Raw genomic sequence first — 71,263 nt, 5'->3', positions numbered from 1 at the left:
GGAGCCATATAGGCAAGCATTAGTTGGATTGCCTGGTGTAAGTGGCCTGTCTACTGAGCAACGCAAGCGGTTAACAATTGCAGTTGAGTTAGTGGCAAACCCTTCTATAATTTTCATGGATGAGCCAACTTCAGGGCTAGATGCAAGGGCTGCTGCAATTGTTATGAGAAAAGTTAGGAACACTGTAGACACTGGACGAACAGTTGTGTGCACTATCCATCAGCCAAGCATTGTCATATTTGACGCTTTTGATGGTGAGAAATGTTAGCAGATCATAAGGGTTAACTGTAAATTCTTCACTATATATATAGGTGTTAATATTTGATATGTTGCTGCAGCTATTCCTAATGAAGCGGGGAGGACAAGAGATATATGTGGGGCCATTAGGCCGTCATTCTTGCCATCTCATCAAGTATTTTCTTGAATTATAGGACAAAGCGTCAATATCTTTTCAATGCAATGGGATCAATGTATGCTGCTATTGTCTTCCTTGGGATCCAAAATGCTTCATCCGTGCAACCAGTAGTTGCTATTGAAAGAAGTGTTTTTCACCGAGAGAGTTATATTAATAAGAATAAAAAATAATAAAAATGTTTTTTATAATAAATATTATATTTTTTATTTTTTTTATAATAAATCACAGATATTTCTGATTTCCCTAAATTAAATTTAATCCCGGCTTATGAAGCTCAACTAATTTATATATAATTTTTATATTTTTAATATGAAATAAAATCTATATGTTTACCGAATTTACTTTCTTATTATAATATTTGTTTTATAGGAAAATGCTTTAACAGAAAATTTTGTTTTTGTTATTTTTTCAATTGAATTTGATGTATGATGAAAGGGTTTGTTACAACCTCCAATCTTATTATGAATTTAAAAAAAAAATATATGCAATAAAGAATGATTTAGGTTACGTAAGTGATTACATAATCATTTGTCATCCTCTTAATATAACAATACATAATAAATATCTTACATATTTTATTATTCTACTGTACATGCCCTTCATTACATGGCTGCTAAGCAGGAATCATAATAAATAGAATTTTCATAAAAATTAACCTATTTAAATTCGTTTTAAATTTAATTATTATTATTTAAAAATATTTAATTTATATATTTTAATTAATAATTTATATAAAAATTATTTTTTATTAATAATTTATATTTTAAAAATTTAGTAATTGTATAAATATTTAAATCTTATTTTATTTAAAATAAAATATATAAATAAATTATAAAAAATATATATATTTATATTAAATTAAGTATATATAAAAAAGTTTAAATAATAAATACTTAATAAATAAAATTTAAACTTATCATAAATATTATTTTTTAAATCTAAACTCACTCTAAATTTAACGTATTAGAATTTTATTGAATTTAATATTCAGATGGGATATTCTTCTGTCTCTAAATTTTTATGAATAAAAATAATAACAATAACACTGAAATCGTCTCTGATTTAACGATGCTAAAATTATTTTCAAATTTATGACATTTTGAATTTAAATTATAATTAAAATAATTATAAAAAAATAGTAATAGTGGTGGGTGTTATGTGCTCATCAGTGTAGGGTCTCGGCAATAAAATAAAGCTCCACAGAAAATCATATGGACGAATATATTAATGATAACAAAAATTCTTAAATTCTAACTTTTTTTAATCATATTAGTAGAAGACATTAAGTTTATAAATTTTTTTATTTAAACATAAAATATGATAATAATTATTTATTAAATTTATAAATTTTAATTTATAGCATGTAATATGAGTTTTATTTAATAAAACAAGTTAATGGATTAAGCAAATCCTAGCACTTAGTTGTAGTGGTACTTTAATAGATTGAAATCAATAAATGGACCCACCAATCACCAATCCATTCTATAATTAATTTTTGTCCACCACCAAATGTGAAAGGGCCTGTCACCCATTATCACTATCAAAATGTTAAATTTTACTCCAACAATTATTGAGATGTTTAATTTAATATATTTTTAATTTTTTATTTAAACTGATTTAAAATTATTAATTTAAATTTAATTAAACTCTAAAATTAAAATATTTGAGCTAAATTTTTTTAGTTTAAACTAAAAATTAGGAAATTTAATTTTTAAATTTTAAGTTAATTGATATTAAATTATTTTTAAATAGATAAAGATATTAAACATTTTTCTAATAAGTTAAAGATGAATTATTTAATGCATTTTTAATTGGTAAAATTGCAATATAATCCTTATGATATTAAGAGAATTAACCTCATGTAGAATGGATATGTACTTAAAATTTAATTTTAAATTTATTTGACTATTGACTAAAAATACATGCCTTAATTAGTATTTTTTTTCCGAATATTTAATTACAATTAAAAAAACACAAACTTGAGTGTCCTTAAGTGCTCGCTGCTTTGTCCTTGTAATGTGTATATAAACAGTAACCTGGACACATCCATGGTCCATCTCATTCATGTCCATCAGTGTTCAAGCACTAGAACTCAAAGCTTAATTCATCTCTTATTCTTCGAGTATACTACTACTCCTCCTCATCTTCTGTGTCAATGGAGGGTGTTGAAATCTATATGCCGGCTGGTAGTTTAAGAAGAGGGGACTCTTCTATATGGACCAGCAATGCCATGGAAGGCTTCTCCAAATCTTCAAGAGAAGAAGATGATGAAGAGGCTCTGAAATGGGCTGCTCTTGAGAGATTACCTACCTATGATCGTTTGAAGAAAGGCATATTAACTACATCCAAAGGTGCCAACGAAATAGACGTACACGCTCTTGGGTTTCATGAAAGGAGGGCTTTGGTTGATAGGTTGGTAAAAGTTGCAGACCAGGATAACGAGAGGTTCTTGTTGAAGCTCAGGGACCGGATTGATAGGTAAAGAAATTGTAAGAAAGTAGGAAAGTTCTTTTTTTTTTTTGGGGTAAGAAGTATGTTTTGTAGGATTTTGTTCTTGATATTTCAGCACTGATTACTTTTTCTTGTTTCTTGGTTTTCTAGAGTTGGAATTGAGTTTCCCACAATTGAAGTTCGATTTGATCATCTAACTGTTGAGACAGAAGCTCATGTGGGAAGCAGAGCTTTACCTTCATTCTCAAACTTCTTTGTTGACACAGTAGAGGTAAGTAACTACTGCCAAACAGTGATCAAGAGTTCAATATCAATATGATATTCTTATTTAATTTGATTAAGTTGTTTATTTCTCACTTTCCTCTTTAATTTTAAAGGGTTTCTTGAACTATCTTCATATCCTTCCAAGTATAAAGAAACGCTTCTCTATCCTTCAGGACATTAGTGGAATCATCAGACCAACAAGGTGAATTGCAACTGAACAGAATTTTTTTCTTTAATCCAATTTTAGTTCAGGTTTAGAATATTTGGGAGCCATTTCTCTCTCTCTCTCTCTCTCTCTCTCTCTTCCTTTGTTTACCCTCATTTTACATAAGTTTATTCCAGAATGACATTGCTTTTGGGTCCTCCAAGTTCTGGGAAGACCACTCTTTTGTTGGCTTTGGCTGGAAAACTTGATCCTAAACTAAAGGTGATCATTATATCAGTGTGGCTTTATAACCTTCCATGGGTGTTAATTATTTTGCTTTCTATCAACTTTTCTATTGCTTTTTGTTAATTTTGGCCTTTTATTTAACACTTTAGCTTCTTCTCTTATTTGAGAAATTCAATTTCTTCTATAGTTTTCTGGTAGCGTCACTTACAATGGTCATGGGATGAATGAGTTTGTACCCCGGAGAACAGCTGCATATATCAGTCAATATGATACTCATATAGGAGAAATGACTGTGAGGGAAACCTTGGCCTTTTCTGCAAGATGCCAAGGTGTTGGACACCGAATTGGTTAGTTTAATACATTACTCATACTTCAGATTTCTATTAATATGAACTTCACAATGTAGTCTACTGACCTATGCCTTGTCTAAGTAACGCTAATCAGTGATCATTAAAATTTTGTCAATTTGCAGAGGTGTTAACAGAGTTATTAAGAAGAGAAAAAGAATCAAATATTAAGCCTGATCCTGATGTTGATGTCTTCATGAAGGTGAGATAATGAAACCATATTCTATGCACCTTTATTTTAACTTCTGTTATTGATTAAGATTTTTGTGGTTATGTTCAATCATTGCCTTGGTTTCTGTCTTTTATTATGTTCAATTAGAAGAATAATTGATGCTAAAATAAGTCTATTACTTGGTGATTAGTTTTCATTTAACTTTGCCATTTCTGGTATAGGGAATAGCTGCAGAAGGTCAGGAGACCAATGTGATCACAGATTACATTCTTAAGGTAATATCAACAAGAAAGTACCTTGATTCAAAAACATTCAGCATCCCAAGAGATGATATTCTTAAATATATTAATGCCTTTTATCATATGTCTACAGATTTTAGGACTAGATGTTTGTGCAGATATTATGGTTGGAAATGAAATGTTAAGAGGTGTCTCTGGAGGACAGAGAAAGCGTGTTACAACTGGTAAATTATCCTCAATTAGCCCACTTTTACCCTTAACTTCAATCAGACATAATCTCATTCAACTTAGTGACAATTTCCCATACTGAAATTGTAGGTGAGATGCTGGTTGGACCAGCAAAAGCACTGTTCATGGATGAGATTTCTACTGGCTTGGACAGTTCAACTACTTTCCAAATTGTGAACTGCATAAAGCAATTCATTAAATTTCTTAATGGAACTGCTGTCATCTCTCTGCTACAGCCAGCACCAGAGACTTATGATCTCTTTGATGACATCATTCTACTATCTGATGGCCAGATTGTGTACCAGGGTCCCCGTGAACATGTACTCAAGTTTTTTGAACATATGGGATTCAGATGTCCTGAAAGAAAGGGCGTGGCTGACTTCTTACAAGAAGTAAGCACAAATATGTTTTATCTTTCTCATCTATTAAATCTGATTGAAGCTGGACGTTAAATGTTCATAAACTAACTATAACTCAATGTAGGTAACATCAAGGAAAGATCAACAGCAGTATTGGGCACATAAAGATGTGCCTTACAGTTTTATCACAGTTAAGGAATTTGCAGAGGCATTTCAGTCATTTCATGTGGGACAAGGACTTTCAGGCGAGCTTTCTACTCCATTTGACAAAGCCAAGAGCCATCCAGCTGCTTTGGCAACAAAAAAGTACGGCGTTAGTAATATTCAACTGCTGAAAGCTTGCTTCTCAAGAGAGTTATTGCTCATGAAGAGGAACTCATTCGTCTACATCTTCAAGCTTACCCAAGTGAGTGTAAAGTGTAAGCATTATTTTAATCTATCTGCTAAAATGGTTCAGTTCATGATTTTTTTTTTTCACTTTTCTTTCTACTATTAGCTTACAATAATGGCAATGGTTGCTATGACACTCTTCTTCCGGACTGAGATGCACCGAGATTCAATAACTGATGGAGGAATTTATGCTGGTTCTTTATTCTTCTCTATGATTTTTATCATGTTCAATGGTTTATCAGAGATGTCAATGACCATTTCAAAGCTTCCGGTATTTTACAAGCAAAGAAAACTCCTGTTCTATCCTGCATGGGTGTATTCTCTTCCTCCATGGATCATTAAAATACCTATCACGCTTGTGCAAGTTGCTCTTTGGGTGTTCATTACCTATTATGTTATCGGATATGATCCTAATGCTGGAAGGTAACAAAATTTATAAAACAAAGGGATAATAAGACAAATATCTAATGCAATTATTGGTACTTGTCAAGGAATTTACTCTGTTATAGCTGATGGACATTGTGATGTACTGTTGTAGCTAATGGACATTGTGATGTACTTTCGACAGGTTATTTAGGCAGTATCTTCTGCTCGTTCTTGTTAGTCAGATGGCTTCTGCATTATTTCGATTTATTGCTGCAGCAGGAAGGAATATGATTGTTGCTCAGACCTTTGGGGCATTTGCATTAGTCCTACTTTTTGCATTGGGTGGCTTTGTCTTGTCACGAGGTTTAATTTTGTTTCTTTGGGAGGTTAATCATTTGTTAACTTTGATCCTTACAATGTATTAATTTCTCTTTTATGTTTAATGCCACAGAAAACATAAAGAAATGGTGGATATGGGGTTACTGGATATCACCATTGATGTATGGGCAGAATGCAATTGTAGTTAATGAGTTCTTTGGGAAGAGTTGGAGTCATGTAATCTCATAAACTAAGCTATGTCCAGATCTGTGTGTATGCCTTTTTCTAATCAAATGATATCTGATTTTTTTTTCCTGGCTTTTACAGGTTCTCCCAAACTCAACAGAACCATTGGGAGTTCAAGTTTTGAATTCTCGAGGATTCTTCCCACATGCATATTGGTATTGGATAGGAACAGGGGCATTGGTTGGATTCACACTGCTGTATAACTTCTGTTTCATTCTAGCTCTCACATTCCTTGAACGTGAATATCTTTACCCTCCTCAATTCATGTTTCCTGCAGTGCGGGCGTATTTTTAATATGGTGCAAATTGTATTATGCAGCTTTGCAGAAGCCTCAAGCTGTTATATCTGAAGACACTACAAGTAATGAACCCGGAAGAACAGCTGGAGCCATTCAATTATCAAGCCAAGGTAGCAATCACAAAACAACTACAGGTAATAAAACTCACTCATAGTTTGCAATCATTGGGGAGGTAGGTTATGCTGCATCTCCTTGTTGCTAATTAAAATTGAATTAACATCCAGAGAGTGGGAGAGGCAGTTCACTCAGAATCTCATCTGAAAGGATAGAGGTTACCACTGAAGGCAATCATGAAAGGAAAAAAGGAATGGTTCTTCCATTTGAACCACATTCTATCACCTTCAGTGATATTAAATATTCTGTTGACATGCCACAGGTGTGACAAGTTTGGTAAATAAGAAATAACTGTTGCTTGAAATTTGTTCTTAGGGTAAGAGTTTAAGTGATTGTGTAACTTCACATTGCAGGAAATGAAAAATCAGGGTGTGACTGAAGATAAATTGGTGCTTTTGCGGGGTGTGAGTGGTGCTTTCAGGCCAGGTGTTCTCACAGCTCTAATGGGTTCTAGTGGTGCTGGTAAAACCACTCTGATGGATGTGCTGTCTGGTAGAAAAACTGGAGGATATATAGAGGGAAACATCACAGTTTCTGGTTACCCTAAGAAACAAGAAACTTTTGCTAGAATTTCAGGATATTGTGAGCAAAATGACATCCATTCTCCGCATGTTACTGTCTATGAGTCTTTGCTATACTCTGCTTGGCTTCGTCTTCCTGCTGAAGTGAACAGTGAAACTCGAAAGGTTAGTATCCATTCCAAAACCTGTTTCAAGCTTCTATTTTTTTCATTGTTGTACTAATAAAATTTAAAGATGAGGAAGACAAACCAATAAAAATTTGATCCAAATGGACTTTGTTAATCTATCATTAGCTAGAATTTGGCCTAAGGTATTTGATTCTTCTAATAGCAGCATTATCTGGTGTAAATCATGTTGAGTTGATTTATTGAAAATTATTTGCAGATGTTCATCGAGGAAGTTATGCAGCTTGTGGAACTGACTCCACTGAGGCAAGCATTAGTTGGATTACCTGGTATAAGTGGCCTTTCTACTGAGCAACGCAAGCGGCTTACTATTGCAGTAGAGCTAGTGGCAAACCCTTCTATAATTTTCATGGATGAGCCAACTTCAGGGCTAGATGCAAGAGCAGCTGCAATTGTTATGAGAGCAGTTAGGAACACTGTGGACACTGGAAGAACAGTTGTGTGCACGATCCACCAGCCAAGCATTGACATATTTGAAGCTTTTGATGAAGTGAGATATGTTGGCAGATTATAAGAATTTATGCTTTTTGTGAGTTCTTCAGCATTTAGGTGTCTGACACATATAACATGATGCTGCAGCTATTCCTAATGAAGCGAGGAGGACAAGAGATATATGTGGGACCACTGGGTCGTCATTCTTGCCATCTAATCAAGTATTTTGAGGTAAGAAATAAGGATAGATATTCAGATAAAATTAATGCTGCATGGATATATCTTTGCATTTTTACTCTCTCTAATTCATGTATGTTCCTTCATGTGAAGGGAATTGAAGGTGTAGCCAACATTAAAGATGGTTACAACCCAGCAACTTGGATGTTGGAAGTTACTACTTCAGCTCAAGAAACAGTTCTGGGGATAGATTTTGCAGTTGCATATAGAAATTCAGAACAATATAGGTATATTAGCTTAAAAAGTATTTGACTAGTAAGTTGAACACTTTAACTTAGAAATCATTCACTTCTAAGCCTTCATGTTTTGTTGTATGATACATGAAGCAATTGTTTAAGAATTAGGACATAAATTAGCTGTTAAATCTTTTGCTCAAGTGTAGTCTATCTTTCAGGAGAAACAAAGCACTTATTGAGGAATTAAGCACGCCTGCTCCTGGTTCAAAGGACATGTACTTTCCCACACAGTACTCCCAGTCATTTCTGGTACAATGCATGGCTTGCTTATGGAAGCAACACTTGTCGTACTGGCGCAATCCACCATATACTGCTGTGAGATTTCTCTTCACAACCGTCATAGCTTTGACTTTTGGAACGATGTTCTGGGACCTTGGCTCCAAAACGTAAGTTACAACAGGGTTAATAAACTGAAGTATCGTGGAAGTCTGTATTCCAACAGTTTTTGCTTTTTAACATAATTATCTCTTCTTAAACTATAGGACAAAGCGGCAAGATCTTTTCAATGCAATGGGATCAATGTATGCTGCAATTGTCTTCCTTGGAATCCAAAATGCTTCATCTGTGCAACCAGTAGTTTCTGTTGAAAGAACTGTCTTCTACAGAGAAAGAGCTGCTGGAATGTATTCCCCTTTGCCCTATGCCTTTGCGCAGGTAAAAAGGTTTCAAACATTGTCAACCTCTCCCACTACGGAGAATCTAAAAGTGGGTTAATTCTAATCTCTTTTTCTTTATTGCAGGTTGTGATTGAGCTCCCATATATTTTCTTTCAAGCTGTGGTATATGGCCTTATAGTCTATGCAATGATTGGATTTGAATGGACCGCTGCTAAGTTCTTTTGGTACCTATTCTTCATGTACTTCACATTATTGTACTACACCTTCTATGGCATGATGTCTGTGGCTGCAACACCAAACCAACACGTTGCATCCATAGTTTCCTCTGCATTCTATTCATTGTGGAATCTATTTTCAGGATTTATAATCCCACGACCAGTAAGTGCCTACTCCAGCAATTATTCAAGTTCCTGGTTTCTGGATTACTCATTCTTGTATTAAGGATTAATATTTTTCCATCTTTTCTCTTCCTTGACTATATCAGAGGATTCCTGTGTGGTGGAGATGGTATGCTTGGGCATGTCCAGTGGCGTACACGTTGTACGGCTTAGTTTCATCACAGTTTGGAGATATAAAGCATAAGCTTGAATCAGGTGATACAGTGGAAGATTTTGTGAGAAGTTACTTTGATTTCAAACATGAGCTTTTAGGAGCAATTGCAGCTGCTGTTGTTGGCTTTGGAGCACTTTTTGCATTTATGTTTGCCATTTGCATCAAGTTTTTAAATTTCCAAAGGCGTTAAATACTTGATGTATTGAGTAGCACAAGGTATCGTTCTCCATGTAATCTGCAAGAATTAAACAACGAACCTGTCTAGTTCTTGTACAGTATCCATACTTCTTTCATTGTCAGTATATTTCAGAATCCATTCTCTATTTTACCTTCGTGTATTTGGGAAGTAAGAACCAATGGCATAAGTTACTCATTCAAAATGGCCATATCCAGTAATTACCATCCATGGTCTGAAATAGAAAATCATCATAATCCATAAATAATATTAACATTAACAATTGTTGCCCAACAATAGAAGATGGAATTGGCACTTTGTAAAGGGCTAGTACAAAGAAACAGATGCTTCTTCTTTTCTTCCCTTTTCGTTCTACTCCATTGCTCTTAAAAAGCTACTCATTTCTTTTATCCTTGCTAAAATTCTCAAGAGTTCATAACCTGACATCTAATGCAACCACATAACTTACAAACACATAAGTACACGTAGCCAATGATAATCTAGAAGATCTTCTTGGCAAAGGAAAACTGCGCCATGTGAATATACATGCTGCAATTTGTTGAATGAGCCCTCTGTTTTCCCTCCTTCCTTTCTAATGCCTTGCATTTCCAGAACCTGTTTCTCTCTGTTTGACCTGCTGAAATCCTTAACACTTCATAACCTCCAATTTAATGAATCAAAGCTTTCTCCTCCTTTCAGCCTCTTTGACTGAAATTACACCATTATCATCATTCCCTCTTGATTTCCACCACCTTCATTGTAACGAAGTCCTTTTATCTCAAATTCCCACAGCTGTCTTGCATAAACTAACATAAGAATAAGAAAATGTGGCATTTGATGTGGGACTTTTCAAAATACAGAGTGAAAGAAAAGAGTTTTAACATTGGCTGATAATCACCACTATCACAGGGTTTCAGCCTGTTTCAAGATCAGTTTTGATCAATCTGGTTTTGAGCTTGTTTCGGTTCCAGTCTGGTTACAAACCAGAATGCAGCCAGGTCTAGGTAAGAGTCCATGGAAGAAACTTAGGTCAGACCTGTTTATTAATAGGTAAAGAAGCAAATGGTTCGGAATAAGCCAGCACATGCTGTAAGGGTCTCTGTACCTTAAATCTTGCACCAGAAAGTCCTGTAGTCATTCCTTTAAATCTGAGAATACCCATAGTTGCTCCAATAATGAGAGATTGTTATCTGCTGGAAATGGTCTTCCACTGAATTTTTTTTATTTTCACTCACAGCTCCACAATAGACTACAATTTTCTGCGCATGTATGTATGCCTTTTCTTCCTTTTCTACCTTTTCCTGTTACTACGCTGCCTACCTTATGACGTACATGTTGATCTCTCTTAATTTGTCTTCCCAACTGTTTTTCTTTGCTAATCTGGTCTTGTATAGATTCTTTCAAAATCTTCTGAAGCTTTGGATCATCTGAAAATCCATATGATCTCATATCAGCATAGTATTCATGAGCCTTGGTTAACATTCCACATCTAGCTAGCCCTTCCACCAAAACTGCATAATGTGTCGAATTAGGTGTCACTTCATATTGCTTCATTTCTACCCAAATCTTCAATGCATTCTCAGGTTGCTCCAGCTTGAAGAACTTGACAAGAATTACGAGAAATGTGTCCTCAGTGGGAGCTAAACCATTTATTCTCATTTGGTTAAGGACTTCCAAAGTTTCTTCAAAACCAACGCTTTCAAGAAGCGAATGATAGGTCTCCATTGTTGGGCTGAGATTCTCCTCTATCATGGCAGCCAATATGTTTCTAGCCTCTGCTAGCTTTTTTTCCTCACATAGGGGACGTATAATTGAGTTGTAAGAGTTAGAATCAGGCTGCAAACCATTTTCTTTCATTTTATCCAGGACTTTGAGAGCTTCTTTGAGGCAGTTCTCACGAGTTAGTACATAAATCAACGAATTATAAACCTCAATGCTTGGGACCCAACCCCTTTTCTTCATTTCATCATAAAGTCTCAATGAATCAAAAAGATTTCTAACCTTTGAGAAGCAGGATATCATGAGCGTATAAGAAGTTGCATTAGGTGCAATACAGTATTTTGACATTTCCCTCCAAACTCGTTTTGCTTCAAGCACATCAACACATATATTACACCATCCGTTGAGAATAATGTTAAATGATTCAGTCTCCAATGGGAAGAGCTTCTTATTAGCAAGCATAAAGTCTTCGGCCTCTTCAATGTTTCCATGTTTACAGAGAGCATTCAGGAGGGAGTAGAATGCTTCTTCATCAGGGGCCAATCTGAACTTCTCCATAATGTGTAACGTCTGAATAGCATTGCCTGGATCATTTGCTGCTGCATATCTAGCGAACAAAAAGGGTTGAAACAATGTAAACTGAACATATTCAATTTCAAGGAAGAAATTAAGAATTCAGTCGAGGTCTAATAACTGTTGCACTCAAATGATATGAACCTCTTTTCTCCAGCAAAATTTGCAAAGAGATACCAAAGTAAAGAGTCCAAACATCTATATAGAATTCCAAAGCGTGAGCTCCATCATTTTTAAAAAAGAAAATGTTCAGATGTTTTAAATTGAAAAAGCAAATTGCTTGACTAGTTCTACATTCAGTGAGAAAAGATAAAATTGCATTCAATCAAACTTGAAAAAAGTAAATGAAGGACCCAGTCTCACCTATCAATCATAATAAGCATCGCTTGCCGAGTATTCATCAAAGACCGATGCAAATCTCGAATCAAAATCCAAGCAATGTTGAACTTTCTATGATTACCCAAAACCCACACCATCAACTCACAACACTTCTCATCTACACAGCCCCATTTCTCTCCCCATTTGAAAGCCAAAAACGCCAGTCTCCACTCTTTCCTTAGCTCCCAAATCACCGAATACACCAAATTTTTATCAGCTTTAATGCCTGACTCATCAACAGATGCCACAGCCTCTGCTTCGTCAGGGAAGTAGGCAGCCCGTTTGAGTGAATCGAGAATGTCAGGTTCGATAGATTCATGGGTAAGAATTCTCTGCTGAATGACCTCAAATGGGTCTCTGAGGTTTTGGGTGGAGAAAGACTGGAAAATGGAGAAACGGAAAGGGTTTTTATATGCAATTGAAACTGCTCGATGGAATGCCTCAGAGGAGGAAAACGAGATAAACTTGATTGAAGTAAGAGGAGATCTCGATAAGGATGGGAAAGTGATGGATTGGAGAAGTGGGAGAAAAAGTTCGAGATGATATCTCTGCAACCTTCTGGCGACGGTGATGAGCGACATTAGAGCATAGCAGAGATGCAGTTTTTCTTTTCAGGGCGAGGGAGAGGGGAATTTGAAAAATTGAAGCCTATAATATATAATTATAGGTAAAATTATTTTTTTCACAAAAAAAGACTTTTAAGAAATTATTTTATTTTTAGCCCCTGTTTTGACCGAGTCAAAACACTAATATAAGAAAATAATTCATGAAAAAAAGTTAATTTTTAGATGTTAAAAAAATATTTTAATTAGAGTATTTTTTATATTTAATAATTATTTTTATCAAACAAAGCTTTCATCAAACTATTTCATAAGGCTAATAAGTGAAAGATGTGGACCCATAAAAAAAGATATAGCCCATAAGTTTTTTTTTAAATAAGGCCCATCAATTGATTCTTCCAAGCGCTTTGTGCTCTCAAATTTATATCATGACTGGTTCCCTCTGGCGGTATCTTCAATTCAAGCACAAATAGGTCAATCAACATCTTTGTGGTGCAGTTTCTAGCACGCCTAGGGTGTGCAAACGGTCGATCTTGTCTGAACTAATAAAATAAAAAATTAAAAATTAAAAATTTTAAAAATCGAATCAAATTAATTATTAAGAAGAAATCGAATCAAATTAAAATTGATAAATATCGATTCGATTCAATTTTAAACCTATTAAATTAAATTTTATAAGATTTCATATTTTTAATGTTAAATTTTAATAATAAAAAATAATAAAAAAACTTAGAAATTAAAATTAAAAAATCATAAAATTTTCTTTATATATATATATATATATATATTCAGTTGAATTCAATTTTTTTTTTTTATAAAAATAACCGAACTATAATTCAGAGGGCTTGTTCTTGTGATGCTAACATGGAGAAAAGGAAACTAGTTGGTACACTATATCCAATTTGAGCTTGGCAATTCAAAAATTCAAGTAAAAAACAATGGATGCAAACATATCAGACCAGCAAATGTGATACAGGTGGCAACCATTGGCTGCTACCAGAGATCACAGATTGTATGTCATATTCTTTCCACCTCACTAAGTTTGCAGCCCATGCGTCTTACAAGCTAGTTTGGAATTCAACTCGATCCTAACAATTACAATATCTGATGCTTACGCAACAGCATTCAATGGATTAAACCCAAGAGTCATTTGAAAACAAGCAATTCACACTCCAGAGAGTTCAATCACATAAAATATTATGTGTAATTTCTAAGTCCTGCTCAAGAAAACCTCGCTAACAACTTCTGTTAAATTTGACAAAAGATTGGCAATCGCTAAGAGGATTTCCCAAAAACATTGTTACAGTAAGGGGTAAAGCACAAAAATAATTGTATAAAGAAACATAAAGATTCACGAACAAGAGTTAACAGTGTATTTATGAGTCCAGTTTATCCCAATAAATCCTTAGTTGGGAACAAAATAGAATAGCTAGCACCATTCCAAACAAGCTAACCAGATCATTAGCACAAACTTCAACGAAAAAGCATTGCCCAACACCATTCTATACAAAAATTCACAATTGGAAGTTGATTACAACGAAGAAGAAGAAGAAGAAGAACACTAATAAATTTTCTTTTATTATTGTTGTTTTAAGTATTAGTTTACATGAACAAAAGTTTTCAACACCTTGAGTTCCTCTATCTTTGCCTCAAACGACGACTCCACACTCCCACAGGAACTCATTCAAGCATGAAATAAAACAGAGGACCAAAGCAGAGCCTAATTACAGAACATTCTAATTTGCACACACACGTTCATGCCTTAATCAACTTCTTCGATCTTGGGCCCGGCACCAGAACCGCCGGAGCTAGTCTTGCCATAGTTGCTGTTCGGCATTTCGGCGCCACCCATTGGTACATCACCCTCAGCACCGCCCTGATACATCTTTGCAATAATTGGATTGCACAAGCCCTCAAGCTCCTTCAACTTGTCCTCAAACTCCTCCACCTCTGCTAATTGGTTTCTGTCCAACCACTCAATAGTCTCATCAATTGCCTTTTCAATCTTCCCCTTGTCGGCTGGAGCCAATTTTCCGGCGAACTTGTCATCCTTCACTGTATTTCTCATGTTGTATGCGTAGTTCTCCAAAGAGTTCTTGGCCTCCACCTTCTTCTTCACCTCCTCATCCTCTGCTTTGTACTTCTCTGCTTCTTGCACCATTCTTTCAATCTCTTCCTTGCTCAATCTTCCTTTATCGTTAGTGATTGTTATCTTGTTCTTCACTCCAGCAGTCTTATCCTCGGCAGAGACATTCACAATACCATTGGCGTCAATGTCGAAACACACATTAATCTGAGGAACGCCTCTGGGTGCAGGAGGGATTCCGGTGAGCTCGAATTTTCCAAGAAGATTATTATCCTTGGTTCTAGCTCTTTCACCTTCATACACCTGAATAAGCACTCCTGGTTGATTATCAGAGTATGTAGAGAAGATTTGCTCTTTTTTGGTAGGAATCGTGGTGTTCCTTGGAATCAAGACTGTCATTACACCACCAGCAGTCTCAATTCCGAGGCTGAGAGGAGTAACATCCAAGAGAAGTAAATCTTGAACCTTCTCATCCCCTTCACCACTAAGAATTGCAGCTTGGACAGCTGCTCCATAAGCGACAGCCTCGTCGGGGTTTATGCTCTTGCAGAGCTCCTTTCCGTTGAAGATATCTTGCAAAAGTTGCTGAACTTTAGGAATTCTTGTTGACCCACCAACGAGCACAACGTCATGAACTTGACTCTTATCGATCTTGGAGTCACGAAGACATTTCTCCACGGGTTCCATGCACTTTCTAAACAAATCCATGTTCAGCTCTTCAAATCTTGCTCTAGTGATGGTCGCATAGAAATCAATCCCTTCGTAGAGAGAATCAATCTCAATGGTTGTTTGCGAGGTTGAAGACAGAGTCCTCTTTGCTCTCTCGCAGGCGGTTCTCAACCTTCTCAAGGCTCTCGCATTAGTACTAATATCCTTCTTGTGCTTCCTCTTGAACTCTGCAACGAAATGGTTGACAAGCCTATTATCGAAGTCCTCTCCTCCAAGGTGGGTGTCTCCAGCAGTTGCCTTCACTTCAAATATACCCTCCTCGATCGTCAGAAGAGAAACATCAAATGTCCCTCCACCAAGATCGAAAATTAACACGTTCTTTTCTCCAGTCCTCGAACCTTTCTTGTCCAAACCGTAAGCAATGGCTGCAGCTGTAGGCTCATTGATAATTCTCATGACGTTCACCCCTGCAATAGCACCAGCATCCTTGGTGGCCTGCCTTTGCGAGTCATTGAAATAAGCAGGCACTGTGATCACGGCATTCTTCACTGTCTGACCCAGATAAGCCTCTGCAATCTCCTTCATCTTGGTTAGCACCATAGAAGAAATCTCCTCAGGCGCAAATTGCTTTTCTTCACCTTTGTATTGCACCACAATCATAGGCTTATCACCAGGACCAGAAATAACCTTGAAAGGCCAGTGCTTCATGTCGCTCTGCACAGAAGGATCAGAAAACCGCCTACCAATGAGACGTTTGGCATCAAAGACAGTGTTTTGAGGGTTCATAGCAACTTGGTTCTTAGCTGCATCCCCAATGAGACGCTCGGTGTCAGTGAAGGCAACATAAGAAGGAGTAGTTCTGTTGCCCTGATCATTGGCCATGATCTCAACCCGGTCGTTCTGCCACACACCCACGCAGCTGTAGGTGGTGCCAAGATCGATACCAATGGCCTTGCCTTCAGTTTTTGGCGCCATTGAAGAAAAGATATAAGTATAACAAGAAATCAAGAAACAAAAAAAAAAAACTTGGCAGTATTCAAGAAAACAAGCTAATCAAAGAATCAAGAACTCTTGATTAAAAGATAGAAAGCTTTGTTTTGGTTGGCTTTTGAGGTGGCTTTCGTATTTCGGATTGTTCCGATATGAGGACGTCGAGTTGAAGGTGATAGATATATAAAGGGTGCAAGGTGGACATGGAGAATTTTCGAGAGGTGAGTAGAAAGAGAAGGATCCGGATTATATACGTAATTGAAAAAGGTCAAACTAGAGAGTTCTGGAGAAGTGGTGGAGGTGGCGTCTTCTTTGCTCCACACCGGCCGTCCAGAATGTTAGGGCCAAAGTTTTTCCAAACCCGGCCCGGTATGTCAAAAATATATTTAGTTAAATTTTTTAAAAAAAAATAATTTCTTATAATATAAAAAAAAATTTATTATAATACAAAGTGAAATCAAATATCCGATTCTGATAGATAAAAATAATAATTAAAGAAAACACTTCAATTGTTAACGAATTGATGAGTACAAATAGATTAATCATACTCATAGAGAAACGTATGGACCATAAGTCTCCTTTGCTGTAGACTTTTTCCAAACCCTTTTCTGACATTTACAAAACAATTTTGTTGGGTCGGGTCAAGAGGCAACAAAATTTTTTAAACAAAATATAGAGTAAATTATCATTTAGTCCTTAAAGCTTGACTAAACATATAACTTAATCCTTATAATTTTAAAATCAAGTAATTTAATACTTAACACTTTAATAAACCTACAAGTTAATATTGGCTAGTAGAATCTCACTTAAGTTATCTTTAATTTTAATAAAAATTATCAAAATGTCTTAATTATATTTTCAATCTAAAAATAATTTACTCTCTAAAGTTTTATTTCAATAATAATTTAGTTTTAGAGATTTGGTTAAACTTATAACTTAGTTTTTATAGTTTTAAAATTAAGTAACTTAATTCTTAAGATATTAATAAACTTATAAGTCAGTCTTTATTATTAGAATTACCGCTAATTTCTTATTAAATTTAGCAAAAATAATTAAAATATTTTTAACTTTATTTCAATCCAAAAAAAATTTAAGTACTTGAAGTTTTATTTTATTATCAATTTGCATACAAATTCATATTTTTTTTATATAATATAATATAATAAAATGACATAAATATAATTTTACAAAATTATAAGGGTCTATTTGTAAAAAGTTATAATATTTAAAGATTAATTTGTAAAATATATGAATGATTTTGTAATTAATTGAAATTTTTAAGGACCTTAAAACAATTAATTCATATTTTTAATAATTATAATTTAAATTTAAAATTTTTAATTTAATGAAACTTATATTTTAAAAATACAATAACTAAATTGTTAATAAAGCGAAAATTTAGAACTAAATTATTAATAGAAAAAACTCAAGAACTAAATTATTTTTATATTAAAATTAGAGTTAAGAATATTTTAATTATTTTTACTAAAATTAATAATAACTTAATTGAAATTCTATTGATGAAAACTAACTTATAAATTTATTAAAATGTCAATAACAAAATTATTTATTCTTAAAATTAGAGAAATTAAATTATAAGTTTATCAATTCTCAAAAACTAAATTATAACTTACCTAAATATATATTATATTAGCAATTTGAGATTTAATTAATAAAATTAAAAAAAAAACTATAATCGTAAATTGGATTAAAAGTGTTAATTTGATTTTATCATCAACTTTAATAATCTAAATTTTTTTTATTTATAAAATATAAATAATACTTATAAATAAGAAGGAGCTTGATCATGTTGGAATATTTTTTTTTTAAATATCAAAAAATGTTAAAACTGTATAAATTATTTGCATTAAGTATATTATTATTAATAAAATAAAATAAAATGGGGTAATAATTTTATATTGGTTTAAATTAATTAATACACCCTTTTTTTAGTTAAATTTCGGCCAGAAGAATGCAAGTATTATCGGAAATTTTAGAATAAATTTTGATTTTGACTAATCCAATACTAACTCTTCAATATTTTTCTCACTGGAAATATCTTTTATATTAATAATTTTTTATTGGTATCAGTGATATCGTAACATCCCTAATTTTCATATATATATATATATATATATGGTATTATGGACTTCGCATATATACTTTCATTTCATGGAAATTCGATCGTCGTCCGGATCTGCAATTCCGGGCCGAGCAGATAAGCTGCTGGAACCATTTCAGAATCGGATCAAGATTATAAGCTACCTCACCGTTTTCAGGCGTACTGGGTTAGAATAAAATTTATAAAATATTCGTGGATGATAAGAAAATTACGATTTCTATTGCAATAGCCTTATAATATTATTAAGGACTGCAGAGCAGGTTTATAGAATTTTTAAAGTTAGTTTGGATAGTTTTTGAAAAATATTAGTTTTGAAGTCTTATAATTGAGTTGTCTGATGTTGTGATTATTGCTTGGTTTGGAGGGCCCAGGAGGAGTCATATAATGATGATGAGATATGGGTTGAGTTTAGAAGTGTTATTTGAACCATTTTGCAGGTTGTGTAGGTTATAGGTATAGGGGAGACTCTGCCAGATTTTCAGCACAACTTAGGGTGTCTTTGATCTTTTCTAAACTTGTATTGAGTCAAATATATTAAATAATTGCAATGAAATTGTCAGGTGAGCTGGGACAGCCTTCCTCTTCCGCTCAGCCGCCGCAGTGACCTCAGTTCAAGTTTGTGAGTAAAATATTAATTTTAATTATAATTTCGATATTATTATATGTTCAAGCATGCCCATCTTCACTTATAAATATTTATCGATATAGTCAAACACTAGGCACGTTTTATATTATATTCATAATTGTTGAATTGCCATGGATGTTGTTTGTAGTAATTTGAAGTAGTGTGTGTGCGTGGCGTGCGTGTGGTATAGTATCAGATATGGACAAGATGGGTAAACACGGCTTGAGAGACACTCACTGGGACCCGATCCTTCGGGGTAGACACGGCTTGAGAGACACTCGTTGGGACCCCGCATTTGGTTTATTAAGTGAAAGTCTGGCTTGAGAGACACCGCTGGCAGAGGTTGGATTAAAAGGGTTGTATAGGGGATCAGCTCCCATATATGTATTACTTGACAGTGTTGGGTGTGTAATTGCTCCAAATTGCCTTTTTGCTGTTATGATATGAAAATTATGACGATGTTGCATTTCACTCCACAAGGTGCATTAGCTTTAGATAGTTATAGAGATTATGATTAAAATTAGTATTTTACTCTCTGAGTTGAATGCTCACTTCTATTCATCTATCAGGCTATATGAGGATTATTTATTGTGGCTAACCTGCTCTTCTTCTTCGCAGGTTCATTAATAGTATTTAATGTATTTCATACAATTAAGTTAAATTTTAGACTCTGCATGTGTTAGAAACACTTATTTTTATTTTGGGCCTGTATTATAAAAGTTATGTTATACCTGTAAAATTATTAACTATATGCATGATGGGATTGGATGAGGGAGCTGAGCTTCTATTTGAGTTATGACATTTTGATTATGTGGAGGGTGAGTTGAGCTCCCCAATTTATTATATATTGTGTTTACAGGTCGGGCGAGTCAAAAACTCCCCGTTGAATGTTCCATTTTATGGTCGGACTCTGTCCGGTTAAATTCTTGAAATTGAGCCCAAATGGGCCTTAGAGTTGGGTTGAGGAATAGTTAGGCTTACTACGGGCCTTGGGGGCTTTAGGCTGGCCCAGGTCCTAGTGTCGGTTCAGCCCATAGATTGGGTCGTGACAAAAGTGGTATCAGAGCTTAGGTTTTAGATTCATGGGAAAGTGTGCACCTAGAGTTGTCACATGCGGAGTATAGGATTCTGTTTCGTCTTTTTTCTGTAATTCTTCGTTTATAGATTATGCGTTATTCCTCGGTTAATATAAGAGTGCTTCAGTTTAGCACCTCAGTTTTGTGAAGTACATAGAAGTGTGAAATAGAGTTAGCAGACATGTTGAAGTATGCCATGGAAATACGTTCTCCAAGAAACACTATATTTCTATCAGTATGGGTATAAGTGTTGTGCCTATCTGGTGCTAGGCACAAGTACATAAAGGTGAGTTTTGATAGTATAATTGCACTAGATAAGGTTGAGGATATCACTGCTGGCAATCGTCAGTGGATGACCCAGTCAGAGTAAGTTTAAGATAATAGTATATTCAAGAGAGATAAGAGAATAGGAGACCTAGTCTATCAGGACATATCGTAGTAACTATACAATATTCTCGATGTCTGCTCTGTAAGCTGCAGATTATAGTACCGACATGAGATTATTGTGTAGATCTGCATGCATCGCCGTGGTGCTCCATAATGAGGGTGTTTGTGGATGGCCTCTGTTTTGGTACCATTATGCCAGAACAGAGTTCTATATCTGCAGAGGAGTTGGGAACTCCTGGTTAGGGATCTAGAGCTAGAATATCAAAAGGTCACAATTGGGTGGTAACTAGAGTCAGTAACTCGGTTACACTAGCATGAGCTCGAGTTATATCAAGAGTTGCCATCAGACTAGAGGTTGCAGATTAGTTGCAAAGTAAAGGTGACATCTATAGAGTGAGACCATCTGGTCTTCGGTATAGAATTTTGAATGGTTTTTACAGCACGATAGATGTTTTGCTTAGAGCTTAGTGAGAATAGTATTCCTTGTGTGCATCAGCAAGGTGTAAAGTACAACCCTACTACCTAAGGAAGGTCGAAACTATGAATTGATGATTTACAGAGCTATGATATGATAAGAGAGTCATTAATTTGACATGGTTTTGGCAAGGTGGTAAATGTAGTGCCTTTGTTGTAGTAAGTTAGGGTATAGTCCTATCTTTTCAGAAGGGATCGAAGGTTATTACTGATAATGATGACTTATGGAGTAGTGTCCCAGATGGGATTGTAGCGTGAGATAGAGAGTTATTAGCTAAGGTGTTCTGGAGAGGCTACAAGTTCCATGTAGGAATTATAAGATGTAAGATCAAGATGTATGTAAGCCTTTAAATTGAATGACGAGTTTGGATACCTAGTATTTTAAGTTTCAGCTAATTAAATGGATATGAAAAATTAGAGTTGCTACAGATCCCCTCCCTAAGGTAGTAGGGGGTAGTATGTAGTCCAAAAGGGTAAGAATAGAAATCACGCAAGAGAAGTATAACTGTTATTCCCTAAGTTCATCCTTAGCTTCTTAATGCTTAAGACTAAAGTATACTCCAAATAAAGTAAAAGAAAAAGGACAAAAGTTAGCATTGATAAATCATAGAATATGTATATATATATATATATAGAAAGAGAGAGAGAGAGAGAGAGAAAGAGATGGAGTGCGGTTTAAATGCAGTAGGAGAGATAGCCTGAATGCTAGTAGAAGTCTAGCTAGGGTAGTTGGAGGATCAATTCTGAGTAACATTGAGGTATAGATGAAATATATATATATATAGATGGAGTGTGGTTCAAATGCAGTAGGAGAGATAGCCTGAATGCTAGTAGAAGTTTAGCTAGGGTAGTTAGAGGATCAATTTTGAGTAACATTGAGGTATAGATGACATGGTAGGGATAGTGAAAAGGTATAAGTTTCTGATATGACAATCAGATTCAAAAAGAAAAAAGAGTTAAAGGATGGAAGAGTGAAAGTTCGGATTTGGGTAAGATAAAAAGAGTTGGCTAAAGAATAAACTGGAAAAACATATTAGGATAAGATTAGGAAGAATAGAGCCAAAATACCAAGAAGGTGAATGTGGTTTTAGGAAGGGTAAACGAGATAAACAAAAAAAAAAAAAGGATAGAGAGCGTAGAAAAGGATAGCATTAGGAAGAACATTGTTAAGTTATGAAACCCAGAAGTACAGGACTTAGAGCAAGTCATAATTGATGTAGTGTTAGGAGCCTAAGCCTAAAGCTTAGAGTTACAGGATCTGGATTAGACCTTATCTATTTTCTACCTCCAAGGTAGGATAATGGGGCAATGACATAAGAACCCTTTTGGTTGTTGACAGTGTAATGGAAATTAGGTAAGGTGTGCGATCAAAGTAGGTAGTAACTGTTGAGCGTGCTGTGGTAACTTGAATTGTGTTGTCAGATAAAGAAGCAAGATCAGTAGGAGTAAGTTGGATAAAAGTCAACATAAGGGATGTAAATATGCAAAATGAGGAACAATGTCACAGAGACTTGATATTAAAATTTAGAGTGGTAAGACCTAGAGTCAAAAATTGGAGTTAGACATATATTTTCAGTGTGATCGATAGAATAATTATGTAAAAAAAAAAAGAGTAATAATAAATAAATAAATAGATAAATAATAGTATGATAATATGTAGCAGAACGCTAATAACGGTCAGAATAGGACAAGATAGGAATAGGTGTAATTATAAGATATTGAGAAGTACATGGATTAGAGGAGTAATTATTGGTAAGATTGGAGTAGATCTGAAAGAATCTGTGAGTGCTTTTATCTTATAGAATATAACTAAGTATAAGGAGCATTGGAAAAATAATTATAAGTATGGAAGATAAATAAAGAGTAAAAAAGAAATAGTAAATTCTAAGATGATATGTCAGGCAGGACAATAGTGTAACAAATGGTAGATACAACTGATATCTTGTAATAACGCACAATAATTACAAAGAAATAATGAAACTAAAAAGGGAGACTAAGGGGTATGAGCTAAATCTTGTTTATCAAACAATGGTATACTATAAATGGTGGGAGAACATTTCTCATTCTTTGCAAATTGGCTCATGTTTCGATTCTAGGAGATTATGTTAAGAAGAGAGGTCGTGTCAAAGTGACCCAATTAATTGAAAATTTGATGGGCGTTAGTACATATCCAATCTTTTGAGGCAAAAATGACGATAATGGTGTACCTAATGTTAAGTATGAAAGAATGATCAGAGAGGTGACAGGAGTTAAATCGAGCTAGTTACTAGGGCTTACAACCCTTTTGAACTATAAGCTGGAGGAAGTGCTATTTGCTAATGAGTTACAGCGAATGAAATTGTTGCTAATGGGAAAAGTTGAGGCTGAAGTTTGGAAAGCTATAGGCAGTATATGTGATTATATTAAGGAGAATGAACACGTGAAGTTTCTTGTTCAGAATTAAGGCATAGCACATATTTCCCACAGTCGTGTTAGTTCATATGGAACTTATAATTTATGGGGCTCCTATCCATCCAGGATGAGCAATTTCCTACTAAGGCTGGTAGGGAATGATAATGTTCTGATAGGTAAGTTGGGAAAGGGGATACAAAAAGAATTTTCTATGGTTAATTACAAGTGTTACGTAATGTGAAGAATGTGCTGGTAGGAGTCAATCGTAAAGTTAAAATTCTCAAAGTAATGGAACTAGTAATTAAGATAAGACTAAGAAAAAAAAAAGTTAAAGTTGATGATGGGATGGACATCCTTGAAGGAAAATGTGTAAGGGTGAGATAGGACTAAGATTAATGAATAAGTACAGCATGTTGAAAAGATATCAACGATAGCAGAAATAGGAAAAGAAAGTGGATAAGATCCAAAGGACAGGAAGAAAGCTCGGTAGAGCTAGTTATAATGATGAGGATAAGAAGGAATAAGTATACTAGGAACACACTAAGAGATGTTTGAAATAAGTTATTATGAGATGATAGATTAAAGGAGTAGTAGAGCCTCGATCTAAGTGCCAATGTGTCAGAAGTAGGCCTAAGAAGCTTTAGGAAGAAGTCTAGATATTTCCATTCTAGAGAAGGAGTGGGAAACGATAAAGTTGCATTAATTAGGTTGTCAGGGAATACAAATACATTTGTCCTATAAGAGAAGAGACCCAGTTCACTTTTCAATATTGATAAGTGTTGTAGGGTACGCTTAACACTTGGATGGAGCTCTACATAACTAGTTACATAAGATGGACAGGAGCTAGTGTAAGGACCTTAGTAATGACACAAAAGAGATTGAAAATTTGAAGTATCATGGCAGTGAGAAGATTTATAGGTATTGACCATTGAGATCATAGGACAAGTAAAGGTTTTGAACGAGATGTATATGATAGGTCCTACAGGAAAGCATTTCATAGGATACTATAGGGTAAGGAACATAAGTCATGTTTTTGGAGAACAAAGATTATTGAAACAAAGGAATGAGGACTGAAGTCACCAAGAGACACGTTTGGGCGTTATAAAAGTGAGGTAAGCGCCAAAGTTGATTAAAGTTATCAGATATCAAGTCGAGACTAGTGGAGTTATAATGAGTACTAGAGATGACAAAAAAAAAAAGAGGGGTAAATGAGTAGTTAGATGTGATGGTTTAGACTCACAAGGAGGATGGTAGCTAGCATGCTACGACAGGAGCAGATAGACATAAAAAATTTTAACCATCTATGCAGATCCAAGGCGGAAAGATGTAAAATTTGCAATGGGTAACCATGTTCATGAAGGTTTCTCCTATGAAAAGGGTTATGAGATTTGGAAAGAAAAGGCAAATTAGCACTCCGTTATATAGGACCTTTTAAGATCATGGACAGAGTAGGAGCAGTTGCCTATCAGTTAGAGTTGCCACCAAACCTTTCTCATGTCCACCCAGTATTCCACATGTTCATGCTTAGAAAGTATGTTCCCGATCCTTCTCACGTGCTGCGACCAGACATAGTGGAGTTAAATGAGAATTTGATTTTTGAGGAGCAACTAGTAGCTATAGTAGACTATTAGATGAGACAACTTTGGTCAAGGCAAATCCCTATGGTTAGTCCTGTGGAGGAGTTAATCTATGGAGGAATGCACTTGGAAGTTAGAGTGGGATATGCGCAGCAAGTACTCATAAGTTTGATATGCAACTATGTGTCATTGTTCTGCCTTGTGTAAAATTTGATGATAAATTTTCTATAAGGGGGGAAGAATGTAACATCCCTAATTTTTAAATAATTATTTTATATATATATATTTTATTCTAACCCTTATATTGTGGACTTCGCATATGTACTTTCATTTCGTGGAAATTTGATCGTCGCCCGGATCTGCAATTTCGAGCCGAGCAGATAAGCTGTTGGAATCATTTCAGAACTGGGTCAAGTTTATAGACTACCCCACCGTTTTCAGACGTTCTGGATGCGTTCCAGTTATCAGATTTGTCATAGGTAAACTCGAACTCTACATTACTCAATTTTTGTCTTGTACTGAGTTAGAATAAAATTTATAAAATATTCGTGGATGATAAGAAAATTATGATTCCTATTGCAATAGCCTTATAATATTGTTAAGGACCGCAGGGCAGGTTTATAGAATTTTTAAAGTTAGTTTGGATAGTTTTTGAAAAATATTAGTTTTGAAGTCTTATAATTGAGTTGTCTGATGTTGTGATTATTGCTTGGTTTGGAGGGCCTAGGAGGGGCCATATAATGATGATGAGATATGGGTTGAGTTTAGAAGTGTTATTTAAACTATTTTGTAGGTTGGGTAGGTCATAGGTATAGGGGAGACTCTGTCGGATTTTCAGCACAACTTAGGGTGTCTTTGGTCTTTTCTAAACTTGTATTGAGTCAAATTTATTAAATAATTACAATGAAATTGTCAGGTGAGCCGAGACAGCTTCCCTCTTCTCCTAGCCGCCGCAGTGACCTCGGTTCAAGTTTGTGAGTAAAATATTAATTTTAATTGTAATTTCAATATTATTATATGTTCAAACATGCCCATGCATCACTTATAAATATGTATCTATGTAGTTAAACACTAGGCACATTTTATATTGCATTCATAATTGTTGAAGTACCATGGATGTTATTTGTGGTAATTTGGTGCAGTGTGTGTGCGTGGCGTGCGTGTGATATAGTATGGGATATGGACAAGACGGGTAGACACGGCTTGAGAGACACTCACTGGGACCTGGTCATTCAGGATAGACACGGCTTGAGAGACACTCGCTGGGACCCCGCATTTGGTTTATTAAGCGAAAGTCCGGCTTGAGAGACACTCACTGGCAGAGGTTGGATTAAGAGGGCTGTATAGGGGATCAGCTTTCATATATGTATTGCTTGACAGTGTTGGGTGTGTGAGTACTCTAAATTACCTTTTTGCTGTTATGATATGAAAATTATGACGATGTTGCATTTCACTCCACAGGGTGCATTAACTTTAGATAGCTATAGAGATTATGATTAAAATTGATATTTTACTCTCTGAGTTGAACGCTCACTCCTGTTCATCTATTTTTTCAGGCTACATGAGGATTATTTATTGTGGCTAACCTGCTCGTCTTCTTCGCAGGTCCATTAATAGTATTTAATGTATTTTATATAATTAAGTTAAATTTTAGACTTTCCATGTGTTAGAAGCACTTATTTTTATTTTGAGCCTGTATTATAAAAGTTATGTTGGACCTGTAAAATTATTAACTGTATACATGATGGGATTAGATGAGGGAGCTGAGCTCCTATTTGAGTTATGACATTTTGATTATGTGGAGGGTGAGCTGAGCTCCCCAATTTATTATATATTGTGTTTACAGGTCGGGTGAGTCAAAAACTCCCCATTGAATGGTCCATTTTATGGTCGAACTCTGTCCGGTTGAATTCTTAAAATTGGGCCCTAATAGGCTTTAGAGTTGGGTTGAGGAATAGTTAGGCTTACTACGGGCCTCGGGGTCTTTAGGCTGGCCAAGGTCCTAGTGCCGGTTTGACCCATAGGTTGGGTCGTGACAAATATTTTCTTATTGATAGGTTTTTTTAATTACTATTTAATTTATATATTTTAATAAAATTAACTATTTAATCTTTATATTTTAAAAACTATACTATTTAATTTATGTATTTTGATTTTATTAAAACTATATAGTTTTTTCGTTAAATTTTTCATTAGTAAAAGGATTTTAATGATGGTCAAACTACTATTTAATCATTACATTATAGTAAAACTAATTAATTGATCTATATATTTTGAAAAACACATTAGTTAATCCATGTAATTTAATTTCATTAACTTTTTTATCCTTCATATTATTTTTTTTATACCCAAATTGTCTTGACTCTCTCCTTTACTTCTCTCTTTCCATGACTCTCTCCTTTACTTCTCTCTTTCCATGTCTCTCTCTCCATATCTCTTTCCCTATGTGCTCACACTCTTCTCTTCCTCTATTTATTTTTTATCTTTTGATAAAAATTTATACAAACTATATGTGTAAAAAGTTAATCGATTCCATATATCCCTAGGTAATCAATACGATAATTTAAGAAAATAAAAAAATGATACCTAGAAAACTAAATGAAAATATTTAAATAATTTAAAAAAATGTAAATTGATATTTAGTTTCTGCATATCAAAATTTTCATTTTCTTTTAGGAATTTTTTGTAAAATATTGTGGTCCAAAATACATAAACTAATTATTTAATTTCACTAAAATAAAGGACTAAATAATAATTTTTTTAGAATATATGATTAATTAACTAGATTCACTAAAATAGAGGTATTAAATAGTAGTTTAATATTAATTAATAAAAATTTGATAAATGAACTAAATAATTAAAGAAAACAAAATATAAAAACTAAATAGTATATTTTTAAAAATACAAAACTAAACAATTAATTTTATTAAAATACAGAGAATAAATAATAATTTTTTCTTTTCATTTTATTTAGTTTTATGTTAATATATAATTATTAGATGTAATATCCTCTTAATGTATTGCTTCCGCTTTTAAGAATCTATATGTAACTTCAGTCAAAAAAACAAAGGAGCACCAAATTCTCTTGCACCTTTGTTCAGCAAGCACTTAAAGTTGATATTAATTTTGTCCAAGCATTTTATTTTGGTGTAAAATCAAACAGCAGAGTATCAATCTTTATTCTACCACCCATTAGAAGGATCTGATTTCTCCCATTGCCAATAGTTTTCCTTTTTTGCTTTTTTAAATACCTTCTTTTCATACCCAAAATATGGAGAAAGATCTTATCTCAAACAGTGAATTAAAATAAATAAATTAATTAAAAGAGTTGCTTGCCATATCTCACCAGTAAAATCAAAAGTTTGGATCAATTATAAGGTAGTGCAGATTGCTAATTCATTGCTGGGTCTGAAAATTAGAACCACTCCACACAGGACATTAGAAGAGAAAGAAAGAAAGAAATTCCAAAGCTAAACTAAAAGAAACCAAATTGAACTACTGAAACAATGACAGCTGCTTGGCTTGTACAGATTCCAATGGAACTTTTTCGTATTCTTATCACACAAAGAAATGAGTTGGCAAGATGTGAATAATTATATGGGAAAGCAAGCACTTGAATTGGGATGCTGCTTTGATACCTTTTAAAGATTTTGCTGCTCCACTTCATCAGCAGATTTGTTTCACATTATCCTCATGTATATAGCACACTCTCATGGATGGGCCACCCTTTGTTAGTATTCTCTCGCAAGCTCTCTGCAGATTTCTTTAGAAAAATGGGAGATTCCTGAAATCTCCTCTCCAGTGAAATCTATAATAACAACCCCTATGCCTATCAAAACAGGCCATGCCTATCTTACAATGCCTCCCTCTCTCCCAGCCAAACTTCCCTTTATTGATTTTCTTTTTAAGTGAAAAACTCATTCAGAAAATGAAGTTTACCTTTCTTGCGTGGTTCTTCATCTGCTTGTGTGGTCATGCCATGTCAAACATGGCTGATGAAGGCAAACCCACATCAAAACGGGAAGATTTCAGCCTCTCAGAAACTGATAAACAAGGACAAGTTCATGGTAGGGACTCATTTTGTCTTCATACAAGCAATTTCTCATCTCAAACACTAAAAGTTTCTATCCTGCAGGTCTAAACAGAACTCAGAGATTGAATGGAGAAGATGAAAGAAAGGAATACAAGGGAAACCATGAACTTTTCCACTCAACAATGAAGGGAAAGAAAGGGAAGGGAGTTTACGGGGGTGCAAACATTGTTCACCGCCCACGCCATCGTGAAAGAAATGCTGCAATATTAACAGCAAAGCCTTCCTTCTTTGTGTCAGCCACCATGTTGTGTGTGAGTTGGGCTTTGGTTCTCATGTTCTTCCCCATTTTAAGTTAAATTAGGCACAAGATGGACATGAAATTTTGATATCTTTCTTGGTGCTTAAAGGTACCGTTTTGGTGTAGCTTTTGGCAAGCATATCCTTGAACTACTTCGGAATTTTGATATTGTTAAATTGTTACCTTTTGTTTGGACTGGGAGGTTACGCTGGTAAGGGAAAGTAAGAGAGGATTTTAAGGAAATTTTACTTTGTTTGGGAAGGAAGATTGGGAAGAGTTAAGGGAATTGAGAGTTTTTGGGAGGTTATTTGGGGGGTTTTCCTTATTCAACCCCCCAAAACCCTCCAATTTTCAACCCATTGGGAAGGGTTAAAAAAAATTTTATTTGTTGATTTCCTATTTTGTCCATATCAATTTTAGAAAAAGTTCAAATTATCTCTTCTTACTATAAAATAACAAGTTTTATAAAAAGAATAATTTTGTAATTTTTATATTTAACCTTACCTTCTAATATCATCCATCTAACAAAATAAGAATATAAAATCTTCATTTACTTTACCTTCCTCTCAAATATAAATAAAATTATTATCTTACTATCATGTCATACCTTCCTTTACCTTGCCTTACTTTATTAAACTTCCGTTCACCCTATCCAAACGAACCCTTAATGTCAATTGGTTTTGTGGTTATTTGTGTGATTTATTAAGTGTTACTAGCCAACTATATGTTGGTTTGGCATTAAGCAACTTATAACACTTTCCAAAGGTTGAGACTTCAAGTCCTTTGTTTTGTAATCCCTTCAATGTAAATATTGAATTTTTGTCTTATAAATGTTTGAGTTAGCCTAGCCCCGCGTAGCTTGGTGACATTAGGCACTTCCCGAAACCTGGCCAGGCCAAGCTCGAGGCTCCCAATCCCCTTTCCCCTGTACCTTGACAAAAAAAAAAAAAAAAAATATTTGAGTTGAACCCAAGCTTTATTATTAACTGCAATATCTCCACTATTCATGTTTATCACAAGGAATGCTAACCACCATCTTTAATAATAATTAGTCACTTTTAACGCTTACTATATTATTGATTCACATCATAAAAGAAAAAGTAAAATTTAAAATATAGAAAATAGATGATATGAACTAATAATATGACGAGTGTTAAAAGTGACTGTTATTGAAGATAGTGATTAGCATTACTCTGTTTAACATATATGTCAATATTTTTTATGACTTAAATCCAGTCTATCATAAATTCAAGATTCAAAATGTATAGTATGACCCACTTAATAAATACATAAATTTCACATATTTATATTTTAGATTCATAATAAATTAATTCAAAGCAAAAATTTTCACATATGTCAAATGTTATCACAATAACTTTAGTTTATAAGTAACCTCATAAAATGCAACAACATGATTACCCTTATTAAATTAGGAATACATTTTTTTTCCTTCCCAAAGTCCATACATGCGCACAGATGTACAACAATAGCCCTCTCAAAGGGACGTTTTAGTATTCCTCACATTAATTAACCATGTGTGAAAAGGATTGAAGGTACAAAACCACCAAGGAAATTAAAATAAATAAACAAAAAAATTTCTGGTGCTATGTGGAAGTGCCTTGGCTTGATTTATTGGGAGCAGTTCAATTTCTTAAATTTCATAGATGAACTTCTCAAACAGTTTCATGTGTTCAGATTGCAATGCAATGGCTACTGATAAGCTCCCATCGTTGGTTGGGCTGGGCAAGATGAAGGATAGACCCTCGTATGGAATCCCACCAGGCCCCATAAATATGGGTCTGCCCCATCCAAAATCTGCATCATGGATGGGCAGCCTAACCCAGCTAGTAATCCCAAGATTTGGGCACTTAAAAGTATGTGCTCCACGAACAAGAGCTGATAAATCAGGCTGAAGCTCAAGGTAATCAAGAGCTGACCTTAAGTAATCGTTGTCCATGCGAACCAATGCATCATGAATCCTGCCTGCAGCGTACCAGGTTGGCTTTGATTGTAGATCACCTGCTGCTGCAATTGGTGTTGCTGTAAAGATCACATTGCCAAAGTAACCAGGTGGAAGTTGGGGGCGCAATCTGGACCTTCCATCAGTTGCGATGTATAACTTGGATTCTTGATCATCTGCTAGTCCACGAGCCTTGCAAGTAGATCTCCACACATGACCTGCCAACATCTCATAGGAGCTATAACTTATAGTGTTTCCATCTTCCTTTGCCCTGGCTTTGAGTATGTTAAGCTGAACCCTTGTCAACTTGAAAATGGAGACTGTTGTGCTATCTGGTTTCAAGTTTTCTGCAGGAACTTTCAAGGCTGGAGGAGGCTGGTACTCAATGTGGTGGAATGCAGGCTGAGGTGGGTCTCTGGCACGGAGGAGGGTGCGATCAATGAAAGGGGGAATGGTAATATCAAGACCACGAGCCATATCTGACCATGTATTAACGAAGTGAAGACCAGAAAATCCATCAGCCGCATGGTGTTGCATACCAACACCAAGTGCGACTCCACCACATTTGAAGAACGTCAACTGCAGAGAATCGAACCAAAAGCATGCTTAGTAACCACATATATAATCCTTATACAAATTTTAATACCAATTGACTTTTAATAAATATTTAACTTTTTTAATACGTAATGAATAAGTAATTAACAGAAATAATAAACTTTAACTCAATAGTAATTCATTTGTTCTTAATATTGTTTAATTTTAAAAATTATAAAATTTTAAGTAACAATTCAAATCAAATGAACCCAGAAAACAAAAGTAGGGTTAAGGCAACAAACTTTACTTGTCAATTTATTGGTTTAGAAGTAGAAGAGGCATAATAGCAAGAGAAATTATTGCCTAGATCTGATCCATCATCAACCCAAGATATAATCATGTGAAACCCATGTATTTAATTAGTGAGTCTCATTATATATTTTATATCTGATGTTCATGATAGATTAGATTTAAGTAAAAAAAATCTAAATAGCAGAATTAAATATTAGGAAATAAACATGCTTAGTAAAGCATCTAGAAGTTGAACCTTCTTCCTATTTATTGAAAGTCAACTAATAATAAGTGGATTTATGGGACTCTTCTTTAGTGATCGCCAAAAGGGCAACACGACTAAACTTGCTAATTTATTATGCTTAATTAATAGATACTGACGCATATTTTATTTTCAATGTCATTATATCTGTGCTACTGTTCTCGCATCCCTTAACCAACCAAAGAAAACCAGAGTCCACACAATTTATTCTTAAATTAATCACTCCAAGTTCCAAGTCATGATGGCTATAAATAGTACCAAATCACTATCAAACCAAAATGAATATTCATCATCTTCAAACAATTTTGGCAATTTTATAATAATGTATAAAGGTGCCACCGAATTTCATTTATGAGAAGATAAAAGACTAAAGTCCCTCGGTTCTCTAGTCCAACCATGACAATTAACAAGAAGCATGTTAATTATAATAAATTAGTTAGCAAGTTAGCTAGTCTAGTTGTAAAAGATTCAGTCAGGTAGTTGACAAGTAACCAATGTTGGTTGTGAAGTTTGCATTTATAAATGAAACAAGACACACAATGAAGTCAGTGAATCATTTTTCACATTCAATCCTTAGCTGGAAAGAGCATACGTAATGCCCTACAATAAGAGTCAAAGTTATCTTTCAACCAAAGACTCTAACATAGCAACTGTTCTAGGAGTTTGGATTAGAGAAACTCACAATTTTTTATTGTGTTTTTCAGGATTTTTTCTCGTGTTTATTTAGAATTTATTATTGTGTTTCTTAGTTCAGATTAAATTTTATTTGAACTTTATTTTTTCTTTCGTCTTATATTTACTTAGTTTTTATGGCTTTTAAGCAAAGAAATTCATTTCAATTTTTCTTTTTAAAAAAAAGGCACACATAACAACTGCTCAACGATCTTTAGAAAAGAGATTGCCCAGAGACCAAGCAAAGCTTATTTGCGGTTGGGAAAAGACCCAATAATAGTAATATATGAAACTACTTCATTTAATGGTCACGGATGATTTTAAACTTAATAATATGGCTAAGCATTTATGAAGATTTAAATGTAAACATAAATTTACACCTTCCTCCACTAGCATGACACCCTCTAAAGGGGTTCTTTTTTGGGATTTTTTTTTAATTTATTACAATTAAAATGCCATAAAAGATTATAAAATACTCTTAGAGGATATAAAAATATTATTCTCTCTTAAAAATTGTAAATTATCTTTATAATATAAAAAATAAAAATACTGATGTATTCCAAGGCACCAATAGTTTAGCTCAATTATCTCTCTACTTAGTAGATCTAATGGGGTGTTTTGTAGGAGGTCAACAAGTTATTAACTTTTAACCCTTACTGGCAGGTTAAATATTAAAGTCTAAGTTAATATTTAACCTTAATATTTAATTCTTAATTTTTTAATTTTCATCGAAAACGCCCTAAATTCAACACCCGTAACAAGAAATTTAGATATTATTTTTATTTAATAAAAAAAACCTACTTTAAATTATGAGACTTTCACTTTAAAAAAAAAAAAATTATTATATAATGATAACATGGTGTTTATTAGGCAGCCAATCTTCCCCGAGGTATCAAGATCAATAATTAATAGTACTGTGTAAACAGAAACCATATATGGAAAATGAAATGCATAAACGGAGAAAATAAAATTTATATTGCTTTAGGTTTAAATGTTTTTTTTTTCTATATGTCAATATTCAAAAAAAAAAATTTATATGTATATATATATATATATATATATATATATATATATATATATATAAAGATAATTCAATTAATTAATTATTCCGATCAGCACATACCTGCAAAACCAAGAGAGGATAGGTAGATAAGCCGCCGGAGTAATCCACGGTTGGAATAAGCTTCTTGAGTTCCAAAGTGGGAGCGAAATCGCCGAAGTCATCGATCACCGAGCTTGTCTCCGCCACAACAAACAACACTCCCTCCGCATTACAATCAATCTCAATACGACCATCCTCGTCTCTGCGCAACCGTCCGGCCATCGGGTAAAACGGAACCAGGGCCTTACTCAGGGCTTCCTTCACCACATTTGGATCGAAGAAGTTAGGAGCACCAGTCGGTCTGTAGAAGTAGACGCTCGGGGTGTGGAATCTCGGCACAACAAGGTCGACGTTCGCGTTCCAAAAAAACCGCCGTGGCGTCTCCTCCGCCGGCTGCACCAGCGATGACTCCTTCACGTTGATAATCATAATTGCAGTTGGTGGGTTGCTAGTGGGTCCTACACGCGCAGAGCACTTTGACTGCGGTTTGTTTGGGTGGAAACAAATAAGCAGACGGAAACCTGTCCTTCCCTTCCCAAATCCAATAAGTTAAAAATATGAAAACCCGTACACTGCAATAGAATTGAAGACAGGTACGAGAACAGAGGGAAAGGATATGATGCAGACAGAGGAAAAAGAGGGGAAGATTTAGCTGTGAAGTGGAAGGAGGTGTTCGGTACGGAATGAGAGATGGGATCGAGCGATGGGAGATTTGATGATAAACTCCAAAATGGAGTTGGTGACAGTATGGGGTTGCGTTGCGAGGCTTCTTATAAAATAAGAAAAGTTTGAGATATTAAATATATTTTTCCTTTTTCTTGTTCTGTCACTCACCAACCCCCGCCTACTGACGTTGACCAGTCATCAATTGCCACGTTTTCCTTCCTCTCTCGTTGGACCGCATCCAAGTTTTTCCTTTTATTTTTTCTTTGGAGCGAGAGTGTTGACAAATTCTAGCGAGCCCATTCCCTGTGAAAAATTAAAAATAAAAATTTCTAGATTAATTTTTTATTTGTAATTTAGAATAAAAATAAAAAAATTAATATTTTATTTTTAAAATTAAATTTTTTATTTTTCATTTTAGGCTCTATTATTTACAGAAAAATATTTTTTTATAAGAGGTGATTTTTTATAAATTCAGTGATTTAACTGAGTAACATTGGCACATTACACTCTGAGAAAAGCTTTTTAGTGCGTGGATTAAAAATGAAAGTCTTTAAAAATTGGAAGGCTTGGAAGAGCTAGCCAAATAAATCAACAAAAATTATTTTTCATATGAAAATGATTTTCACCATTAAAAAAAAGTGATTTATCTTTTAAATTTTAATAATTTTATTAAAATGTGAAAATATTATATGTTTATATATAATAATTAAAAATATTTTTATGAAAACTTTTGTTGAACAATTTTATGAAAAATATTTTTATATATAAATTATTTTTTATAAGACAAATAAAAATTTAAAAGTTTAATTTCTTATAATTTTAATATCTCAATATTAAACTAAAATTTTTTATTATAATTTAAATTCAAAATCACACAATTTTAAAAATATATCAATATCACTAAAATAAAACTTATTAACTCTTCATTTTCTTTTTATTGTCATCTAACTTAGGCTATATGAGGAGGAATCTAATAATTTTTTCATATAAATATTTAATTTCAAAATTATTTTTTTTATTTAAGATAAATTTAAATCTTGAAAATCCCATCCCTTTTAAAATTTTTATTTCAATGAGATTATGTAATAATTATTTAGTTTATTATTATATAATTATTTTACCATAAATGGATACGTAGCATAAAGAAATTGTCAAGAGTTGGATGAGATTAGTGGGTATGATATTAATGTTGCATTAAAGCATGTAGAGATAACCTAATAAACCGAATTAGTTCGTGATTTTGGTGCATTTGGCAAAAGAGAGGGACGTTAACCTAAAACGGAGGCAGAGGAAATTGCACTAATTAAGGTCATTAATGATATAATCTCAAAAGTCCTTCAATGTTGTTGTATTACAATATCTATTTTCATTTAATCTTAAAATTATGGATTTTTTATTTAATTATGAGTTCACTTCTTATTCATATACAGATAAATAATTTTATTTTATTTTATTTTGAGTAGAGAATTGAAAGAGTGATAATTTAAATTTGAGTTTGCCAAGAGAGTGATACTCCTTCTGTCATTAAATCAAGTTAGATTATGTCAATTTTATTTAAATTTTATAATTTAGCTGTAATTTTTAAGAAAGTATTTTTTGTGAAAATATTTTTATTATTTAACTACAATATTAAACTAATTATATATACTTATATTAAATTATAATAAAATTATCAAAATTTAAAAAATAACCCATCATCATTTTCTTTAAAAATAACATAATTTTACTTTTGACTAAATTAACATTTTTGTTGACTAGAAAAATAATTTTCGTTCACCAATTTCTTAAGCACCCCAATGGCTAGAAAATATGGAAGCAAATGGAGTTTAAGGATTCATTTGTTTTACTGAAATTAACTTATATAAGGAAAATATGGAAAATATTTTCTAAAAAATATTTTTTTATTAAAATATTTTTATAATAATAAATTAATAATATGTATTTATTTTACATATATATAAATATGTTCACATTTTAATAAAATTATCAAAATTTAAAAAATCGAAAATGACTTTTTTTTTTGAAAAATAAAAATTATTTTTTTTAAAATGACTTAATTTTTTCTTTGATTAAAAAAATATTTTTTATTGACTAATTTTTTTAAGTGTCCTAAATATCATAAATATTTTTTATAAAACAAAGGAACATAAAATGTATTAAATTTTAATTAAATACATCTAAAATGGCATTATACATTTAAAAAAGAAAAAATATTCAATTTTATCCTACAATTATAAGAGAAAGTTCAATTAACTATTTTCAACTTTTTATCTTAAATTTATTTAAAAATCAAAATTTATTGACTAAATTTATTAATTTAAATAAAAATAAGAAATTTAATTCCTTATTTTTTTAACTAAAAAAAGTTGCATTTTTTATTTTTTTATTTTTAATTTAAATTAAATTTAAATTAAAAATTTTAAATTAATTTAAATAAAAAAATTAGTCAATTATGTAGTCCATCGGTTACAACAAAAAGGATGATAGTGGGAAGTTGGCGAACGGCGACAAAAAAAGAGTCGGAGAAGTCTTGAACCATAAACCAAACCTCGACAAGTGGGTCCATTTTAAGTAGACAACGTTTGGTAGAACGTACCAGCGACTGTCACCCATCTTAGGATATCTTTTTTTTATATGCGTGGGTCCTACTTTGGGGTTGGTGAGAACTAATAAGTTTTGTACTCGTCCCTCATTTTAAGGTGCTGCTGACGTCCTTGCTGCAAACTTGGCAACGACGCAAAATTTTATTATTTGAAATTATTTTTTAAAGTTTTTAAAAATAATTAATTTTACTTCCTTTTATTTTTTCCTTTAATTAAATTACTCTTTAATTTTTTAATTATATTAAAATTAATTATTTAATTTATATATTTTTAAAATTATATAATTTAATTTATTGTACTTAATTATATTAATTATTCAATTAATTCACCTATTTTTGTTGATTTATCTGTACTCAATAAAATTAAAAATATAATAAATAAAGAATAAAAATATTAATAATAATAAATAAGTAATAAAAATATTTATAACGGTAAAAACTAATGAAAGAAAGTGTATATTATTATATCAAAGTTTTGAAAAAATAAATGAAAGGTAAAAATGTATAATAAATTGTTTTTTGAGAAAATGGAATAAAATTTTTTATTTTTTTAGAAAATTAATGAAATATTAATTATTTTTACAAGTGTTTTAAAAAGAAAATTTTATCAACTTTATTTTTTTGGAAAATTAAAAAAGTATTAGTTATTTTTTTTCCTAATTTTACCTTTATTAATTATTATCCCAATGCATTTATCTTTTTTTATCACTTTTTCTATTTTAATTAAATATAAGAATACTTTAATTAATTATTAATACTTTTATAAAAATAAAATTATTTAAATATTTCTTTAATTCTTATACAAAAATCTTAAAGGTATTTCTTTAAATATTTCTTTAAATATTTCTTTAATTATTTCTTTAATACAAAAATCTTAATTATTTCTTATACAAAAAATTATTTCTTTAAATATTTCTTTAATATTTATACAAAAATCTTAAAGTTTGCAACAACGTCAAGAGTCTTATATTGAAAAAAAAATATGGAATGTAAAAGTTTATTATCCTGTTGACCAATAATTTGTAAAGTAATATTTAATATTTTAACTCTAGTTAAAAATATTTTGCTAGTTAGTGGCATAGTTTGATGTTTAGATTTTGAGGTAGTATTTTATTAAAAATTATCTCTTTAATTTTTAGAAATTGTAAGAATATTTTAATAATTATTAATAAAATGATACTATTATTTTTATTTTTAATTATTAATTTAATAATTATTTTTATTAAATATTTTTATTTTAAATTATTATATAAATAATTAATTATTAATAATTAATATTTAATAATTAATAATTATTAAAATAATTAATAAATATTAAAACAGTTAATATTATTAAGTGAATGAATAATTAATTAATTAATTTTAATCCTTTAAATAATAATTAATCAAAATTAAAATAAATCAATGTTACACTTGACGAACTTTTATCCTGACACATTCGTTTGCCTTGGTCCACTCAATATATATATATATATATATATATATATATATATATATATATATAAAGTAATGAAGTTTTTCCTCATTGTTGTTAAGTGTCATTCTAAATTTTAATATTATCATGTGACATTATAAAGTAAAAAAAATTTTTCTTAATATTATCACATCATTCTAAATTTTAATGTTATTTCATGGCACTTATCATATAAAAATTATTATATTTAATAATTATAGTAATTAATGTAAGTAATTATTATAATTACTATTATCATTAAATATCTTTACTATTATTATTGTTACCATAATTTTTATAGCTAATTAATTAAAAAATATTATATATTTTTTAAAAATTTTATAAATTTCTCATTATTCTTAAATTTTTAATTATTTCATTTAATTATAAAAATTTAAGAATTATATATTTTAAAATTAATAAGATAATTTAAAATTATATAATAAAAATAGTCACGTTGAGTTAAATATTTTACTTTTTTATTCTTTTTTATATATTTAATAAATTTTAATTTACTTTAATGTTATTTTATTTTTATTTATCTTATTTTAGTGCGTATTTAATAAAGACATATTTTCAATTATATATTGAATGCTATATATGTAATGAATTATAAAAAAATAAATAAAATTTTATTTTCATAGTTATGAAAATAATAAATTTATATTAATATTCTATTTTCATTATTTTTTATACTTTTTATAGTATAATTAATAAATAATTAGTATTATTACTTTGGTTAATATTAGTCATGTTATATTATTTTATTATTATTTAGAAAATTTTTAAATTATATATATATGTGCCAAGTAATTTCATTAAATTTTCTCTATTTTTACTAATTAATTATACTCAACTCAACTCAATTCAACTAAACCTTTATCCCAAAAATTTGGGGTCGGCTATATGGATTCGCTTTCTCCACTCTAAACGATTTTGGGTTAAATCATCAGAAATGTATAATGCTTCTAGGTCATGTTGTGCTACTCTCCTCCAAGTCAATTTAGGTCTACCCATTTTTTTTCTTTCTATCGTCTAACCTAATGTGTTCTACTTGTCTAACTGGAGCCTCTGTATGTTAACGCTTCACATAACCAAACCACCTCAATCTCCCATTTCTCAACTTATCTTCAATTGGCACAACTCCTACATTTTCTCTAATACTCTCATTACGAATTTTATCTAGTATAGTATGGCCACTCATCCACCTTAACATTCTCATCTCTGCAACTCTCATCTTAGATACATACGACTCTTTCAGTGCCTAACACTCATTACCATATAATATAGCCGGTCGTATGGCTGTACGGTAAAATTTTCCTTTTAACTTATTGGGAATCTTACGATCACATAAAACTCCTGTGGCACGTCTCCACTTCAACCATCTGGCTTTAATCATAAAGTAATTTTATTACATTTTAAATAAAGTAATCATAGAAATCGCTATATATATATATATAAAGATTTAAATAGGTATTTTAATTAATTATACTATAAGTTAATTAAAAATTTTTATATTTTTATATAGAAGTAAAATTTAAAAAATAAAATGTAAATATGATTACATAAAAAATTTAATTCTATGTAAGGATTATTAATAAAAAAAAAGTTAAAATATTAAAATTATGGAATTTATCTTTTAAAAAATAGTATGTGTTTTTAATATTTATTATATTAATAAAAAATAATAATATTTTAAAATTTTAATTTTTATGAAACATATTTATCTTATATAATAAATTTATATAAAATGATAATAATTTTTGTGAAAAAATTATTTTATAAAAAATATATTAAATTAATAAAAAAAATTTACACTTTATAAAAATTTAAAATATAATATTTTTAAAAAATAATATAATAAAATATTATTTTTAATTAATAATAATGTTATATATTTTCATTATTAATTCATTATTAGAAATTTAATATATTTTTTATTATATTAATAATAAAAAATTATATTTATATATTTTTTAAATAACATTATTTTCTCATTAATCTAATTAATCTAATATATCTTCTGTAATTTAGATACATAAATTACGAGATAAAATATAAAAATTTCATAAAATTTAAATTATTTTTAGAATAAAATAATTTTATTATATTATGAACAAAGCAATAATAGAAACTGCTATTAATATATATATATATATAAAGAATTAAATTGATATTTTAATTAATTACACAATAAGTTAGTTAAAAATTTATTATTATAATAGATAAAATTTTTTTCAAATTAAATTGAATAAAAAAATTTTAGTTAAAAGTTAATTTAATAATAATAATTTATTATAATTAAAATATAATTAAAAATTAAATTAAAAAATAAAAATTATAAATTATACATTCACAGCGTAAATATTATGCTAGTTCAGTTCTATAATAGTCACGCGAGGTCACCTGCTCGCATTATGGGTGAATTAATCGGCAATAAAATGTCAGTGTTCTCATTGAATAGGAATTTCATTTAATATTTTCAAAAAAAAAAAAGAAATTCGTTTAATGCTGTAAATAAATATCTTTTTACTAAGTATTTTAAGGGGAAAAATGCATTTTTTTTTCATTAATAATTTATTTATTTATTTATTATTATTATTAAAATTATTATTGAACAAATTATATAGTTAATATATTAATATATATTATTAAAATTAAATTAAATATATTTTAATTATAAAACTTTTTTAAAAAAATATTTTTAAAATTACACTTTTTTAAAAATATTTAAAATTCAATTACATCATATACTTATTGAAAATTTTTAATTTAATTTATTTTTAATTTTTTATTTAATTTAATTTAAAATTTCTAATTTAAACTCAATTTAATTTAAAAATTAAAAAAAAAAAAAATTAATCATCATGATTTTTTTATTTAAATGAAGAAATTAAAAAATTTATCTCATAAATTTTAATTTTTAAACTAAAATGAACTTAAATTAAAATTTTGAATTAATTTAAATAAAATTTTGAAAATAAATTAACTTAAAATTTTTTAATAAATATAAGAATTAAATTAAATACTTTACTTAAAAAAAAATTTAAACCACTGCTATTATTGATTGATTGATTTCTATTTTTTATTATGATCGGACCGATTTCGAGATTAACTTGGACCGTGGCTCTGCGTGCAAGGAGGCCTAATGGTAATGAAGCTAACCCAAGTAGGAAAGGGAACTAAAATAAATAACAAAGCAGGCCCAAGTCTTTTGTTCTATTTGCCAGGGGTGCCCATGGGCTTAAATGTACAATCCAATCTGCCCAATGAATACATAGAATGCCTTTGTGCTGTTTACTTTCAAGTTCAGACGATGAAGGGACGGAACTGGACGGAAATGTACGTTGCCGTTATATATGTCAAGATACATTTTATTCTTTTTTTAACTTTATAATAGTTGCGATTATATTTGAATTCAAAATTTTAGAATTTAAAAAATTAAATTTAATATTATTAAATTATATTTTATTGAAATACGTATCATTCTTTAATAGTATATTTTTTTATAATATATTATTAAAAATAAAAAAATTAAGTATTTTTGTTTATTTTTAGAAATAATTCGTCTATTATTTTATACTATTTACATATGATTTAAAAAGAAAAATTATTGCTTGATTTTATATAAAATATAATTATTTTATAATTATTAAAATAAATAATTTTACATAAATTTATAATTTATTTTATTAATTTTTTTTAAAATGATTCTTTTTTTATAAATTAATTAATTATGAAAATTTTATTAACTTGAGGTATAAAGTTTCCTCAAATTAAAAAATACATATAATATTCTAAAAAACCTAATTATGTGTGGTAAATTTTATTAAAAAACATATTGAAATAACTTTAGGATTATTAAATATTAGTTATTAGATTTTTTTAAAAATATTATATATTTATTTAAGCAAAGTTTTTTTTAAGTTAATAAAATTTTTGTAATTAATTATTTTATAAAAAAATAATTATTTTATAAAAATATTTGGAAATAACTTATAAATTTATATGAAATTATCTTATTTTTTATAATTTTATGAAATAAATTCATATAATTAAAATTTATATGAAATTAAGTAATTATAAAAGACATTATTTAAAAAATATAATTAATATAATTAAAACAATAAATTTAACTAATAATTTCTAATATACTTTTTATTTATATTGTTTTATTAGAAATTAAATTATTTATATTATTAAATTATTTTTAAAACTAATAAATTTTATTTTTTTAATATAAAGTATATTAATAAATTAATACATAAATTATTTAGAAAAATGACTTATAATAATTTGAAACAATAATAAGTAAACCTACGAAAAGGGCAGTAATGTCAGAAATCCAATATAACTAGAGCAGCTGCAGGACGCGTGGCTGCCCTCAAGTTAACGGAAAAGTGTACAGTGGTTTGTTAGCCGCGCTAGGCCTAGGCCTTCCATTTCCATTTACTTGGTCGTTGGTTCCTTTGCAAAGTATTATCCATCCAAGTCTCTCTCTCCCTCTTCGATTCTTACGTACGGACGCTGAAACTGCCAAGTGAGTACACTCACATCACTAAACCCTAGACGCCTTTCTTCTTCTTCTATCATCAATCGCTAATAATTGTTAATTTCTGTACACAAATTCATTCAACTCCATTATTTACGTCTCTGATCAGTTTCTTATATCTTCATTCAGTAGTTATATCTGTGTCCTTTTTTTTCTTGGTGACCAAAACTTTGATGAGGCGCTGAGTTTTGATTTATTGGTTTGACGGATTCGTTGATTTAAAAATGGCATTGGTTTGAATTGTCATCAGTTGATTCTGTTAATTTCTTACTCTCTCTGGTTTTGAATTTGGTCTTAATTGTTCTGATATTGTGATTTGCTGCTTGTACTGTCACTTTTTTATCTTGGAAATAATTGTTGTGAGTAAATATCATTGTTTGCTAAATTATTGGATTCCTTTTGTTCACGAAAAGGAAATAGTGTGGAAACATCAACTCGAAATTTCTTTCTGTTTATGCATTTGTTCTTGAATGTAGATAGATGAATATGTGAATGTTCAAATAGTGGTGCCTGCTCAAATGTATGCGAGTGTCCTGGTGCGCGCGTGTGTATCTGTTTGTGCATGCTAGTAAATTTAGGGATAGAATTGGAGAGAATAGTTGATTTATCACCTATATAGATACATTTAAATGAACTTATGTTTGTGCATTTATACATGTGCATGTATTAAATCTGATGAATTTTTACTTGTAGTTTTCTAGTTGTTTTCAGCAAGAGATGGGGATATATCTCAGCTCCCCTAAAACTGAAAAGGCCTCAGAAGATGGTGAGAATCATAAACTTCGATATGGGTTATCCTCCATGCAAGGGTGGCGTGCAACCATGGAAGATGCTGTCAGTACTCTTTGTAATTTTGTTATTTTATATGCAATCTTTTTGAAATTTTAATGATTGCATGCTCAAGTTATGAGATTGACCCCCCTTGTGTGGAATTGTGGACATAACCACCAGCATCATTACTATAGTTGTGCTTGCCTTCTTCTTCTTCTTATTCCTTTTTTTCTTTTTTTACTCTCTCTTATGACACTTGTTGGCAAAGTTCAAACTCATAAGCAAGGTATTAAATTTAACATGCCATCACCTGTGGTTTGCTGAAAAGAGCAACAACTGATATGGATTCTCTCTAAGAATATATTGCTGCATAGGACGCAGATTTTGAACTTTGAAGTCCCATTTAGGGAACATAGAGTTTCACGATTTTCCATAAATTTTGTACTTTTGCATACTGAAATTGTATGAGGTGTTTAACAGCATGCAGCTTATCCAGATTTGGACAGTTCCACATCCTTCTTTGGCGTTTATGATGGCCATGGAGGTCAGAATTTATTTGATTGCTGTTGTTTATGGGTTTATTTAATTTTATTCACATACCTCTTGTTGTTTAGCTGAAAAATTCTTATATTTTGAATAAAATATTATTTATTTATCATAATAGTTAAGTTGTTCATTTTTTGTTAATAAAGCACCATTTGTGCACTTTATTTATGCTACATAATTAAGTTCACCATTTAAAATTAGTAGATTTTGCATTAGACATATGCATTTTACATCACTATTTTCTGTTGGAGACTAGGCACTTAATCTGCAAATGAAAACATGATGATGTAGAACAAACAAAAAAGAATAAAGAATTAAGAGAAATCAACGACCAATCCTTGAAGAGAGAACTAATTCTCAACAATTTTATTAATCTCAACAATAATCATATTCTAAAGCTACTAAATAATATAAAATTAGCTCTATTTACAGAGCTTAAAACCCTAACCAATTTAGGAATAGAAATTCTAATAAACTCTAATTAAGAATACTAAATAAGATAAACTAGAAAATAATAGACCTAATAATAATAAAATTTCTAAATAATGAAAGCTTTTTAAATTTTTTAATGCTATAATAATTAAAATTCCTAAATAAAATTTTAATTTTACTATTCTGCATTATTCTCCCCTAGTGGAAAAAACTCGTCCTCGAGTCTTGAAGTGCTGAATGAACACAAACCAGATATGGAGAACAAACAATACAATCTTATTGGATAGTAGCAACAAAATTGATTTGAAAAAGTTTACACTCTCTTTTGTATTTCTGGAAACATTTGGATAAATAAAATCAATAAAAATAATATTTGAAAAGTCCTTAGGAACAAGATTTCAATTTTCAAATTCTTTTATTGGCTCCACAAGTGGACTTTCTTCAATTTCAATTGGCATTTCCACAGATTGATCAGCTCCATGATCTGGAATAAGGTCTTCAATAGATGAAGGTCAACAATCAAAATTTTGGATTTTTCAATTTCAGACTCTTCAAACTTAGGTTCTTCATCTTGCTTTGCAATTTTAATTTTTTCTTTAAGTTCTCGCATAACTACCGATAACTTATTAAGCTCTATTTTTGATAACTCATCAACATGTACTTCTACTTTTGATAACTTATCATGCTGTGCTTTCAATTTTTTCACACCTAAAATCACAAGTTCTTTCTTGCATTCTTCAAGAGCTCTTTCCTTAACTTGTAAGGGTTGTTTTAAATCTTCATATTCCATTTTCTTATCTGGTAAAATCTGTCTAACTTCTCAATATTCACCATGTAAGAGAGAACATCTTTTACGATCATGTCTATAACTATAATTATCTATCCAATGACATAGAGATAGTAATTGACGTTTATGAAATCTAATGTCATAACTAATTTCTTTGAGAACATTTTTGTAGTAATTGATTTCTTCTTCTAGCATTTCAATATAAGTTTCCATGGCATTTGAAGTAAGAAAATATACCTTACTTGAAGGAAAAAAGCTCAAAATTCAGCTTTTAAGAGTTATTTTTGCCAAAAACAAGTGTGAGCTTGTTGGGTGTGGAAGCCGATTCAAATAACCGATCTATCGGGTTAAAGCTCTAGGGGCATCTGACTAAAGTTCCGATGACGTGAAGAGATAGATCAGTTGACGACAAGTTGTTGAGTTCTTCTGGTTTTCGACACTTTTTTTTTTTTTGAACTGTTGGCAGCAAGGAAAAATTTCAAAGAACAAATAACGCCAGTCAGCATCTAAGGAATGGGAAGACTTGAATGGGAAATCTGGTAATTTTGCGGAAAGCGTTGGAAATTTGGCTCGATTTTAGGCTTTGATACCAAATTGATGTAGAACAAACAAAGAAGAATAAAGAACTAGGAGAAATCAAGGACTAATCTTTGAAGAGAGAATTAATTTTCAATAATTTTATTGGTCTCAATAATAATAATAATAGTCTAAAGCTGCTGAATAATATAAAATTAGCTTTATTTATAGAGTTTATAACCCTAATCAATTTAGGAATAGAAAACCTAATCAACTGTAATTAGGAATGCTAAATAAGATAAATTAGGAAATAATAGATCTGATAATAATAAAATTCCTAAATTATAGAAACTTTTTAAATTTCCTAATTCTATAACAATTAAAATTCCTAAATAAAATTCTAATCTTCTTATTCTACATTACATGAGCCTTGGATGCTTATGTGGTAATCTAGGGTTTGGAAATGAGGATTTAATGCTGTAGTACTACATAGGGTTTGAGGCTAGTGGATTCATTAGTTAGGTTTGGAATATTTCTGAATTTGACTGTTAGACTATGACTTTTCAAAATATGGTTTCTGAATTTTTCTTTTTTACAATCAAGTCCGTCAACTTTCTCCCTTTTTCAATTAAGTCATTTTTTTCATGATTGCTATCAAATTGATTGAGCTGGCTTTTTGTATTCTATAAAGTCCTTCTGTCTTAAATTAAGCTAGTGTGGCACTTTCAGATTTTGGCAGACAGCCAATAATTGGTGTTTACTGTCAAGGATCAAAATTATAGTTGACAATTGGACTTATTAATAAAATCCAAATATTGAAGGACTCTATTTTTCATTTTATAAGGCTTGAGGACAATATTGAATTGGAGCTATAAGTTTGAAGACTAAACTTAGAATATTCTTTAAATTTCAAAGGAAAAACTTGAAAAGAAGTTATGAGATTGCTCGCTATAATTGAAAGCCACAATGACAATGTGAAGGAGTAAATATCTATTTATTTCTTGAAGAATTATAAAAGGAGGCAGAGCTTAAATTTTAGATAATTAAATGAGAAGGATGGTGATAAAAGTGTCATGTCCTCAGTGTATTTGTATCCAATGATCCCTTGTGTTGGTGGCTTCTTGAGTCCGCGTAAAATTGCCCTTCTGTTAGAGAAAAAAATCATTATTTTAGTTGGTGTGGTGGAGTTCACAACAGTAGCAGCATTGGTTCAATGCAATAAAGTTCCTTTTAATCTTTAGGTTAGTTATGTGTAGTTATGTGTTATCATCAACAAGTTCCACCAATTTGCAGGCAAAGCAGTGGCTAAGTTCTGTGCTAAGTATCTTCACCAGCAAGTGCTTGCGCATGTAGCATATTCAGCTGGAGATTTAGGCACTTCTGCGCAGAAAGCTTTTCTCAGGTTTTTTTATGTGATGGTTATCACAGTGCATAAGTGAATTGTTACTTTTTTTTTCAAAGTTTGTTTGGTATTTTTGTTTAAGCTGCTTTTGAGAAAAGCATTGTCTCAAAAGTATTTATTCGAGACTTTTAAATTTTGATGTTAATTTAAATTTGGCATATTTTGATCATAAAAACTTCAAAACAATAAAGCAACTTTTCAAGCGGTTTTTTTCAACATCTAAAAGAGTGCTTTTACAAAAGGACAATTTCAACCTCAATCCCAAACGGACTCTCAGTCTTGGTTGCTTAAATTTCTAATTTTTCTAGAACCCTTGGAATGGCTACCAATTCAAAGTAAAATACGTGTAGGGATACAGTTAATTGTTTTTCAACATCAGATATTCATTCACTTACTTTGTTCCTGCTAATTCCTTGATGCAGAATGGATGAAATGATGCGTGGACAAAGGGGGTGGAGGGAATTAGCCATATTGGGCAATAAGATAGATAAGGTTTCTGGTATGATAGAAGGGCTGATATGGTCACCTAGGGTTGGTGAAGCCAATGGCCATGTTGATAATTGGTCTTCTGAGGAGGTACTCTCTGCACACTCGCATGAAAAGAAACATATTCTTTTTCAGTTTGCTATGGGATGTTGTCTTGATGTGTAAGATTGCTATCATCAAATATGCATGACAAAACGCAGATACTTTTGAAGAGCACATAACTCCTTGGACTTTCATGTTCAGTGGTTATTTCATTTGCATTTCTGTAATAAATATCAAATATAGACTGTAAATTCTGAAAATGAATAGAATTGAACATCTTCGTGGAAATTTCCTTTATTTCTTGGTGCCTAATGTTAATTGAAATTACAATATCATTTAGATCTCTAAAGTTGGTTATCAGTTATATAATTAATCATATTCACCAACAGCTTGCTTATTGTTTTGTGATATTTGCATCCATAGTTATTGATGTATTTGAGAGGGTGGTCCAGTGGTTAAATCTAGAATTTGCAACTTGGAGTTTCCAGGTTCAAACCTGTGGGATGGAAAGAGGTTGGGGGAGAGGGAGGGATTGGGACTTATAAGATGAGTGAGGGCTGCTCTTGTTGTGCAGGCCTCATGAGACTCCTAATCGACCAAAGAGGTTATTGATTGTGGTTTCCCAATATCTTTTAACGCATGTTGTGAATCTTAATATTTTCAGTGATGTGTTTTGACTTTGAGAAGAAATGATGTGAGAAACAGAATATTATTCAATGTGCTTCTCAGGTACCTGGCTAATGTTAAATTTGAATAAAGAAATTACCATAAATTATATACAAATATGCAAATGCATGCAATATAGGAATCAGGCAAATTTATGGTAAATGAACCAAATTTACATTGCTGCTATTTATCTTTTCAGCATATGAAAATTTTGGACAGTTTTGTCATTTCATGGGCCTGCACACTGAGAAGTTGACAGATGCATGGGAGTGTTTGATAGGGTAAAATGAAGGGTTAGATATGGAGTTCACTCTCTTTGGTATTTTCTACAACATGGCGAAGAATATATGTGATGGTGTGGGCTTTGATTCTATGGGACTAAGGGTTGCTTATCTTAATTCACATATCAAGAAGCAATGCAGAAAACAAAAAGCTATTGGATGACTTCATTTGTTCTTTTTATATTTTTTCCTCTTCTCGATATCAAGCTTTGTCTAGAAATGAGAATGTTTACATTTGTAAAATTTAAGGAAAGAAATCATATTAGCTCAAGTGCTCAATGGATCTCGTTTATGTTTATGAAGGAAAACCACATATATGCTTTATAAACAAAAAAGCATCATAACTTTGATTTTCTAAATGAAGACTATCATTCTCAATTAAAACTTAAATCAAATTTGGTAAATAGATATTCAGTAAATAAAGTGAATTTAAGATGCAAGCTGGAAAAGTTGCATGGGGAATTTTTTAGCTCTTGAGCTCAACAAAACAAATTTTTATACAAATGTAAGTTTTTTTTTGTTGTTGTTGTTTTTTTTTTTTTTTTTTTTTAACACTGCTTTAGTATATTTTGATAGATGTGACTGTTTTCACTTATTAATGTAGGTCAAATACTATTAATCTAATAGTAATATAAGGAAATGTTTTGGCAAAACCAGGGACCTCATTCGGATTTTCTTGGGCCAAATGCTGGAAGCACAGCATGCGTTGCAATGATTCGAAACAATCAACTTGTTGTTGCCAATGCTGGTGATTCCCGTTGTGTTATATCCAGGAAGGGTCAGGTACCTTTCCCACTGACCACCCCCCCTCCCCTTCTTTCCTTTTGTTATCTTTAGGCTTATTTTCCTTTCTGATGGGAATAAGGGATTAATTTGAGCTGTTTCTTAATTTTTCCAATCTATGAACCAATAATTTTGGCTGTTCATTACAAACACAGATGCATGCATGGGGGCAAGTATATACATAATGGTGTCTGTAAATAACTTTGTGGCTGATTTGTTATGTTTAATTAAAAAAATGACCATTTAATCGTATTGCTTTCTATCATGTAGTTGAATATTTTACAAGGAACACTCTTTTACTTTGCCTCCAATTAGACGCTGCTATCTATCTTCTAAAACTGCATTTTGCATTTTGAAAGTGGCAGTATCATCATCAAGGGGATACAATTATTGAAACTTAGAATTTACATTTGTGACAATATCATCATCTAGAGGACTTAGAGTGGGTGGAAGATTTTCATTTTTGGGGGGTTGGGAGGAAGGGCTGAAAGCGAGATCGCTGAAGAGACCAAAAGAGAAAGAACTTGGAAGATGAAGAGAAAATTAAATTCAACTAGGCTTGTGCAGAAAGTGAAACAAATTCAAAGCACTCCTTTTGTCTCTCTCTTCTTTATTGCCTCCACGAGTGTAGCGCTGTTGATGTGATGTAATTGATGTTTGAGGATTGGAAGTATCAGCCATTGTGAATTTGTTGAAATCAATGTATTACAAATGAATTTTCTTCACCAGTTTTAACGCATCACCCCCTTTTCTTAGGAATTCCATACTTCATATCTTAGACCTAGTAACTTTTTTGCCAAAGTTCTTCCGACACTCTATGGGCATTTATTGCAAGGCACAGCTGGATTTGTTAATTGTGATTGATATCCTTCCATTTACTAGTGCTATGATACTTGAATGCAACAAAATGCTATAGCACAATTAAGCATAAAATTAATTAAAAAAAAAAATCAAATGGCATCAGAATCTTGATGGAAGGAGTGTGAAGCAAATAAATCTCACATATTACATTGTTGATCTTTCTTTTTCTGGTGATGACAATCTGATATCATGGGATCCAAAAGTTGAAGGTGAAAGGCCTAGGTTGGCTGATACCTGTTCTTTTGATTAGTTGCAAGGAATAACTTTAATTATTAAAGTAGGAAGGATATTGCTAATGTCCTTCAACAAAGTGGTACATTAGATTTCACTTTGAATTGGGTAATTGAAGAAGAAAATTCAGAGTCCAAAAATTCGATGATTCTCTTTCTGCTTTTAAGACTTTTGAAACCCAGATGTGCATTCACCTTCTGTTGTATTAATGGAACATGTTCTGACATATTCAGTTTGCTGGTCCCTTCTGCAATGATGCCTCTATTAGATGTTTCAGAAAATTTTCATTCTTTTATGGAAGCCTTTTTATGTAGGCATATAATTTGTCTAAAGATCACAAGCCTGACCTTGAGGTTGAGAGAGATAGGATTCTGAAAGCTGGTGGTTTCATACAAATTGGACGTGTTAATGGAAGTTTGAACTTGGCCAGGGCAATTGGTACATGAAGTTGTTCCAGTTTTATTCACATATTAGGAAGGAGAGGGAAAAATTCCTGGTCTAACCCAATTGCTTCTCACGGTGAATGTTTACTGCAGGGGATGCAGAGTTCAAGCAGAACAAATCACTGCCTGCTGAGAAGCAAATCATAACTGCCAATCCAGACATAAATACTGTATGTAGTGTAACTGCTTACACATTGTTCACTTTTGATTTGGCCTCTGTTCTTTCTTTTTTAGTTAAAATTCTTTATAACTGTTTTCAGTTAATATTTATGGAGCTTTACACAGGGAATGTAATGTTTAGGAAAAGATTTTTGTAATTTAAGCTATTATGGTATTCTGTTTAAATCAATATCTGTGTGCGAGTATTTCTGCACTTTTTTTTAACCCAAATAATATGAGAAATAATATACATCTGAGCTTTAAGAATTCCAGATGGTTTGGCTGGCATCACATGGTTTATGCATTTTTCATTTTATATGTATTCTGTCATTACTTTATTATTATTATTTCTTTTTAACACCACTTTTGTAGGTTGAGCTCTGCAATGATGATGAGTTTCTTGTTCTTGCTTGTGATGGCATTTGGTAAGTTGGTTGAAGTTTGAATTTTCAATAGCATGAAGGAAATTGTCCAAACATGATGCATGCTTTTTCCCCATTTCCTGTCATTATGAAACACGTCTAGATTGTCTGTGCCTTTGTGGATAACATTATATCTTATTTGTTCATTAGTCAGAGTTCTAAGTAAGATTGGGAATCTGAGATAATTACTGAAAGTGTAGACTGTGTTATTTGCAAATGTAAGAATACACTAGCTCCGCAGTGTAGTTTGAAGTTGTTTCTTGGACCTGTTTATGAATTGTGACCTTTAAAACCCAATGGACTTGCATTACAAAGCATTGTTACTTACTTTTCTAGCCGACTTGAAATGAATTTGACCTGATGGATGCTGACAAGGGAAATTAGATTCCATTTGCATATGGAAGCAAACATGAAGGGACAAAGGACATCAATCATTTTGTTTCCCATTTTCTGGATTCTGTTCAAAATGTAGACCAACTCTCTTTTTCTCATCTCAAACCCCCCCACCACACCCAACCCCCACCCCCCCACCAAAATTGCCTTTCTTTTTTCTTTCCCTTTCTATCCTCACTCTTGTTATCCTTCTTTTGTCACTTGTGTACCAGTCACCTCCAGCCACCTTCAAGATAATGATAGAACTAAATTGGGTTCACAATTCATGTACTTCAAAAGGCTCAAGTAAAGCAAGCTTTTGGGTATTTTCTCACAAAACAAATTTAACCCCATAGGAAGTTTTTCCAAATTTTCTGAGAAATTACCAAGTTAAGATTGAAGATGACCTCCCAATTTCTGGTTCCAATGGAAAAACAAGCTCTCAATTGATGAAGCTCTGTGAGTCTTAGATGCAACGCCACCAAATCTATTGTGATTGCGGTCTAGGCCTGAGGGTCATGAGAAAAATGATAGGATTTAGGCTATACAACTATTTTTTTGACAAAACCAAGGATTCAAGAAAAAGAAAACTTTCCAAAATCATGGAAAGTCTCCATGTTTTCAAATTGATTGAAATCATCTTATTGTCTGTCATCATTCAAGAAGTCAAAAGACTTGCTGTCAGTCTTGTTCTTGCAGGTGAGTTCAGTACAGTTTCTGCAGTTAGATATGCCAGTTGGCAATCCATGGTTTGCAACAATAACCGAAACAGTATAAGTGGGTTTCATCTTCTTTGTTGAGATCAATGGTATGAGCTTGATAGAATAGACACAATAATAACTAGGCTAAGTCGTACTAGGTTTAATTTTTGTGTCTTACTTGGTGAGTCGCTGGAACCACTATCAGTTCCATGAGTGATCTGAATATTCGTAAAGCTGACATTGAAAGAGCTAAAAAAACTGTTGCGGCTGATAGAGTGGGACTGAAAGATAGAGAAGTTAATAGTGAGGCTACAGGAGGAGCGGGAGGAGAGAGGAAATGAAAGAGATGGGGAAAGCAAAAGAAGCAGGAAAGAAAGGCAACATCAACATCCATTGTCAATTGTTTGACATGTTAGGAATTGAACACTTTTGGCAATAAGTTGGTACAAATGGCTAAATTTTTAGTTATAGAATTATCAGGCCAAATTGAATATGATAAAAAAAGAAAAAAGCACTCTGCTTTTCATGAAACCCCTCCTTTCCCTGGACATTTTAGTTTGTAATACCTTCTCCGAATATGAGCCAGTCTCAACATAATCTTTCTAATATTAAAAAAATAACTTAAAAGTTGAGCCTTCACTTCAAACACTGAGTAAGGTTGGGGAACTTTTTTTGCATTTGCAACAATGAAAAGCTAGGGCTGGACTTTTTTATAAATTATCTGATGTTTAGAAAGAAAATTGCTTGATCTAGCTTTTTACGGCACATCATTGCATTTAGTTAATGATACATCACCAGCTTTGTCAAAATTTGGATTTCGTCAAGGTTAAGGTTATGAGTTGAGTAAGACCCTGGGTTTTCTCTCTTTTATTCTGGAAATCTTTAAATTTTCTGTGTTCAGAGTCTTTCAATTGATTTTCTGTACACTAACTATGCTGGACCATTGCATCAATATATAAATGTGTTTTGGGAATTAGACAATTATCCTTCATAATTACGAGTGCTTTAGTTATTCAATACCTGTATACTACAAGGTCCAAGATGCAAGTCTAAAATGTGGCCCTTAATCTTTATTATATGCTAAAAGTAAATGTTGAATGAACGCTGCGTGGAATAGGATTTTTGCCTTTGGATGTTGATTGAGAAAGTGTTCAACATGATCTATTTATAAGACACATGATGTATCTCTCTGAGTCATATTTTACAATTTCCTTGTCCTCCTTTCTTCCCCCTTTGGTCATTCATTGTAAACCATTTACAATGCACTTGGGTTTTAATAAAGTCTCTCCTGTGTACTAGGGATTGCATGTCAAGCCAACAGCTGGTGGATTATGTGCGTGAGCAGTTAAACACTGTAAGTTGTGCAAACACTTGCTTGAATTTTGTATGCATGGAATACAGTAGGTAACATTTTTCTGTCCCAATTCATGCAGGAAACTAAGCTTTCAGTAATTTGTGAGAAAGTTTTCGACAGATGTTTAGCACCTATTGTTGGTGGCGAGGGATGTGACAACATGACCATGATCATAGTGCAGTTCAAGAAACCGATCAATCCAGGCGCTACTTTAGAGCAGCAGTCACTCTCTTCTGATCAACCATCTGAGACCAGTGCAAATACAGTGAAGATCAATGAAGGTTCCATGGAAACCGAAGAAAAGAATTAACAGTAGTCCGTATGTGCCCAACAAGTGATTACTTATCCTGCAAGTTGAAGCTTCAAGAACCGGGGATTTGAAGTTTACATTTAGCAACTGAGTTCTTGTTATTGTAAATGATAAGAATTTTTTTTTTCTTTAATACACGCAGTCTTGAGATCTGTGCATATATTTTTGTGGGTTTTGTTAGAATTTTAATTGGCTCATTGATGAGTCCTGGTGCATCAATTTCACGACTGGAAATTTTGGACAGACACAGAAAGTGTATACCAAGTACCCAAGTAGTTTTTTGGAACAACTAAAATAACCGTGCTTGGAGGTTTATCCCTGCATTAGAGTCATGTTTCTAGCATGTATGTAGAATGCAGTGGATCTACAATCATTGTTCAATTTAGGTTTCGATCGGAAACGACCCTTGAAGATGCCAAGTGACCAAGACAACAAAATCAAAAAAGAAGACTTTTTTTCCCAATGTCCAATAGCATGACAAATCAGTTGCTGCCTTTATCTCTAATCCGAAACAGCTTCTCCACTTTACAGTATTTGCCCTAACAATCAAGCTATAGATGATACCATGGAATGTGCATTTTTTTCTTTTTTCATTTGGAGATTTTATAATTTCGAGAAAAAAAAAAAACCCTCCCTTTTCTTGACACTGAGGTTCAAGCTTTAAAATGTGCTTTTAAGAAAAAAGCAACATTTCATATGCTTTTGAAAATAAGTTGTTTTATTATTTTAATATTTTTATGGTTAAAATATATTAATTCATTTTTAAATTAATTTATAATATTCTCTAACTATGGCTTGTAAATTAATTAAATTATTTGTGAGACTTGGACTCATTTATAAAATGAGTTAAATTCGAACTTTATTTTTAAACTTTTTTAATAAACGAGCTGAGCTTAAATTCTGTTATATTCAACTCATTAAATAAATTAGAATACAAGCTCATTTGTAAAAGTATTTATATTAGTTATTGTATTTTAATATATTATAAATAATCCAAATATTGTATTATTCAAAACTATGATATAATGGATATATAAAATTTATTTTATTAAATAAAATTATTTGTAATTTAAGTTTAATTCTTAATAGAAATTAAGTTTTTTTATATGAAAATTAGTTAAAACTACTTAATTTGAATTTCATAGCTATAAACTTAACATTTACTCTATAAATAAGTTGAGTTACTGGCAAGAACTGATCGACATTTAATTTAATAAAAACTTAATTCATTTATACCTTTATCTCTAACTAATCTATTTTTTAAAAAATATTTTTTTAATAGCATTTCCGATAACAATATCAAACCACAACCTTATTAACAAGACAGATGTATAATTTAGATATATTACATAATCCTATTCACATAAAATTATTAAATGGGATAAAAGAATATTTCAAAAAATATATATATATATATATTAGTCACAAAATATATTAATAAGATAATTTGAAGAAATATATTCTTATTTCACTTAATAATTTCCCACCAACTACAGAAAGGTACATTGACAAATCCCTCTAGCATAACAAATTGCTTGAGAAGACTTTTTCTTCCCTAATCACCCTTTCTCTTCAAATATATATATATATTGCAAAGTGGTGTACAAAATTCCATTCAAATGATTTAATAATTCTTAATAGTTTGTGATAGTGATAGACCTATACATGGATTGAATTATATACAGGTATCTCCTTGGCATTAACACTCTTAACATGATATATTTTTAAATATATTTATACATAGAGATATGGACTTTGAATTTCAATCAACCATTTTAATGAGTCATCATATTCTTGATTGAACCTTCTTTGAATTTTTCTTCTATGTGACAAAAGAGGGTATCATTGTAATGGGGCAGGCAGGCTCCATCTATGAATAAGACTATTTTGTTGCCTATCTCATTCTTTATTTTAATTACTGTTATTAATATGATTTTCTATTTTTTCTATTTATTTCACAAAGATTAATAGTAAAAATACTACAGCAATAATAATTTTATTATCTACAAAGCTAACATACGACATCAGTATAAATAATTACTGTTAATAATATATAAAAAAAAATATGAGAATAATCGTTGGTATCATTAAAATTTTTTTACGGTAATAACTTTTACTATAAATATTTTCTTTTATAAAAATTATAATTTTATTATAAAATACTTATGAATATAATTTTATATAATAGTAATATACAGTAATTTATATATTACTACCATAAGCTTATGACAATAAATTTTATACATTTAACAGTAAAAATCATTTCTATTAAATCTAACATTTTCTTATGGTGTTTGATTATAAATAAAATAGTAGGAAATTATTCTTCATCAAATTGTTCATATATAAAATAAAAATCTATGGAAGTCATAGCCAAAGATGCAATTAATAAAAATCTATAATATTAGATTCATTATCTTGGGGACAAAGAAGTTGCCAACTACATACAAAATCTCAATAATTGCCATCAATATGAATTAGATAGAATATTCATAAATTGGGTTTCATATATATCTCATTATTGGCAAGTTCATCAGATTTTATTTGGAATCTCACATTCATAAAATTAAGAATATCAATCAAGTTATGCTTGATATTTCTTTGAATAACAACTGAAAGTTTCTGTTTAAAAAATTTAACATCTTTAACAATTCAAAAATTATTATTGAAATTCTAAAATTTATAATTTTTACTGTTATTATTATTAAATTTTATATATATTGATAGAAATATTAAACTTTTATTACTTGGAATGTCAATTGATAAATTTTCTTATTAGAATGTTAATTTTATATGAGAATAAATTTTATAATTATTAATTTAAATATTTATATTAAAATTTATATGAAATTGAGTTTATGAGAACACCCCTTACTCAATAAATTTATTTAATAAATTATTAGACAAAATAAATTTATTAAATTATTAATTATTACAAAATTTATGTATAATCTATATAATCAATGGTCAAAATAAAATTATTATATATCGATGATTTAATTGGAATCTTTTTCGTTGGCTTTTTTTGAATTATGCCACGTGTGAATTCCACGTATATCTTCTTATCCGCTTATTTAATTTTTAATAAATAAATGAGAAATTAGAAGAATAAAAAAGACACCGTTTCTAACGAAGTAACGGTGGCGTTATCCATCTCAAAAGAAAACGGTGGCGTTATCCTGCTTGTCTCTCTATTTTGAATCTAATTTTTCACTTTTCCTTAATTTGCGAGCCATTTCGCTGTCCTTTTTTTTTATCCATTATTATTTCCTTGTGCTTTTGTTTATCTTAGCCAATTACAAATTTCCACCTGTGAACACGTCACCTATTTTTCTATGCCCTTCTATAACATCGTTTTTGCACTTTGCTCCTTTTATTTTAATTTTTCTATCTTTAGCGCCTTGTCATTTAAAAAAAAAAAAACTATTTTTTTATATTAATAATGAGAGTCTGTGGTGGATGATATTTGAATTTTAACACTCATTCATTTTTTTTTCAATTTTAGATATTTAAATATTTTATATTTTCATCAAATAAATTGTTTAATATTTGAATTTCTAATTTTTTTATAAATTATTAATTCACTAATAATTATTTTTAATATTAATAGATATGACTAAAGCACTATAATATTTAATTTTTTGATTTTAATCAAAATATTATCTTTTTTATTTATATTATTCGATGATATAGAATTTATATTAGTGTTTAGAGATTGACGAAGTATTTCATAAAAAAATTATATTACTAATTTTTAAAGATTGAAAAAATATTTTGACAAAATTAATAAAATAATATTATTATTTTATATTTAATGGTTAATCTAAAAATTATTATTATCAAACAATTATATTTTAAATCATTACGTTAATAACTAAACATTAATAATTAATATATAATAATTAGTAGCTAATAAAATAATTGATAATTATTAAAATAATTAATAATTAATAAAACAACTAATATTATTCAACAGTTCTAATTTCCATGTCATATTAAATGTTGTGATTTAAATTTTGAAATAGTTGTCTTGTGGTTAGGAGATTAGATTGAATGTCATTATCAAATAATTAAATTAAAAGTCCCTATCATTTTTAATGGAAGTTAATATTATTAAATCCAAAAGTTGACTTGAGGGAAGAATCAAAGTTCAATAAATAAATTATTAAAATAAATTAAATATACATAAATTAATTAAATATAATTCCTATTAATATAAATAAATAAATATGTAAAACTCTTATTATTATAAATAATCAAAATCAAATCTTATTTTATAATTAATTTTACTAAGTTAAGATTCACACAGAAATTTCAATGTGAAACATATCTGTAATCTCCTTAATTACACCTAAATAGAGAAATTAAATAAATATAATAATATTATTTTATTTGATTATAGACAACAAAAATAAAACTAATATTTAAAAAAAAAAATCAAACCGCATTAGATTAGATTAATAAAATATATTAAATGGTCTACCAATTTTAATTTGACAAAGGAACACTTCTTTTCACATGGCTTACCATTAATGTATTAATTTAATTGATAGATTTTTAATCATGCCAAGCAAGTTAATTAGGGTTATTACACAATTTTTTTTTTGTTTTAAAAGATTTAAGACCTAATTAATTTAATATTTTTAATGAGTATAATATTTCATTGATTATAATTATTTTTTAATTTTTTTAAAAAAATAAAATATGAGAAAAATAAAATTAAAAATTTATAGAGCAATTTACAAAACCACAAAAGATATGGGTTTAAATTTTAAAAAAGCAAAATTACAGGGAATATTCCCAAAAATAAACCCACCATTTTTTTCTTTTTTAAGGTAAACAAGAATTATTTTTTATTTTTTTTAAAAGAAAAAGCCAAAACGGAAGTCGTTTCTCCCGATCTGACTGGGACCAAGATAAACACAGGACTCTTCTACTGAAATTGCCGCAGTTACACGTCACAACCATCACAGAGAACGGACTCTTATGGATAAGGACCCTTCCTCTCCAATGGCTATATGAATTTTGTTTTCCCTCTATAAATATTACCCTATTACACGTCGCCCCTAATCCTTTTTTCTATTCTATTATTCAAAGTTTTTACCTTTACCAAATTCTCAAGCATCTTTTGAGCCAAAACCCCCCTCTTTCTTTGTCCATTGTTCTGTTTTTCTTGGTATCTGGTTCTTTGATCAAATCTTTTGTAAGAATATTTTCTGGGTTTTTCTTGTTTTTTGTTGTTTTGGGAAAGTATGGCTAGTGCTACTATTGGTATGATTGGAGGCAATGGTTGTGCTGGTTCTTCATCTTCTTGGTTTCAGATCAAGAATAGGAGAAAGAAGAATAATTATATGGGGAGAAATAGAGTCAGGTTTCTCTGTGTTTCTTCTTCTTCTTCTGTGATGGATCCTTATAAGACCCTTAGGATCCAGCCTGGTGCCTCTGAATCTGAGGTCAAAAAAGCCTTTAGGCAGCTTGCTTTGCAGGTGCTTATATTTTTTTTCAATTTCTTCTTTGATTCTCTTTACAATTCTCCAATTTTTGTTCTTGTTCAATCAATTTTAATGATTAGATGATTTTGTTTCTGGTGGTGTGTTTCAGTATCATCCTGATGTATGCAGAGAAAGCAATTGTAGTGTGCAGTTCACTCGGATTAATGAAGCCTATGATGTATGTATTCATCTCCATCTCTGTTCCTGCTAAAGCTTTTGGCTACAAATTTTCAATGCTGATTTTTTCAGAAATTTTCTTTTAGGAATTCAAAGAATCCAGATACATGCAATGAAACTGTAAGCAAATCATTAGATAAAATGAAATTTTTAATAGGCGAAATTGTTGGAAATTTTGAATAATTGATATCTTCTGCACAAGAAGACAAAGTCTGCCCTGCATCAGGAGGAGTGTAGATGGTGTTCAAATCTTATAGATGACAACTCCTTCCCAATATTAGGGCAAAATTAAAAAAAAAAAAAAGAAAACCCATTTGTTTCTGGGCTTCTGGGTTCATGTAGGAAATGGAAACTTTTAATTTAATGGCTTCCTTTGATGGAAATTTTGTAGCATAACCTTGTGAAATCCTGTATGCTTCTCTGTTTATTGCTCTAGTCATAAACAGACACCTAACCACTTACTGTCTTGTAAAAATAAAAAAGGACCAATCATTTCTATGGGTTTGGTCTGTGGCATTCAATTTGATGTTGCGTCTGTAGCATGGTCCATTATTGCACTTTTAGGTCTAGAACCTGTCATCTCTAATCATTCTTTAAACACTATAAACTCTATAATATTAAATATTTCTATAAAAAAATATTTTTCATATTTAAATTATTTTAAAAAATAAACGAATCTTAATTTAAAAAATTTAATTAAAATTTATTTTTAACAGTTCTACAAACTGTTTAGGAATCATACTATACAAAAACAAATAACAAATAACCTTTTCATTTCTTGTATATGAATTGCAGACTGTGATGAGTGGCTTGAGAGGAGAAGCAGAAGAATCACAAATGTACTCATCATATGAGCCGTACGATCAAGGAATAGATGAGCCAATGAGAGGAGTGAACGACCCAGATTGGGACATGTGGGAAGAGTGGATGGGATGGGAAGGTGCTGGAATTAGGGACTACACATCCCATATTAATCCTTACATTTGAGAAAGAAAATTGTAAATAATAATAATAATAATAATAATAATAATAATAATAATAATAATAATTATGTAAATTAAACCCTAAACCCACACACATGCATATATGTAAATGAGCAACCTTAATTAAAAGAGAAGGTTGTGTTCCTTGTATATAATGGATGTGGGATTATGAGGTTATTTTCTGTTCATAATAATATGGTTGTGGAGACTCTTTATTTTATCAATATTGTGTGTGCTTTTTCACCAAAATAATTCTTTAATGGTGACTTTTATTAAAATTTATTAACTTAACAGAAAAAAAAAGTGTCTTTACATATGAAAATGAATATATATTATTTTTTAAATATTAATAAATAATATTTAATGAACCTTGGTATATGTATCTTTTAATGAAGAAATTATAATTTTTTTCAAAAGTTAAATAATTTTTTTGTAATTAATATTCTGTGAGAAGATGTATCAATTTACAAAAATATTGAAATATGAGTTGTAAAATTTTATTAAATTATCTTGTTTTTTGAAATAAAGTAATTATAATTTTCAAAAGTTTAAAAGCTGAAAGTTGACCAAAGTAGTATTTAAATTAAAAATTTTATGATAATTCATTTATATAAAAATAAATTTCAAAATTTTTAAGATTTAAATATGATATTATATTCAAATTTTATAATTTTTTTTATTTTAAAATACAAATTTAAGGTCATATTTATTTTAAGCCAAATATATTAAATGTATCTTGGAAATAAAATGTGCATATGCTTGATCTTGTCTTATTAAATTTGGGCCACGTATGAACATTTTTAGTTGGGCTTTTATTCATTTGTTATGGGCTTATAATGCATTGGGCTTTAATTTTATCAGCTAAACACTGATTTATAAATATCAAATTATTATTTTGACAAATTGATTATTTAGCTAATTATGTACTTTCATCGTCTAATCTAATTTAGTCTAGCAGTTAAAGACATATAGCCCACTTAATTTAAATTCGAGTCCCCACATCAATTATTAATTAGATTAATGATTTATACAATTGATCAATAATCTAATTTTTTAGTCATTCCTTTTTAATGCAAGAGGACTAAATAAACATTTTATATTTTCAAATTTTTTAATTTACTAAAAATATCATTTTGGTCTTAGTATTTCAAAACTAACAATATCAGTCCCATATAATAATTGTTAAAATTAGTGATTAAACCAATATTATGTTAAAATAATTTTGCATAGCATATTATTTCGCTGCTTTTTAGTCCCTCTTCTCAATCTCTATTAAAATCTTAAAATAATTTTTGTAACATCCTGAATTTTTAAATAGTTATTTATGCACAAATTATTATTTTATTTTAATATTGATAGATTCATGAATATAATTATTTAGGTGATCCGAGTCAACCTTCTTCCTACGTTCAGCCACCTCAATGATCTCCGATTATTCTGTGAGTAGATATTTGATTTTATTTATAATTTTAATATTATTATATATTCAAGGTGTGCCCATATATTCACTTATAAATATATGTATATTGCTAAATCTTAAGCACAGTTTGTATTACATCTTTATTTGATGAAATTGTTGTGAGTATCACCTTAAGATAATTTAGAGTTATGTGCGTGTGTCGGTATGCATGTGGTGTAATATTGGATATGGGTAGGACGGGTAGAATGACTGAAGCTTGACTCGCTGCGACTCGATCTTTTTTATGAATAAGTCAGGGTGAGTACGGCTTTGAGTTAATCTTACTGACCCTTGCGTTTAGATTATTAAGAGAAAGTCCGACTTAAATTGATCTCGCTGGCATGTATTGGACTAAAAGAGTTGTATAGGGAATTAGCTTCCATATTTATATACGGTGATGTGACACACAGGTGTGTGAGTGCTCTAAATTATCTTTTATGCGAGTATTATTTAAATTTGATTGAATATGTTTGTATATGTTGCATTTTATACTTAGGGATGCACTAGCCTTAGATAGTTATAGAAATTGTATTTAAAATTAATATCTTACTCTATGAGTTGAACGCTTACTTCTGGTGAACTATTTTTCCTTAGTAACAGGAGAGCTTTTTGAGTTTAACATATTTCTTCTTCGCAAGTTTATCAGAAGCAGATTTATTACGTTCTTATTTCCTTATTTATATTCTAGAAACTCTACATGTACCATTAGTGTATTAAACTTTCTGGGACTTTAATAGCTTATTTTGTTAGATGTTGTAAAGGTTATTATGTGGTTGTGCTTGGATGAGGGAGCCGAACTCTCATTAGATTATATGTATTGTTTGAGGATTATGAGGGTGAGCTGAGCTCCCTAAATTGAGATATATTGTGATTACAGGTCGGGTGAGGTATTGCTCCCAGTTGGGTAGCTTAATTTATGGCCGGACTGTTTGTTTATTTTCTTGGATTTAGACTATAGTGATGGACTTTATGGTTGGGTTAGGAATAGTTAGGCTTACTATGGGCTTTGAGGGCCTTATACTAATCCAAGTCCTAGTACCGGTCTAGCCCAGAATTTGAGTCGTGAGAAAGTTGGTATCAGAGCTTAGGCTATAGATTCATGGGAAAGTCTATACCTAGAGTTGTCACATGTGGAGTATAGGATCTTGTTTTTTTTTTTTTCTATAATTTCTTGTTTCTAGATTCTGCGTTATTCTTTGGTAGTGTAAGAGTGCTTTAATTTAGTATCTCAATCTGCATGAAATACATGGTGATGTGAATTTGAGCTAGCAGACATGTTGAGGTCTGCCAGGGGGATACATACTCTAAGAAATATCATGTTTCTGTCAAAATAAGGCTAATTAGCATGCCTATTTAGTGCAAGGCATGAGTACATAAATGTGAGTTATAATAGTATAGCTGCCCTAGATGGAGGCAAGGGTACCACTGTTGACAGTTATCAGTGGACAACCTAGTCAAGGTAAGTTTATGGCATCAGTGGGTTAAAGAGAGATAAGAGGTTGGAAAACCTGATCTGTTAGAACGTACCATAGTGACCTATATAATGCTCTCATTATTTGTGAGGTAAGCTGCAGATTATAGTACTGATATGGAATTATTGTGTAGAACTACGTGCATCCCTAATGTGTTCTACGCGGATGTTTGCAGCTAGCTTTTATTTTAGTATGGATATACCAAAATAGAGTTCTGTTTTTGCAAAGGAGTTTGAGACTCCTAGTTAGAGGTTTAAAGCCTTTGAGCTAGAATATCAAAGGTCCCAGTTGGGCAGTAATTAGAGTTAATAACTCGGTTACCCTAACATGAGCTAAAGTTGCATTAGGAGTTGCCATAAGATTAGAGGTTTCAGTATAGTCGCAAGTAAATGCAACACCTACAGAGTGAGACCATTTGATCTCCAATATGGAGTCTTGGATAGTTTTGGCATTACAAATGGATGTTTTACCTAAAGTTTAGTGAGAATAGTATCTTCTTTGTGTGGCAATAAGGCGCAGAGTATGACTTTGCTCCCCTAAAAAGGAAACCGGATTCTATCAATGGTGTTCATAGCCTATGAAATGATGCTTTAAGGAGTTTACAATATGATAAGAGAGTAGATAGCCTGACATGGTTGTGGCAAGGTGACAGATGTTGTACCTCCTTTGCAGTTAGTTGTGAAGTAGGATATGGTCTTATTCTTTTAGGAGGGATAGAAAGTTACTACTGGTGATGATGACCTACATAATAGTATTCCAAATGGGACTGTAGAGTGAGGTAGTGAGTTGTTAGCTCAAGTATCCTGGAGAGGGTACAAGTTTCATTGTAGGAATCATAAGTGATCAGATCATGATGGATGTAAAGCCTTTGAATTGAATGATGGTTAGGCACCCAATATCTTAAGTTTTGGCTAATTGAATGGATATGGGAAAATAGAATCCCTATAAATCCCCTCCTTAAAGTAGTAGGGGATAGTATGTAGTCTAAAGGATAGGGACAAAGATCACACAGTAAGTGCATGGCTGTAATTCTCTAAGTTCCTTTTCAACTTCTTATTACTCAAGAAAAGAGTATACTCTAAACAGAATAATGTGAAGAGCAGTAAGTCAGCAAATGTAAATTATAGAATGCTAGTAAATATAGGAAGTGTAGAAATGAAAATTTTAACGGTTGGTTGTAGACTCGGTATAACCCGAATGCCAGTAGAAGTACTAGCTAGAGTGGTCAAAGGACCAATTCTGAGTAATATCGAGGTGTAGATGACTTGGTAGAGATAGGAAAAAGGTATAATTTTTTGACATAACAGTCATGTCAAGAAAGAGAATAAAGCTAAAGAATAAAATAGTTAAAACTTAGATTTAGGTAAGATAAAAGGAGTTGGCTAAAGAACAAACTGAAAGGCCCAAATTAGGATAAGATTAGGACGAGTAGAGTCAGGATACAGAGAAGAACGTTTGTCACGGTATAGAATCCAAAAATGCAGAACTCAGAATAGGTTGTAGTTAGTGCAGTATTAGAAGCTAGAACATGAAGCTTAGAGTTATAGGATTTGGAATAGACTTTGTCTATTTTCTGTCTCTAAGGTAAAATAAGGGACAATGCGATAAGGACCTTTTAGATTATTAATAGTATGAGGAAAGTTAGGTGAGGTATGCAGCCAAAGTAGGTAATAATAAGAGGGTGTGGTATAATAGATAAAGAAGCAAAGTTAGTAGATAGTAAGTTGAATAAAACTCAACCTAATGGATTCAAATATGTCTAACGAGAGAAAAGAATAAGGGATAATGGCACAGAGATTTGATGCTAGAATTCAGAATGGTGAGACTTAGAGTCTGTAATCGAGAGTTAGGCAAGTGTTTTCAGTATGACCAACTTGGTAACTTTGAGAGGAAACATAAGTGACGGTTTGATACTAGGTAACAGAATAATAGTAGAGGACAGGACATGTATAAATATTACAAGTTACTAAGAAGTACAAAGATCAAAGTAATAAATGTAAGACTAGAGATAGTTCTGGAAGGATTTGATAGTGAGAGGTATCTTCTAGAATACCGCAGAAGACAAGGACATAGGATAATGATGTTAGGTATGAAATATAAATGGAGTATAAATAGATATAGTAAATTATAAGATTATATGCCAGGCAGAGTAGTGGTAAAATAAGGAGTTAGTGCAGTGAAATCCTGTAAGTAGAGCACAATAATTGTGAAGAGATGGTGAAAATTGAAGAGGAAGATCAAGAGATATGGGTAAATTTGAGGCTGAAGTCCAGAAAGCTGTAGGCAATAGATGTGGCTATATCAAGAAGAATGAATGTGTAAAGTATCTTGTCTGGGATTGTGGTATAACACCCATTTCTCAGTACTATGATAGTTTAGGTGGAAATTATAGGTTCAAGGATACCTATCTAACCATAAAGAGCAATTCCCTATAAAGGATAGTAGGGAATGTGTAACGCCCTCACATTGGACACTCCTGTATAGTCTACTGTTTCGGCGCATGATGTTTGCCTGGACAGTCAAGATGTCTGGAGTTATATCTGTGACATCCAGAAAAGTTATAGATAAAAATAAATAGTGATTACCAGAAGGTCAAGTATAAATAAGAAAAATAGAGCATAAAAAGTTAAATGAGCCGAGGGTCATAGCGATGGGTGATTGCACAGAGAAGTGACTACGAGATCAGTCAAAACCCTAAATTCATACGGGACATCATGACACCGCAGTCCTAGAGAAAATTACGAAGCTAAAAGAAATGTGAAAATCACAGAAAAAGGTTGAGAACCAGATCAAATAATTAGATCAAAGTTCCTGAAGAAGTACTGAATTATTAGTAAATCAGATTAGACCGACGATAGACAAATTGGTCAATTCACCCCTAGAGGTGACTCATGACCTAACTGTCCAATAAAATGTAAGAAATTAAAATTATAAAATATAGATTTAAATTGAAGAAGTTATGGAAAAAATATAAAATAAAAGGAAAAGAAAAGAAAAGAAAAGAAATTAACTTAACTTTTTATGACATCACCATGACATAATAAATCTTTTAATTTTTAATTATGAAAAATTGAGATAATGATATATTAAGTGACCAATTAGGAAAAAGAAATAAAAATTTCCCCTCTCTTCTTCAACCTTGGACGGCACACTCTCTCCTTCACCTCTCTCATTCTCTTTCATAAACCTCCATGAAAGCTTATCACTAAGCTTTCTAACCTCAAATTTCACCATAAATTTTGGGGAAAAATAGCATAAACTTCAAATTTAACCTCAAGAGTAAGATTGAAGAAAGAATTGGGGAAGAAAGATAGAGGATTGAAGAGCTAAACTTCCAAGAAAAAGGTTAGTGTTTAAACTTGTTAATTTTTAGCTAAATTCATGGTTCTATAGTTCAATTAACTTGGAAATTGAAGAAGAAATGAACAAAAGCATGTATATACCCACTTACATGGAATTTAGTCAAGGTGTAATGAACTAGGATTTAATGGTTTTTGATGCAATTAAAGATGTAGACAAGTTGAATTGAGGTAGTGAATGTGATTAGAATGCTTTAATTCCATTAATTGAGCCATTTGCAAAAAAAAAAAAAAAAATTAGGATTCTTGACCCTTAGGATTTTGGAGAGGAAATTTGAGAAATTGGTAAATTGATGTACTTTGACCTAAGTGAGGTTTAAAATGGTTAATTGGAGTCAATTGGCATGTGTTTGAATGTTTGGAATTGGATTGAAAATAGAATGTGATGCTGTTCCAAATTGGACAGTATGACCTAGGTCCCTTTCAGGGATCAAAACTATAATTCTACCACCCTAATTGGTGTGAGACCAAATAGATATGAAAGTAGACACATAATGCCACAATTTTTGTGTAGAAACCATGCCTAGAAAATGACATTAAGATAGTGAACAATTAGGTCAAACCCGGAATTAGCACACTGCCACTGTATAAAAATGACCAAATGAATAGTATTTGTTCATTTGGCCATAACTTGGTCTAGGCAGGTCCAAATGATCTGATTTTTAAACCATTAGAAAGCTATGATATAGTACTACAACTTTCATGAAGAATACTAACCCAAATTCTGCCCATAACCAAGTCATTTTGCCACTCAAAGTTGGTTGCCCAAAACTGCCAGAACCAAAAACCTACCCAGAATTCTGGGTAGATACCAATCCTACCAGCCTTAGGAAAATGGCCATAACTTGGGATACAAAACTCCAAATAGAGTGATTCAAAAAGGAAATTAAAGATAAGACATTAAGGAACAACTTTGATGAAGGAAAGTTAGCCAAATTTCCACAGTAACCAGATCAATGGAACAGTAAAATACAGTGAACTAAAATTGAAATTTTGGAATTGCACGTAGAGAAATCAGAAATTGGATTGGCAATTAATGCCAACAAAATTGACACCTAAAATGTGGTATATGGGTGCAATTAGAATTAATAAACCTATTTAGTAGGAAAAAGTCAACATTTTGACTTGGATAGTGCAATGAATAGTAATCCCAAAATGCAAAATTCAAAGGATACCAATTTAAGCAAATTTAAGGCTATAACTAAGTAGGCATGAAATAAATTAATGGATTTATTATAAGATATGGTACTGAAACACTGTAAACTGTGTGTTTCAATTGAAAAAGAGACTGGAAAGGGATCTTCAAGGAAAAATCGAAAGTTGGAGTAAACTAGTGAACAAAGAGATTTGTGCACAACTAGTGTTTTTATTGGTTATATTTATTCATATGTCTTTTGACTAAATAATTTTATTTCTTATTGTATTATGTTTATCAAATATTGAATTTATTTCAACAATTATTGAAATGTGTTATGGTATGAATGAGTTTAGTTTTGAAAAATGAAATTAGTTATGATTTTATTTTGTCATGAATTGAATAAAGTTAGCTTTAGAAAAATTTTAATTGAAATATACTTGATATGGGAAATGAATAAAATTTGTTTTGAATTGTGATGAGCATAAAAAATTATTGGATATTGGAATTGACATTGAATTGAATTGTGTTGTGATTTATGCTCACAAAAAGGACAAAGAGATTTATGATATTGTTTTATATCTCACTATAGATGCTTGACTAGGTTATTACCCCTCTCTCTCATTTGTTAAGGAGACAATAGAGTTAGCTTTGTTTTGTTTTGAATACCATAGTATGTGCACAGGCTTAGATTCTCATCTTATTAGGGGTTAGATCTAAGTTTTTCATTAGCCCTTTCGGAAGTTTCATTATTGTGTTGTGTACTCTGCATGATGATTCGACCTCCCTGACTATAGAGAGTTAGAATCCCGATTCGACCTTCCCGACCATAGGGAGTTAGAATCACCCTGAAGATGGCCCTTACGGATTAGTCTTGCATAGTTAGTGAGATAAAGAATGGGTTTTTGAATAGTAAGAGTTGTGATTTCAAATGGGATTTATGCATAATTGATTTTATTGAAATTAAGATTTGTTTCCATAAATTACTAGAATTACTTTAAATGTTCAGTTATAATTTGATAAATTGAAATTCTTGAGCAGAGTCATTTTAACAAATGATTTATTTTATTGGCAACGAATATTTTGATTTTTAGAATTTTGATTCAATTTCAAGATTTCCAAATTCTTTACTAAAATTATGGTAAGGTATTGTATATTATGTTTTAAATTATGATTGTGCACCACTGAGTTCACCACTCAGCAATAACTTTGTATACTATCGCAGGTAAAAATAAAGATAGAGCAGCCGAGTGAGATTTCCGATAGCTGCTCCTTGAAGACTCATTGGGATTAGTTTCGGGTATATTAAAGGTATACCCTTGTACATTAGATTTTGATGTATGCATGTAATTATATGTATGTAAATTGTTTGAGCAGTTGTACAAGAGCTTTTATAATATTATTTTGGGTATATAATTAAATGCAAATTATTATAATATTCAAATTTATTTCTGAGTTTTGTAATCAATGTAAATAATTAAATTTTTGTATTTTGTGAATGAGAAATTATTCTTTTTTTTTTAAATAAAATGCTTCGAATTGCGGTTGATTTTGAGTTGAGCTTCTTGTATGAGTTTGTGAGATAAAATGGATCTGTATTGGAGTTATGATTGAGTAAAAATATTGGAAGTGTATTTCTTTTCAGATTTTGAAGAACTGTTTTCTCAAAATACAGCCGGCACTCTGCCGGAATTTTTCTAAAAATTGCGATAGTTTTAAATATCCAAAAATTTGATTTGTAACTTAATGTCAATTAAAAGTTTTTGATATTTGTGAAAAAAATTTACCCACCAGCTTACAAATGAATAGAAATTGTTTTAAAATCCCTTGTAGTATATTTAATGGGTTACCAGTAGGTGAAGTACGATAATTCGTTAGGTATACTACGGAATCATATTATGCCTTACGGAAGAGTAAAGTGTGACATGTTTATTGGTATCAGAGCAATGGTTTTAAAATAAACTTTGAATGTGAATTTGAAATATTTTGTCGGTAAATACAGTTCTCAAATGTTTA

At 31.1% G+C, this 71,263-nt stretch overlaps 7 protein-coding genes and 1 pseudogene across 9 annotated transcripts; 5 read left to right on the top strand and 3 right to left on the bottom strand.

Annotated features, from left to right (window-relative positions):
- LOC110642612 (pleiotropic drug resistance protein 1-like) overlaps window positions 1–541 on the top strand; it is a 5,519-nt pseudogene extending 4,978 nt beyond the window's left edge.
- A 1,896-nt stretch (window positions 542–2,437) lies between these two features.
- On the top strand, window positions 2,438–9,701 carry LOC110642603 (pleiotropic drug resistance protein 1). The gene is made up of 24 exons (XM_021794706.2): window positions 2,438–2,893; window positions 3,017–3,137; window positions 3,244–3,332; window positions 3,473–3,557; window positions 3,709–3,868; window positions 3,994–4,070; window positions 4,262–4,315; window positions 4,413–4,503; window positions 4,598–4,899; window positions 4,991–5,272; window positions 5,363–5,679; window positions 5,825–5,985; window positions 6,074–6,177; window positions 6,268–6,424; window positions 6,505–6,618; window positions 6,709–6,860; window positions 6,952–7,284; window positions 7,504–7,794; window positions 7,884–7,967; window positions 8,067–8,200; window positions 8,368–8,595; window positions 8,692–8,863; window positions 8,950–9,204; window positions 9,311–9,701. Exons 1-24 carry the CDS (start codon window positions 2,571–2,573, stop codon window positions 9,566–9,568), a joined length of 4,344 nt encoding a protein of 1,447 aa, XP_021650398.2. The 5' UTR covers window positions 2,438–2,570; the 3' UTR covers window positions 9,569–9,701.
- Window positions 9,702–9,784: 83 nt separating this feature from the next.
- Window positions 9,785–12,927, bottom strand: LOC110642602 (pentatricopeptide repeat-containing protein At1g80880, mitochondrial). Its single transcript, XM_021794705.2, has 2 exons — window positions 12,209–12,927; window positions 9,785–11,879 (listed from the first exon to the last, which is right to left on the bottom strand). Exons 1-2 carry the CDS (start codon window positions 12,802–12,804, stop codon window positions 10,781–10,783), a joined length of 1,695 nt encoding a protein of 564 aa, XP_021650397.2. The 5' UTR covers window positions 12,805–12,927; the 3' UTR covers window positions 9,785–10,780.
- A 1,412-nt stretch (window positions 12,928–14,339) lies between these two features.
- LOC110642618 (heat shock 70 kDa protein) lies at window positions 14,340–16,717 on the bottom strand. The gene has a single exon (XM_021794728.2). It carries the CDS (start codon window positions 16,511–16,513, stop codon window positions 14,546–14,548), a length of 1,968 nt encoding a protein of 655 aa, XP_021650420.2. The 5' UTR covers window positions 16,514–16,717; the 3' UTR covers window positions 14,340–14,545.
- Window positions 16,718–28,889: 12,172 nt separating this feature from the next.
- LOC110642619 (uncharacterized) lies at window positions 28,890–30,358 on the top strand. Its single transcript, XM_021794729.2, has 2 exons — window positions 28,890–29,247; window positions 29,316–30,358. The coding sequence occupies exons 1-2, from the start codon at window positions 29,025–29,027 to the stop codon at window positions 29,567–29,569; spliced, it is 477 nt and encodes a 158-aa protein (XP_021650421.2). The 5' UTR covers window positions 28,890–29,024; the 3' UTR covers window positions 29,570–30,358.
- Window positions 30,359–30,874: 516 nt separating this feature from the next.
- LOC110642610 (shikimate O-hydroxycinnamoyltransferase) lies at window positions 30,875–35,097 on the bottom strand. Its single transcript, XM_021794711.2, has 2 exons — window positions 34,354–35,097; window positions 30,875–32,050 (listed from the first exon to the last, which is right to left on the bottom strand). Exons 1-2 carry the CDS (start codon window positions 34,759–34,761, stop codon window positions 31,163–31,165), a joined length of 1,296 nt encoding a protein of 431 aa, XP_021650403.2. The 5' UTR covers window positions 34,762–35,097; the 3' UTR covers window positions 30,875–31,162.
- An 8,340-nt stretch (window positions 35,098–43,437) lies between these two features.
- Window positions 43,438–55,496, top strand: LOC110646895 (probable protein phosphatase 2C 60). 3 transcript variants are annotated; one of them, XM_021800494.2, is made up of 11 exons: window positions 43,438–43,593; window positions 44,299–44,439; window positions 44,857–44,920; window positions 47,951–48,059; window positions 48,482–48,635; window positions 50,192–50,317; window positions 51,724–51,847; window positions 51,946–52,022; window positions 52,384–52,436; window positions 54,806–54,860; window positions 54,940–55,496. In XM_021800494.2, exons 2-11 carry the CDS (start codon window positions 44,323–44,325, stop codon window positions 55,168–55,170), a joined length of 1,110 nt encoding a protein of 369 aa, XP_021656186.2. In that variant the 5' UTR covers window positions 43,438–43,593; window positions 44,299–44,322; the 3' UTR covers window positions 55,171–55,496. The 3 variants fall into 3 exon arrangements, with proteins under 3 accessions (XP_021656186.2, XP_058004010.1, XP_058004007.1); XM_058148027.1 differs by having other exon boundaries at window positions 43,453–43,593; window positions 44,317–44,439; XM_058148024.1 differs by having other exon boundaries at window positions 43,479–43,593; window positions 44,307–44,439.
- A 4,631-nt stretch (window positions 55,497–60,127) lies between these two features.
- On the top strand, window positions 60,128–62,046 carry LOC110646893 (chaperone protein dnaJ 8, chloroplastic). The gene is made up of 3 exons (XM_021800490.2): window positions 60,128–60,656; window positions 60,772–60,840; window positions 61,635–62,046. Exons 1-3 carry the CDS (start codon window positions 60,423–60,425, stop codon window positions 61,824–61,826), a joined length of 495 nt encoding a protein of 164 aa, XP_021656182.2. The 5' UTR covers window positions 60,128–60,422; the 3' UTR covers window positions 61,827–62,046.
- Window positions 62,047–71,263: the final 9,217 nt, after the last annotated feature.

The sequence above is a fragment of the Hevea brasiliensis genome, chromosome 1 (assembly GCF_030052815.1).
Source record: "Hevea brasiliensis isolate MT/VB/25A 57/8 chromosome 1, ASM3005281v1, whole genome shotgun sequence".
NCBI classification, from domain to species: domain Eukaryota; kingdom Viridiplantae; phylum Streptophyta; class Magnoliopsida; order Malpighiales; family Euphorbiaceae; genus Hevea; species Hevea brasiliensis.
The sequence above is the reverse complement of the archived record's forward strand: the minus strand, read 5'-3'. Positions and strand labels throughout refer to the sequence as shown.

What these genes read in the sequence shown, in the direction of transcription:
- LOC110646895 (XM_021800494.2), top strand. Translation starts at nt 44,323, where the DNA reads ATGGGGATATATCTCAGCTCCCCTAAAACTGAAAAGGCCTCAGAAGAT. An exon ending in GAACTTGGCCAGGGCAATTG is followed by an intron (nt 51,848 to 51,945) that starts GTACATGAAGTT and finishes TGTTTACTGCAG; the next exon opens with GGGATGCAGAGTTCAAGCAG. An exon ending in CTTGCTTGTGATGGCATTTG is followed by an intron (nt 52,437 to 54,805) that starts GTAAGTTGGTTG and finishes CCTGTGTACTAG; the next exon opens with GGATTGCATGTCAAGCCAAC.
- LOC110642602 (XM_021794705.2), bottom strand. Translation starts at nt 12,804, where the DNA reads ATGTCGCTCATCACCGTCGCCAGAAGGTTGCAGAGATATCATCTCGAA. An exon ending in ATGCTTATTATGATTGATAG is followed by an intron (nt 11,880 to 12,208) that starts GTGAGACTGGGT and finishes TTTGTTCGCTAG; the next exon opens with ATATGCAGCAGCAAATGATC.
- LOC110642618 (XM_021794728.2), bottom strand. Translation starts at nt 16,513, where the DNA reads ATGGCGCCAAAAACTGAAGGCAAGGCCATTGGTATCGATCTTGGCACC.
- LOC110642610 (XM_021794711.2), bottom strand. Translation starts at nt 34,761, where the DNA reads ATGATTATCAACGTGAAGGAGTCATCGCTGGTGCAGCCGGCGGAGGAG. An exon ending in ATCCTCTCTTGGTTTTGCAG is followed by an intron (nt 32,051 to 34,353) that starts GTATGTGCTGAT and finishes GATTCTCTGCAG; the next exon opens with TTGACGTTCTTCAAATGTGG.
- LOC110646893 (XM_021800490.2), top strand. Translation starts at nt 60,423, where the DNA reads ATGGCTAGTGCTACTATTGGTATGATTGGAGGCAATGGTTGTGCTGGT. An exon ending in TTAGGCAGCTTGCTTTGCAG is followed by an intron (nt 60,657 to 60,771) that starts GTGCTTATATTT and finishes GGTGTGTTTCAG; the next exon opens with TATCATCCTGATGTATGCAG. An exon ending in GGATTAATGAAGCCTATGAT is followed by an intron (nt 60,841 to 61,634) that starts GTATGTATTCAT and finishes TATGAATTGCAG; the next exon opens with ACTGTGATGAGTGGCTTGAG.
- LOC110642603 (XM_021794706.2), top strand. Translation starts at nt 2,571, where the DNA reads ATGGAGGGTGTTGAAATCTATATGCCGGCTGGTAGTTTAAGAAGAGGG. An exon ending in TGGGACCTTGGCTCCAAAAC is followed by an intron (nt 8,596 to 8,691) that starts GTAAGTTACAAC and finishes CTTAAACTATAG; the next exon opens with GACAAAGCGGCAAGATCTTT. An exon ending in GATTTATAATCCCACGACCA is followed by an intron (nt 9,205 to 9,310) that starts GTAAGTGCCTAC and finishes TGACTATATCAG; the next exon opens with AGGATTCCTGTGTGGTGGAG.
- LOC110642619 (XM_021794729.2), top strand. Translation starts at nt 29,025, where the DNA reads ATGCCTATCTTACAATGCCTCCCTCTCTCCCAGCCAAACTTCCCTTTA. An exon ending in TAAACAAGGACAAGTTCATG is followed by an intron (nt 29,248 to 29,315) that starts GTAGGGACTCAT and finishes TCTATCCTGCAG; the next exon opens with GTCTAAACAGAACTCAGAGA.